The 64,758-nt window shown below is 43.5% G+C and overlaps 3 protein-coding genes across 9 annotated transcripts in view; 1 reads left to right on the top strand and 2 right to left on the bottom strand.

Moving 5' to 3' along the window:
* Window positions 1-5,181: 5,181 nt before the first annotated feature.
* On the top strand, window positions 5,182-19,729 carry LOC143274970 (uncharacterized). The gene is made up of 5 exons (XM_076578995.1): window positions 5,182-5,405; window positions 11,203-11,436; window positions 12,601-12,696; window positions 14,505-14,649; window positions 16,424-19,729. The coding sequence occupies exons 1-5, from the start codon at window positions 5,337-5,339 to the stop codon at window positions 16,591-16,593; spliced, it is 714 nt and encodes a 237-aa protein (XP_076435110.1). The 5' UTR covers window positions 5,182-5,336; the 3' UTR covers window positions 16,594-19,729.
* A 1,241-nt stretch (window positions 19,730-20,970) lies between these two features.
* On the bottom strand, window positions 20,971-43,062 carry LOC143274969 (uncharacterized). Of its 7 annotated transcripts, none has more exons than XM_076578988.1 (12): window positions 42,713-43,062; window positions 36,284-37,040; window positions 35,107-35,334; window positions 32,984-33,283; window positions 31,179-31,282; window positions 29,585-29,730; window positions 28,612-28,897; window positions 28,169-28,332; window positions 25,160-25,302; window positions 23,923-24,054; window positions 22,707-22,944; window positions 20,971-22,174 (listed from the first exon to the last, which is right to left on the bottom strand). In XM_076578988.1, the coding sequence occupies exons 2-12, from the start codon at window positions 36,408-36,410 to the stop codon at window positions 22,033-22,035; spliced, it is 2,010 nt and encodes a 669-aa protein (XP_076435103.1). In that variant the 5' UTR covers window positions 36,411-37,040; window positions 42,713-43,062; the 3' UTR covers window positions 20,971-22,032. The 7 variants fall into 7 exon arrangements, with proteins under 7 accessions (XP_076435103.1, XP_076435102.1, XP_076435109.1 ...); XM_076578987.1 differs by having other exon boundaries at window positions 42,787-43,062; XM_076578994.1 differs by having other exon boundaries at window positions 35,107-35,304; window positions 42,787-43,062.
* An 11,249-nt stretch (window positions 43,063-54,311) lies between these two features.
* The window catches only part of LOC143274967 (uncharacterized), an 11,129-nt gene continuing 682 nt past the window's right edge, over window positions 54,312-64,758 (bottom strand). The window contains exons 2-7 of the mRNA XM_076578986.1: window positions 63,876-63,934; window positions 62,494-62,516; window positions 59,931-60,033; window positions 58,820-59,002; window positions 56,809-56,856; window positions 54,312-55,024 (exon numbers count right to left, since the gene is read on the bottom strand). Of these exons, the coding sequence (XP_076435101.1) occupies window positions 54,924-55,024; window positions 56,809-56,856; window positions 58,820-59,002; window positions 59,931-60,033; window positions 62,494-62,516; window positions 63,876-63,934 (517 nt within the window). The 3' untranslated portion in view covers window positions 54,312-54,923. The remainder of the gene's footprint in view (window positions 55,025-56,808; window positions 56,857-58,819; window positions 59,003-59,930; window positions 60,034-62,493; window positions 62,517-63,875; window positions 63,935-64,758) is intronic.

Below are 64,758 nucleotides of genomic sequence, written 5' to 3'. Positions count from 1 at the left end.
CAGGTAAGTAGATTTATAAAAGTTTGTTCTTTTTTCGAGACCAGTTGCTACTGTTAGTCTGAAATCACTGGGGTCATTGAAATTTTTCGACGGGATTAGTCTATGTCTCAAGTCATTGAGGGCAGGGCAACACACAAAAGAAAAAAAAAAAAAGAGTCTTTTAGATTTCCCCTTCAGTGACTCCCAAGTCACAACGACTGAAGTGAAGAACAATCGTGGGTTTGCATGCACGACATCCAATCTTTGTTTTCATTGTTGCGACTTTATCAGGCTAACCCGCATTGAGTCATCAGAGAGAGAGAGAGAGAGTTGAGTTTTGGTGATATGAACATACACATCCGGATACATACGACCGCCTACACAGCATGAAATAATATAAGCATATTTTCACTTGGGAGTTGCTGCCCACGAACGATGACGAAGACGACAACGACGATGAAGAAGAAGAAGAATGCTGTTATATGACATGAAAATGATTGGCAAAATTTACTAGAGAAAAACAAACGGTTCGATTTGTGTGTGTGCGTGTGTCTGTGTCTGTGTGTCTCTGTGTGTGCGCGTGTGTTGTTGTTGTTGTTCTTGTTTGGGTTGTAGGCTAAATGGAAAACAGAATGGAAAACACCCGGAACTTTGGCTGGAGCACTTTGTATGCACGTGTGGTATGAGCGGATCAAGAGTTGGTTGACCACTTCTACTGACATTGCGTGGTGAAGTGACGGGTGTGTGTGTGTGTGTGTGTGTGTGTGTGTGTGTGTGATCATCTTGTGTGTGTGATCATCTGGCATTTATCTTCTTTCATTCACATTCCATGCCGCATGAAATGTATGCGATGGCTAGTTCAAAACGGCGGTATTTATTCAGAAAGCATTTACGGTAAGGATGATGTTTTGGGGTGGGTTTTTGTTGTTGTTGTTGTTGTTTTTTTGTTGTTGTTTTTATTGTTTTTGTTTGTTTTTTTTGGTTTTTTTTTGTTTTAAATTAAAGTCGCATACTAATACACACATAATATTCATGTTGTTACGAAAGCGGTCAGCCTTTTAAAGGCATAATACATATACAGAATAAACTGTTTAACAAGAGTTTCAATTGTAGATGAGATTAACAGGACATTTTAAAAAGAGGAAGGTGGCAGAATGGTGAAGAAGCTCGTTTGCCAATACGTAAGGTCTGGGTTCGACTGAATCCCGTTCTCGCCCTTTCTCGATCCTAAGTTTGACTGACTCTAAAATCGAACTGAGCATCTAGTCGTTCGGATGAGATTATAAACCGAGGTCCCATGTGCAGCATGCACTTGGCGCAATGAAAAAGAACCCATAGCAACAATTATGAGTGTTATCCTCTGGCAAAATTTTGTACAATAAATCCACTTGGATAGGTACACAAGCGGTCCGGTTTGTCGTGGTGGTGGTGACGGGCGCAATAGCCGAGTGGTTAAAGTGTTGGACTGTCAATCTGAGGGTCCCGGGTTCGAATCACGGTGACGGCGCCTGGTGGGTGAAGGGTGGAGATTTTTACGATCTCCCAGGTCAACATATGTGCAGACCTGCTAGTGCCTGAACCCCCTTCGTGTGTATATGCAAGCAGAAGATCAAATACTCACGTTAAAGATCCTGTAATCCATGTCAGCGTTCGGTGGGTTATGGAAACAAGAACATACCCAGCATGCACACCCCCGAAAACGGAGTATGTCTGCCTACATGGCGGGGTAAAAACGGTCATACACGTAAAAGCCCACTTGTGTATATACGAGTGAACGCAGAAGAAGAAGAAGAAGTCGTGGTGGTAGTTACACACGATCACTGAGATACAGAGAGAGAGAGTGACAGTGAAAAAGAGTGATGTGTACATAGACAATTGAAGGAATATTTAGAATATGATAACATTACGCAGTAGAAGACGTCATGTAAGGTTAGAAAGATGACGTAAAAAATAGCATTACGTCACCTGTTATAAGTGTAGTCTGTGACCAAGTTGCCGGGTGGCAGCGAAAATTCAGATTTTATTTTTTTGATTAACAAAATAGGTGTTAGTTTTCAACTTTGTTATATATATATATATATATAGAGAGAGAGAGAGAGAGAGAGAGATGTATGTATATATGCATACTTTCAACTGAGGCCTGACATAGCGCGTTGAGTTATGTTGCTGGTCAGACATCTGCCTAGCTGATTGGTGTAGCGTATATGGATTTGTCCGAACTGAACGCAGTGACACCTTGAGAAACAAACCGAAACTGCGAAATTAACAGGACAAATTTGAATAAACAATTTTGTTTGGAATATTTTATCAAGTGCTCTCTGATATCTCTCAGTTCTGCACTCTCAAACTGGCACTTCCTTTGATCTCCTATACAATGAACAAACCATATCAGAACTGTTCGACTGTCTAAAGCGATACTGATCAAATTTTACTACATGCAGTTATTCCGTTGTATGTCAGGCATTTTTACCATATCGGCACAAAAATATACTGACGCCCTTTCTAAACACTGTCATATTGCTTTTATTCATGTTAATATTTAGCTGAAGAGAAGCAGCGGACGTTGCATACTGTTTAGCTGATTTTGTAATCCTATTACTTTTTGTGACATTAATACAACAACATCTGCAAAGAGAAGAATATAATTTTCCAGAAATTCATGAGTAAATGGGGCACTATATATGTCATCCAGAATTTGTAAATTCTATGATTAACTCTTTTATAGATAAGGAAAATAAAACTGGGCTGCAAATATCAACTTGTTTAACACCAGACGTACAACTGATACAGTCAGTTAAAGCAGCACCACAACATACCTTTGCCTTTCAGTGTGCAGCGGCCATGCTTACTCATTTTATACAGTTTTCCACGTTTACCGTGCAGTTTGAATTAGGCAAACAGGCTTTTTTTTCGAAATCAATGAAAGTAAAATACAGTTTGCAATTTAAACAAAACTCTTTTTGCATGAAAGCTATTGCGCTTAAAACTAGTTTGAATTACTTCTGTGATATTATTTTCATCTGCCCATTTCTGGAGTCTCCTGTTAATAGTTACACTATATGCTTTACTACATACATTACATTAGGAGATCCCTCAATAATTGTTAGCATTTGTTTGCGTCACCTTTTTTTAAAATTTATTTATTTATTTATTTATTTAATACAATGGAAGAACAAATGTCTCTGTCCAACATTCTGGATAAATCCCACTGTCGAATAAATAATCAGTCGAAGACAATGGGTACACTGGCTCCGGCCTCATTCTCTCTCCCCGCCATCTCCCTTTCTCCTCAGTGTTTATGTCTGAACATTGTCCTTACACAGACGGGCGCAATAGCCGAGTGGTTAAAACGTTGGACTTTCTGAGGGTTCGAATCTCGGCGGTAACTGGATGGCACCTGGTGGGTAAAAGATCTTGTAATCCATGTCAGCGTTCTGTGGATTGTGGAAACAAGAACATACCGGGCCAGCATGCGCAACCCCGAAAACAGAGTATGGCTGCCTACATGGCGGGGTGAAGGTCATACACGTAAAAACCCATTCGATCGTGTGGCATACGAGTGAACTTGACTGACGAAGAGAAGAATAATCCTAACACAGCTCTGAAAAAATGAATTTTAAAAACAATTTTAACTTAATTCAACACAACGTTTTCTCTCTCAAACTCAATTTCAGTATAATGTTTTTAAAATCAACACAATATGTATGGTAACATTTCTCTTTGAACACTCACCTTTTTCCTTTGGATTCTGGATATCGGTTCTGACGTGACATTCCTGAAACTTGAGTACGGAATAAATAAATAGGCTACTGGTAAATAATGCTACACACGGAGTCTCGTCATTTGTTACATAAGCTGTGACGAATTGATGAAACTTTGGATTGCATTCTGACTTTCACACGCAGTTAGTGGAGAGACTGCAATGTGGTCAGTCTTGTATTGTGTTTAAGCTCAGTCGTACAGCAGCTGGGAAGCGAGATAATCTGAGCGCGCGGAATCTTATCCAACACATGCCAGAATTATCCCCCCCTCGCCCCCTTCAGCTAGAATTTGAGTGGTGAACTGGATGCTAGTCATTCGAATGAGACGATAAACAAGAGAGCTCTCTGGCAATATTTCGAAGTAAAATCAGTCCACTCAAATAAACACACGTGTCAGTGTGTGTGTGTGTGCGCGCGCGCGCACGCGCGTGCGTGTGTGTCTGTGTGCGGTGTGACGCCTGACTGAATGGCTCGGGAAACGAATGAACAGAGGAGAGTCTCGCTTACTCGAGGCGACAGGATATGTGGAATAGAACTGATATGTACAGGCTGACCTGCCGGTGCCTGACACTGAGTGCCAGGCGGGTCAGATGACAGGAAGTGGGTACACGCACACACACGCACACGTCACACACACACACACAAACACACACACACACGCACGCACACACACGCTGACAAGCACACTCATCAAACGTTCAGACACAGACACATGAAATACTTGCCAAAGACACAGAGTGCTTAGCTATCCAAACGCCTTGTCTGCAATAGCGGTTCGTTAGCAGTGTTTATGTGACACCTACACTGAAAACGGAAGAAAAAAAGCCTGATTATCCAGTCATGATGTAATCACCTAGTGTATACTTGCACACACGCACGCACGCGCGCGCGCGCACACACACACACACACAGCACACACACACACACACACACAAACACATACACAGCGCGCGCGGCGGCTCACAGCTGAGCGGGTGTTGTTTTGAATGTTCAGCAAATCTTGCAAACAGCGGGAACAGAAGGGTCGTCAGCTTGCAGAAACGAACGTATACTGCCACACAGACACTAGTATTCCTTCACTGGGTTGCTTTCGTGTCTAAAATGCTGCGGCAAGAGGGGGGTGGGGGGGGGCAGTCATTTATAATGCATAGCGCGTTTCAGTCTTGCTGTCGCGTTCTCGGCTCATTGGTCTCCCGTTTTTCATCCCACCATGTTTCCCTGTCAAACGATTGTCTCCCATGACAATGTCTGCCTTCACACCGCACCACCACCTCCCTTCCTTCGTCCCTTCCTTCATCCACTGCCGCCCTCTCCACGGAAGATACACAACGTGCTCTGTGTTGACAAAAATTATGCAAATCAGATTCCTCGGCCAATGAAAATCGTCCCACAGGCACGTGCTCAGCTGTTTCTGGGATCGAGTGGTTTTTTTTCCCCCGTTCAGCAGCAAACGCCAACCGGGTCTGGTTTTGACCAGTCTGAAGTGGTTTTTCAGCTGAGCGTCTGGTGTGAGGGAGACAGTCGTAGTTTGTCCGCGCAGGAAAAAGTGTGACGACGATATTTTGTGTAGGCGAGTGTGCAGGTTTTACTGTGAGGATGTGGAAATATCTGCTCGTCGTGTTTGTTCTGGTGGCATTGTGTCACGTCGAGGCCAGACGAGGAAGGGTAAGGCTGGTATTTTTTCAATCTGACTTCATTTTGAGTTTGACCAAGAGCTCATAGGTGCAGGCGTGAAAGAGGGGTGGGTGTGTACGGGGTTGATTTGGACCGTGAGACCGGTTGGTCGAGCGGACATGATGGTCTTTCTTTGTTGGTGTTGTTGACTGCCCTCGACCGTCGAGGGTGTGCGCACTTTTTCAGTTTCGACTCGAACACGAATTGTTTCCTGCAACATGGACAGCGTGTGGGTGACATGCCGTCTGTTTTCTCTCTCTTTTTTTTCTATGGATTTATTGCAGGCCTCCTCTTGTTTATAAGTATGCATTTATAAGGATTGAATGTATGCCATTTCTATGTTCTTATTTTATTTCAGCCATTTGCCTTATACGTATTTTCCATGTCAAATTAACGCATTGTTTGCTTTCTTCATTTTCTTATTTGTTTCATACAAACCTGGTGATAGGTCTCAAGGCCATACGAGGGTCATGCATCTGCTGAAAAACAAGAAGAAAAACAACAACAACAAAAACCAGACTATTTAGCAGAAGTGGTGCAGCCTTGACATTCGTACTCGCGGCTTTTGACAGCTTGAAACTGAAAAGTATAGCTGCTGTGTATAACTTTCAGATTGAAAATGCATCTTGACATGCAAGTTTTGTATTTTTTATGAGGCATGGGCATGGCCTTCGCAAAAGATTTTTTTTTAATACTTTTTTTTGTAACGAGGCAGTGAGCTAGGAGGGAGCTGCATGTGTATGTGGGAGTGGGGGTTAGGGGGGGCGGGGGGATTGGAGAGAGCGGTGGGGGGTAGAGGGGAGAGGCTCACGCGACCACTGTGCTTATCGCATGACGAGTGGTGTGCGGTACGGATTCGGTGCTGGCAATGGAAAATGAAACAGAGTGCGCGCATATTATATATTGCATTCCGGCTCTTGAGCTGAGCATGGCCCTCGTGAGAAGGGCTGAGAGCGCCTTGACATGTTAGGAATTTTATCGAACAACCGAAGGTTCGACGAGCCTCGCTTTGTCCCACTTTTCCCAAGGGGTCATGGCCATGTACCAGTTATTCTTCACAGGGCGTGTTCTCTCTGTCCCTCTCTCTCTCTCTCTGTTTCTCCTGGTTCTTCCCCCCTCTCTGCTCATCTCTCTCTCTCTCTCTCTCTCTCTCTCCCCCTCCCTCCCTCCCTACCTCTCTCTCCCTCCCTCCCCCCCTTCTAGTTCTACCCCCTCTCTGCTCTCTCTCGATCTCTCCCCCTCCCCCCCCCTTCTAGTTCTACCCCCTCTCTGCTCTCTCTCGATTTCTCCCCTTCCCCCCCCCCCCCTTTTTATAGTTATACCCCCTTCTCTGCTTTCTCTCTCTCTCTCTCTTTCTCATCTCTCTCTCAACCCCCCCCCCCCTTCTAGTTCTACCCCCTGCTCTCTCTCTCTCTCCCTCCCTTCCCCCCCCCCCTTCTGGTTCTACCTCTCTCTCTCTCTCTCTCTCCCCCTCCCTCCCCCCCTTCTAGTTCTACCCCTCTCTGCTCTCTCTCTCCCCCCCTCCTAGTTCTACCCCCCCCCTGCTCTCTCTCCCCCCATCTCTCTCTCTCCCTCCCCCCCATCTCTCTCTCTCCCTCCCCACTCATTCTAGTTCTACCCCCTTCTCTGCTCTCTCTCCCTCCCTCCCTACTCCTCGCCCTTCTAGTTCTACCCATCTGTGTGTGTGTGTGTTGTCAGGAAGGGGGCCAAAGGAAAGTAATGTGATGCAGTTCAAGGTGTCAAAGCATGCAGACTGCTGAATACACCCACACTGTCCACATCTGCTTAAAATGAAAAAAAAAATGTTAAGGAGCAGAGGCTAAAACCTGATCAGCTGGTCCGACTTCAAGAACCTACTCTGGGTTAGTGTAAAACAAACATAAAACGAAATTAAAGAAACAAATAGACATAATAATTTATAAGGCAAAAGAAAGACAGTATTGAAGACAATTGACTGAAATAATAAAAAATGTGCCACATTCAGCAAAATAACTATGAAATGTACCACGTTCAGCAAATGATAATAAAATGATCCATGTTCAGTAAACTCATGCACACCCACACAAGCATGCATATTCACATTAGGGTGCAAATGCGCACATGCATGCACACACATACAAAATGTACGTGCAGCAGTTTCCAGTCGCACAGACCCACCATGCTCATATCCTCAACTGACAAAATACAGACCCAGTCCTCCACACACACACGCACACGCACAGAGGCATACACACACACTGACATATTTTTATTTTCTCTTAAGCATCACTTGGTAGAATTATGCATGCATATACACACAAATTTATGCAGCTATTGACACTTGTACCTTGCTCCCACAATCCACATATAACACACGCATAGCATTGTGCTGTAAAAGTTCCAGAAGACACCTAACTGGGTGATATCCTTATGGATGTGTAAATCTGACACATTTTATAAACACGAGGTCACTGATCAAGTTATTAACTTTTGTTTGTCTTCAGAAGTTCAAGGACAACTCTTCTGTAGCTGTGGTTTGTTTTGATGTAATGAAATGCACAAAGTCCATGCTGCACATGGGACCTTGATGTATTGCCTTCAGTGAATGACATCTTCTGTGTGTGATAGGTTTACACCCACATGTATCAGGGCAGCAACACACTTCTGTCTCCTCCAGTCTGAAGCTGACCCAATTATTGATTTGCTGTGCTTTTCCTTTAGCTCAGCATTTCTTATAGTCTGCCTGTGACTGTCATGTGTGATGTTTTTCTTGTCACTATAGATGTCACACAAGTCACCAGCGTCAAAAGTTCGCATTCACTGTGGCTCCCCTCCACACGCACTGTGCTTTTTTTTTTCTTCATTCTTTCATGACTTTCCATGCCTGAGCTGTCAGCATGCATAGACTGATGTATAGAACTTTTCAGGGTGTCAGTTTCAGTTTCAGTAGCTCAAGGAGGCGTCACTGCGTTCAGACAAATCCATATACGCTACACCACATCTGCCAAGCAGATGCCTGACCAGCAGCGTAACCCAACGCACTTAGTCAGGCCTTGAGGAGAAAAAAAAAGGGGGGTAAATAAATAATAGATAAATACATAAAAAAAGAACTACTGCTAATAATAATAATATGTATAAGGCGCAGAAACTTGATGAAGTCAACTATAAGCGACATAAATAAATAAATAAATATATAAATAAATAATAATTAAAAAAAAAAAAAAAAGGTGTCAGAGTATGCAGACTGATCCATATATATATAGAAATATATGCTGCACGTCTGTTTATAAAGATTTTTTTATGGACTCTGAGCATATGCCTGGCCATTGGCATAAACTCAACATGCTGGTCAGATCTGAAGACGGTGGAATTTTTTTCTAATTGTAGACATGTTATTTAAAATAAGTAAATCAATCAGTAAAAAGTGCCTTGGGCGGTTCTCATTCTGGGTCCTGTGTCACTGTGTGCCAATATGCATGGTGCACACAGGTCAGGTTTATTGCCTCATGGGCAGGACTGCCCCTGGACCATTTCTCAAGATTCAGAATGAAATGGGAGGGGAAGAGAGATCCAGCCCATTCATCACTTAAGTTTTACATGATCAAGGATACAAGTCAGAACTGAAACTGTGCTCTTGTTTTCCTTTTTTTCTTTCTAATTCTTAACATTCAATCTGTTGGAAACTAATTTCTCAGTCAAAGATGTTCAATAATATGTGTATTTCTTATTCTTCGACCTGGAGAAAACTGTCTGTTGAAGACATGCATAAAATATATAACTCATGCATGAGAAATATGAATTAAACTTTGTTTATCAACTAATCAAGCCAGCTGCAAAGGCCACACTCAGTGAAACAAGTTGTGTGCTGTTTACCAAACAACCATTGGTATGAAAGCCTGGCCAGTCAGTTTGCATATTCTATTCTAGCCTGCCAGTTGATTTGAACTGGATGCAGCCATCGCAGTCTTCAGGGAAAATGATAGAAAAACTATGTAATGTTTTTCACTTCATGACATTTATGTGCATAGGTTTTTATAGAGTATCTTACTATCTAGCAACCTTTACTGTAATGCCTTGATCAGATCTTGTACCATATTTTTTCTCAGTGTGGTGTGGGCATGAACACAAGGTGATGAACATCAGGATGCATTATCCTTGCCAGTGAGACATATTACACAGAAAGGTTGTGTATTTTGTAAGCTTTTGAGTGTATTTCAGTGTAATAGAGATTATATCACAGCAATTATGAATTAAGATTATACCGTAGCAGTTATGGATTATGGCCATGTCCCCACTAACTCCCGAAGTGCTGGTAGTGTCACTGTTGTTGTAGCACTAGTGAAAGCACCATAGAGACTATTTAATGATGATAATAGTATAGTATACTATGATAGTCAGTCATGTTCGACTATGACCATCAGAAAAGTAGAGGAGGTAACTGTTGTCCAGACAATGGGGGCTAGAATATTGGTTGTAAGAACTATATATATAAATAATATAGTGGTGAGTGTCTTGCTCAAGTTACATCACCACTCTCTCAGCCAAGAGGGTTTTAGGACAGTTGGTGTTGGGATGGTTCCCAAAGGCCAACTAGCCCCCAAGACTACAGCACTAAGCGCCAGTGCAATTTTGCCTCCTAGTTTGAGTCATAGATTTTCACAAAAGACTAAGCCGTAAATGATTTCCCATTGCAATTGAATAACCAAACAGCTCTCACTTTGCTGTTGGCCCAACTATAAACTTATGTCAATCTGTGATATAAGTTGAGTGTTGGGCCTAGATCATAATAGTAATTATAGAATGTAGATCATTATTACATGTAGCACACAGTATCAGTAATGATAGGCTCAAAAGTCACAGCACTACAAGAAGATACATATTCACATAAAACAAAGATCTAAAACATTTATAAATGTCTAAAGATACTCAGTAATAACTAATACAGTAATATTAATAGCGACTGGTTACATCTGTAGGTAGATAAATATATACTAAAATCCATTCTCACAAAGACCTGTACACACACATGCACACTATTTAACCCGAGTGTCTCGTTTTTAGTCTAACAAGTGGCTACATAAAGTAAATAGATCCAGTATATACATGTTGTTTGACAATATGGTATCCAATACTTAGTGTGCCATATTCATGGCTGCATAAAAAAAAAAAGATATTACTCTTTTTTTAAGAATAACAAAGTTGACTCGATTGCTGCTTTTGATACAACAAACTCACAAAGGAATAACTGACTCAACAGATCCTTTGTCTTTCTAAGCCGAAGGGTAACACTGACAGTGATTATTTGCTTTCTCCCTCTCTCTCTCTCTCTCTCTCTCTCTCTCTCTCTCTCTCTCTCTCTCTCAAGAGATATATTATGATATTGTTGAATGTGGGTGATGTATCATGCATGCTATGTAGTATGGTCCCTAGAATGTGATTCATGTTCACACCCTGTTAGGTGGCGCTTTTTTTTTTCTTTAAAAAAAAAAAAATATATATATAATGTTCTGCTCTCTTTTTCTCTTTGTGATTCTCTCTCTCACCTCACTCTGTCTCTGAATCTCTCTCCCCAACACCTACCCCCCTCTCTCTCTTTCTCCCCTCCACTCCCTCTGATTCTCTCCCCCTCTGTCTCCCCCTCTCCCCCCCCACCACTGATTCTCTTTCTCCCCACTCAGTCTCTGTCTCCATCTCTCTCTCCACCCCTTCCCCAGTCTCTCTCTCCCTCTCACTCCCTCTCCCTGTGCCTTACTTATTCCCAGACCCCAACCCACACACTCACCCACCAGAACCTGACCCCATTTTTCAGAGACCAGGCGGAAGAAGGGGAGGAGGAGGAAGGGGGGGAGGAGGGGGGATCCCTCCAGAGGCGACCAATGTGAACCAGTGGGTTCGAGTCCTCCCTGGGAACATGGCGGTGCAGGAGTCGGCCTACAGCCTGGGCGACCAGGTGTTTGTGCTGTCCAAGGACAAGGCAGCGCTGCGCAACACAACCTTCAAGCCGTCCAAGACTGTGTATGACTTCACTGCAGGGTCTCCTCCGGTGAGTAGGGTTGAGGAGGCAAAGTAGACACTGTTTGGTTTGGATGCTTGGTGGTTGGTGAATTGTGCAGGTTATGATATAATTGAGTTGGCAAGGTTGACACTGTTTGTTATGTTTATCAGTATACATAGGTATTGATCCTGTCTACAGTGTAGTGAGTATACTCTTATGATTTATTATAATCCAGTATAAATTGAATGCTGAGCACATCATTTATTTATTCATTTTAGTAAGTATTCTTGTCAACTGTAATTTGTAAAGATCCCATCTACTTTGTGTTTTTTAGGCATGCACAATTGTGCTTTTACAACAATATTTAAAAAAAAAATTACAACCCATTGCTTTTCTATTTTGTAAAAACAACCAGCAGACAGAAGAATTGATAAGAGTTCAGTTTCTTGTGTAGCTTAAACGCCGCTTCTGACGCTTTGACAATGCAATGGACATATAGTATGTTCATTGAACAGGTCCCTGGGATGTTGTAAAAACTAAAAAGATTTTGGAAAGAAGACTGCAGAGAGTGAACTCTTGTACAAAAGCTTCATGTTTGATCAGATGCAGGAATCATCTGCTACAAAGAAGAGTTGTTTCCCTTGGCCAGTTTGTCGCACAGAAAGACTAGAAAGCATTCATGCATGGATGTGTAGCAATACAGGGATTTTTTTTGTGAATGTGCAGCATTAGAATGACCCTCTGAAGGTAGTTTGGGACCCCTATGAATTAGGATAGATTCCCTGTAATCCCCAATAACTTGTAACTGACCAGAAGCCCTGAATGAGGAATGTGGGTGTATCAATACAATGCAAAATACATCTTTATTCGTCCATTTGGAAATTAATTGTGCATCAACAGGCTCGTCACTCACCCAACTCTATCTCAGCCCATAGCCAAGTCCAGTACACATGTATACACAAACATGACTTAGGTTGGACCAAAAATATCAAAAAGCAGCATATATATAGATATAGATATATATAAAGCCAAATACATACATTACAAGCAAGTAATACATGACTGGCTTCATTTCCAACATACCCCTAATCACCCTCCCCTAAGCACACACGCACACACACACGCTCACTAATACATACAATGTTTATAAGATAATATGTATGTAAAGAAAAATATTTTCCCAGTCATGCATATTTTTAACGTTACCACCAGATGGCGATGCTGAAAGTGAAGAAGAAGTGTTTCCTGATGACGGTGGACGACAGCCTGACCAAGGACACGCTGCTGGCACAGATCGCCTCTTACAATGTGAGTTGTTTGTGTTCTCTGTGTGTGTGCTGTTTGTGAGTGTGGGGTGAGCTTACAATGTGAGTTGTTTGTTCTCTTTGTGAGTGTGTGTGTGTGTGTGTGCTGTTTGTGAGTGTGGGGTGAGCTTACAATGTGAGTTGTTTGTGTTCTGTGTGTGTGCTGTTTGTGAGTGTGGGGTGAGCTTACAATGTGAGTTGTTTGTGCTCTGTGTGTGTGTGTGTGTGTGCTGTTTGTGTGTGTGTGTGCTGTTTGTGAGTGTGGGACGAGCTTACAGTGTGAGTTGTTTGTGCTGTGTGTGTGTGTGTGTGTGCTGTTTGTGATTGTGTGTGTGTGTGTGTGCTGTTTGTGAGTGTGGGGTGAGCTTACAATGTGAGTTGTTTGTGCTCTGTTTGTGTGTGTGTGTGTGTGTGTGCTGTTTGTGTGTGTGTGTGCTGTTTGTGTGTGTGTGGGGTGATCTTACAATGTGAGTTGTTTGTGTTCTCTGTGTGTGTGTGTGTGTGCTGTTTGTGTGTGTGTGTGTGTGCTGTTTGTATGTGGGGTGAGCTTACAATGTGAGTTGTTTGTGCTGTTTGTACTGTGTGCATTTGTGTGTGTGTGTGTGCTGTTTGTGAGTGCAGGGTGAGGATCTGTGGATGTGTGCGCGTTACTCTATATGTGGTGAGTGTGTGAGAGAGTGTGCATCACTCTGTGTGAGAGAAAGTGTGTATATGTATGGCATCTCTCTATGTCACTGTGTGTGTGTAGCAACTCTATGTATTTCTTACTCTGTGGTTCTGTCTCTCTTTTTGTATCATTTGCGCTCACACACACATTCATAAATCACATTTGTCCTGCGATAAACAAGTGCCCCAGCGCACTTTCCCTCTCCTCACACCTACACACTTTCTCCCTTTCTCCCTCCCTCCTCCTCTGTTGTTCACTCACCCACACATCAAATGAGGTGATGATTAAATCCATGATGCATTCCATGAAATGGAGCAGGACATTTTATGCTGACAGAGGAACAAGAGTTGCTGCGTTTGTTCAGCCCAAGGGACCAGAAGTGACATGCTGAGGTCTCAGTTTTATATTTACTGCCTGGTTGAACAGACACCAAGAGAGTTGCGTTTAATTGCACAAACACGTTGACTTCTTTGTGCAGACCTGGTAGTGCCTGAGCCCCCTTTGTGTGTATACGTACGCAGAAGATCAAATGTGAAATATGCATGTTAAAGATCCTGTAATCCATGTCAGTGTTCGGTGGGTTATGGAAACGAGAACATGCCCAGCATGCTCACCCCCGAAAACAGTATAGCTGCCTGCATGATAGGGTAAATAAAACGGTCATGCACGTAAAATGTTGCATGTCTGTCTGTGTGTGTAAATGTGCATGATTGAATGGCACAGGAAACAAATGATAAGCGCCCAATGGCAGCCATATGTCAGTTCTATGAAGGTAGGCAGCCTGTTGTGCAGCTGACTCTTGTAAAGTGCTCAGAGCTTGGTCTGCGACTGAGGATAGGTACAATATAAGTATCGATATCATCGTTGACTTCTTTGCATGTGTGGTGTACTTAACATATGTATGTGTCTATATATCATTTTCCTCTGTCTGTCTGACTGACTGTCTCTCTTTAACCCCTCCAACCCCCAGCCACACCAGACCCTTCCCCCCAACACATCCCCCCCACCCCCCATCCCCCTTCCCATATGCTTGTATAATGGCCTTAGGCCGATATACAATAAACCATTTGTCTTGTCTTGTCTCTTTCTCTCCCTCAAACACATTCTTTATTATTATTATGATTATGATCAATTTCTGTGGGCAGGGTCAGAGGAGGGAGCAGAGCAGCACGGTGCAGCTGTACAGCACGGACCTGACCCAGACCCAGACCCAGAGTCTGCAGGGGCGATCCGCCCTCAGCGCCATCTGTAACTCGAGGAAACCCATCACCGCCCTGACTGACACGCAACGTGAGTCCTGAGGATGAGGAGGATTGATTGAGGATGGTGATGATGAATGATTCATTGACATGATTGATGGTGAAAATGGATTTAGGATCATGAGGACGATGATGATTGATGATGAAGGATTGAGGGTGATAATGGTTTGATGATGGTTGGTGATGAATGACTGAGGATGGTGATTGATGGTGATGAATGATTGAGGGTGATAAGTGGTGATGAAGAATTTAGGATAATGATCAAGAATGATTGAGGATCATGATTGAGGGTGATGAAGGATTGAGGATGATGGCGATGAAGGATTGATGAAGGATTGAGGATGATGGCGATGAAGGATTGAGGATGATGGCGATGAAGGATTGAGGGTGATAATGATTGAGGACAATGATGATTGGTAATTAATGATGATTGAGGATCATTATGGCGAAATATTGATGGTGATGAAGGATTTGGGATGATGATGAATGGTTGAGGATAATGATGTTTGATGATGAGTAACTGAGGATAATGGTGATTGGTGGTGATGAATGATTGAGAATGATGATGATTGGTGATCAGTCATTTAGGATAATGATGATTGATGTTGATGAATGTTTGAGGATGATAATGATGATTGGTGATGAATGAGGATAATGATTGATGATGAATGACTGAAAGTAATGTTTGAGGATGATGATTGGTAGTGAATGATTGAGGTTGATAATAATGATTGAGGATGGTGGTAGTGAAGGATTTAGGATAGTGGTGATTGGTGATGAATGACTGAGGATAATCATGATTGATGGTGATGAAGGATTGAAGGTAATAATGATTACTGAGGATGGAGATGATGGTTGATGAATGATTTAGGATGATGATGATTCATGATGAATGACAGGATATTTCTGATTGAGGAAGATGATTGGTGATGAAGGATTGATGAGGAGGAGGATTAGTGATGAAGTATTTAGGATGATAATGATTGAGAACGATTGGTGATGAATGACTGAGGATGATATTGATGATTGAGGACAGTAATGGTGATAAATGATGGAGGATGATAGTGATGGTGATGAATGTTTGAGGACAATGATGATTGAGGACAATAATGGTGATGAATGATGGAGGATGATAGTGATGGTGATGAATGTTTGAGGACAATGATGATTGAGGACAATAATGGTGATGAATGATGGAGGATGATGGTGATGAATGTTTGAGGACAATGATTGAGGATAATAATGGTGATGAATGATGGAGGATGATAGTGATGGTGATGAATGTTTGAGGACAATGATGATTGAGGACAATAATGGTGATGAATGATGGAGGATGATAGTGATGGTGATGAATGTTTGAGGACAATGATGATTGAGGACAGTCATGGTGAGGAAAAATCAAGGATGATAGTGATGATTGAGGACAACGATGGTGACTGAGGATGGTGAACAATTGAGGGTGATAATGATTGAGGTTGATGATTAGTGATGGATAATTGAGGAGGAGGAGGAGGAGGATGATTGAAGGTCAGTGATGATAATTGATGATGGTGAATGTTTGAGGATGATACTGATTAAGGATGATTAAGGATGATCCTACTAATAAATGATTAAGGGTGACAATGATGAATGAAAGATTCTTCTCACACCTGTGCTGATGAGCAACACACTAATGTGGAGCTGTTTATGTAACGCTCCTAGAGGTGTGTGTGTGTTGTTGTTGTTGATGTTGTTTATTTAACGCAGCAGTTGATTTTTTGCTTCAGGCAATAACTAAACAGCGGCTCCTTTGCTTTTGCTTTCAGCGGCCTCGGATGGGGGGCGAACGAAGGTATTGAAGGTCTCCACCCTGGACTCGTTCCTGGACATCACCATCACCAAGACCAAGGGGCGTGGTGGACGAGGTGGTAGAGGGGGGCGGAGGGGACGGCAGCGGGGCAACAGGGGGGCACGTCGTGGGTCGAGGCAGCAGTAGGTAGGCACCTGGTTATGGCCCTTGCCTCTGTTGGCATCTGCTAAGTCAAACGTGGGGGTTGGGGGGGGGTGATTTTTTTTTTACTTTTTGGTCAGTGTGTGTTTAGGTTCATGTTTTTGTGGCATTTACTTGTTCTGTGGTGTTCAGCATTCTGTATGGTTTTTCCTTTTTTTTTTTATTGTTTTTTTATTCAGTAGTGTCCATTTTTTCCTCTTTTTTTTTTTTTTTTTTTTTTTTTTGTTGTTGTTGTTTTTTTGGAGTTTTTTTCTTGCCGGGCCCTTTTTTTTTTTTTTCCATGTCATGCAAGTTTTTTCATTGTGGTGGGGTTTTTGGAGGGGTGGGGTATTGGTCAGATTTGCTTGTCAGTAGAACTGTGTTTGGGGTTAGTTGTCTGGAGAAATGTTTATTTCTTAACCATTCATTTTTTTTTTATGATCAGGGCATAGGTACTAAAAAATGTGGAGAGCGAGAAAAATCATTTGAGTATTATGATACACTGATGGTAAATTGGAGTTTTTGTACCAAAAATAAAATGTCTGATTGAAGTTAAGATGGAATCCTGCATATGCTTCAGCAATTATTTTTTTTTTGCTTGGCCTTTGGTTAGTACATTATGATTCATTTCAAACTGTTGCATAATGTCGTGTCTTGTGACTGTACATTTTAGTTTAAATTTTAATGAGATAGTTCTTTAGTTTTGATTCGTCTGTGTTAACGAAGCATCAGAACCATCAGCTAATCCTATCTGTCAGGACAATGTGATGACGTCAGGAGAGGGTATGGATCTGTCAGCTCACTAACTGCTAGAGGAACACCTGTTCAAGAAACAGTCACAAAACTGATACAAGCAGTGGTCGATTGTTTTGCCAAGTATTTTGACGTAATGATCACAAAACTGATACAAGCAGTGGTCGATTGTTTTGCCAAGTATTTTGACGTAACGATCACTAAACTGATACAAGCAGTGGTCGATTGTTTTGCAAGTATTTTGACATAACAATCACAAAACTGATACAAGCAGTGGTCGATTGTTTTGCAAGTATTTTGACATTCAGTGGAAGATAACCTTGTCTGTGGGTGAGAAGGAAACGCTGTGTAAAGTTGTTTAGACATGGGTAGGAACTGCACGTTCTTAACACATATCTACTACTTGCAGCTTTTTCTTTTGTATTTTTTCTTCCATATACATTGTAGCTCAGTTACAGTATCTATTATTATTTTTTTCTAAAATCTTTAATTTTTCTAACATTGTCAAGCGTTCCTGTGATTGTAACTAAATCTTAGTCTGAGAGTTTCGCTATTTGTAAACTCAATCAAAATGCCAAAATCACAAATTTTAAGGGTTTTTGTTGTTGTTTTGCTGTCAGCAACCTTACTACCTGAAATGTCTGTCTGGTGGATTGGCTTGGGGTATTAGTAAAGGGGAATCTGAAAGTATGTGAAAGAGCTTGGGACAATCACAGCATTGAAATCAACAGTTGTTTAGCACAGTCAAGTAATTTCCAAGACAGGTTTCATAGCTATATTATGCGCATAGCAAAGTGTATGCATCTTTAGTTCAAATTTTATTGGTGTTGGGTTCACAATGACTCCAAAAATTATTTAGTGTATTGCTTTAAAAATGTTACATTGTGTATTGGTAATAGTCTTTTCTTCATAGACTTTAAGAGACTACTTAAAAACCCAGATTTACTGTGTTTTTTTTATATACATATTGAACAAATTTGTCATTGTGTTGTCTGTCATTCTTTTTTTTTTTTTTTTTTTTTTTAAATCTTAAACATTGTAAATGGTTTATTGTTTAGAGTCTGTAGCCTGTCAGTAGTTGTAATTGCTGTTGATTGGGTCGACTTTGTCTTGACATCTTACTAAACTGTTGTTTTGTGGAGTGATGGGGACACTGATTGCAAAGCTTTACTCGTCTTTCGTGTTTGACTTTAATGTGTCAATAATTTTAAAAGCAACAAAAAAGAAAAAGAAAATACCCACTATTATTAGATTGCATTTTTCTTTTCTTTTTTTTCTTTTTTTTTTTTTTTTTTACAACACATGCTTATGTATTTTGTCATTGTGGTTTTGGTTTTGCAGTCTTGAAAAAAAGAATAAAACTGGCATTTATCATGGAAGATAGGGTTACGATGTTCTGAACTTAGTTGTGATTCAGCCTTTTCAGACTTGTTTGCTCGTTTCCAGTGACTGGCAGATCGGTGTGATCAGTGTCTGGGAGTAATGATGAAGGAGAAACAGGTCAGCTGTGTTGAAAATAGGGATGGAAGCACTCAGAATATGTCTGGCATCTGATGCGAAGAAAACACATAAAGACGCTTATTTACACACCCACAATCACTCACTTGCAGTCATTCACTACAACTTAATAAAAAGTACAGAATGGACAAACACACAGCTACACTGGATGTAGTAGACCAAAGTTGACCAGTCTTGACATGGTCAAAAAGTATTTTGCGCATTGAAACACTTGTGGGTGATTACAAAGTTTAAAAAATATCATTTAAATCATGAATAAACTGCTTCTTAATCAGTGTACACACATGAGAAGTGTTGATCTTTTGCCAAGTGCATTTATAAAATGCTTTTCACACGAAACTTTGAAGTGCAGCATTTGATGTGAGTACTCTTTTGATTTATATCGCTCAATTTCTGAACAAATATGAGAACTATTCCAAGTGATGTAATTGTTCGAGAAGTTCTTATAATTTCATAACGCCAAAAGATGACCAGCAGTAAATTGCAAAGTTGATTGGAATGAGAGTTTGCAGTATGCTTATTCGCTGTTTTCTGAAGTATTTAGAGAGAACGCAGCTTTGCTTTATTCGTGTATGTTTTTAAGCGAAAAAGGACTGATCACGTAACTGTTGTTTTGTTTTTTGCCCAGCTTATATTACAATGAAAATGAGAACTTTTGGAAGTTCAATATTGTTGTCATAATACTGACTTTTTTTTCTTTTTTGACTTGCACTTTAAAATTCTTTGTACTGTTTACATTTGGTCACATCACTGTTGAAATACCAATGAACTTTTATTTCATTTTCAATTTTTCTCTCTGGATTTTCTTTTTTATTTCATTTTTTACCAGTTTAGCGTTCAGTTGTTTTATAATTAAAAGATGTTTTCTCGATTGTTTTTTACTTCTGTTATTCAGAGAAACGCATGCGTGTGCTTGAGTGTGAAGTTGTCTGTTCATGCCAGCAGTGTTTGGTGCAGAGAATTATTGGTCTGGCATTATTACAGACTAAATATCTTTTTAATTACACATATTTACTGTGACCCATTAGTGCAGACTCCGGCAGGGGTCTGACATTCCTGTCCTGTGCAAACTACTATCTGCCTATGCGGAGAAAACGAAAGTAGCTACGGCCGATAACCTCATGCTCATATGCTTTGCCGCTGGTAATACACTTGTCCCTGAAGCTTTTGAAAATGGAAAGAACAGACAGCATGTACATCAAGTGGGTTCCTGGGAAACTGGAAAATTTCTTCAACACATGAAAACAGCAAAAGTTATCAGAGCTTCTGCTGAGTTGATTCCCTTGGTCACAATGACCGGAACATATTGCTACTTTTTGTTTTGTATGTGTGCAGTAGCAGTGCAGACTTGATTAGAATGTGCAGCATTATACTTTATTATACTTTATAGTGACCCCCAGAAGGTAGTCTGAAACCCTATCATTATGATGAAAGAATCTCTGGAAACCTGAAGATTTAATCTAGATACTGGTTTATATTCATCTCAAACTATGTATGTTTAATCTCACACCCAACAAACACATGCATCTAAGTAAGATATTTGATTAAGAGTGCCTGCATGCAAACATGTGCAAAAACACCGGTTCACGAATGCGGGGGAAAGTAATTATTTTAATGTTAAGACAAATCTTTTTATTTTCATGTTTTGCAAAAGAAACCAGGTACAATGATAAATCAAAAGCAGTTTCAGTCATATAAAAACATGAAATTTCATACAAATGCATCATCATTTACATATGCATACATACAATGGATCAATCCAGCCACAAGGTAGCGGAAGTGTACAGTATCACACACAATGCTTGACTACAAACTATACATCAATACAATACACCATTTACTGCAGCGATTGTTCATTTAATACATTATTCGGTGTGCATGCTAATTTTAGTTACTTTACCAGTAACTTTAAAAACTAAACTGTAGGCCTGATGTGGTTTCAATCAGGAGTCTTGTGATCAAATGTTTTGGGTAGTTTTCTCTCACTTTTATGAGGCTGGTTTATAGTACCCACTTCTCTTGTGTAAGTGTCATCATCATCCATTTTATGGCATTTGTGATATTCTGAGCAGTTTCCTTTTTTTGTCTGTGGCATTTTTATTTCTAAAACTGTCTGATTTATTCTCTGGAATGTCCTTTTCATTGCACAGTTGTTCACCACATCATGCAGGCTGTGTTTTAAATCATAATACATATATTAAGCCTTCTGTCTGAATATTTAGAATGATCAGTTTCATTGTGTGTGGGGGTTTTTTGTTGTTTTTTTAAAATAATTTTATTTTTGAAACATTGATATTCCACGTGTGCTTTTATTAATGTAATGGCTAGCTTCTAATTGAGAAATTTATCGAAAAATCTTTCCAGTCTATCTATAAAAAATTTCCAATAGGTATTTGTTCCTGCAGTGGCAATGTATTAGGTAGATTTTTTATTTTTTTATTTTAATTATTAACTTTTGAAATAAAGATTAAGATTTGAACTGATGAAAAGGTTTTGTCAGTTTCACACCCTTGGGTGTGTAGTGTCATGCTGTGTTAAAGTTATCAGAGTCAATTCCATCCGTTTCATTGGGTCTCTCATCAATAATCGCTCCAGCCGACTACAGAAGTCAACTGCTGGTAATGGGGAATGAGGGTGTGTGTGTGTCGGGGGGAGAGGGGGGGGGAAGGAGCGAGGCAGAGGCTCCATATACACCAATGCACTTGCTTCCAACATGTGGCCATCTTCCCTGATAATAACACATGTATATACTCCCTAATAGAACTATCAAAAAGCCTCCAACGTTTCGTTTCTATTCACTAACTCAGGAGAGAAACATTATAATCAGAATGAATTCCACCCATTTCATTGACGGAGTCTCACCTTAACTCCAGCCGACTGTAGAATGGAGAAGGGTGAGATGGGCTGGGGACGGAGGCCAAACACTCTCATCATCAGACAGGCCTGTATTTTTCCGTAACGATCCATCCAATATTTTGCCAACTCGAACAGGAGAAAAAAACCAGAAGAAAACTGTTGGCAAGAACAATGTACTGTGTTGAATAAAGCACATCCTTTTCTTGGTCACTAGCTGCCTGTTGCTGCTGTTGTCACTGTCACTGTAGGCGGAACAGTTATTACCGGGCTGCTGTTTGGTTCATGTGATAACCTTCCACCATGTGAAGCCACCACTTATCATAGTTTCTCCTCGGTAAGAGAGCGGATCTCTTCTGCCAGCACTTTAGTCACCCTCATTACATCTTCCACCTCTTGTCCACCGATCTGACGTAATGCCACGGCTGCCGCCTCTCGCACGTGAGAAATGACGTCATTCCTCCTGCGGAAAAACAAACCGGAAGTTATTTGTATCAGAACTGTAGTCCTTGAGTCTAATGATAATTATACACGCATGCTCATACACATGTTGTCCACACACACGCACCCTACACACCAAAACATCAAATGAACAAAAACCAATGTAGCAAGATCAACAAAGACCTCCCTAACTGAATATTGATTGGTAGGCCGTTTTGGAAGTGTGTGTGTGTGTGTATTTATATATATCTTTTGTAGGCCAATGTGGGGCTGCAGTTTTTTGTTTGTTTTTTGTCAGCCATGCATTCATTATGACTGAATACATGAACAAGGTCATGTATGTATGTAAGCATGTCCAAATCGTAAGTCTATATTATTTTCATTTTTTAATTCTTTTTAACCCAGGAAAAAAAATAATACAAAAATAAGAAGTATAAGTATACCTCTTCCATTTCTCCCATTTAAAAAAATCTACAGTTGAAACAAAAAAATAAACCTCGTTCGTTTTCTCTCAAGACAAAATACATCACCCCACCAACCCCAACCCGGCTCACCACAAGTGACTCAGTTTGCTGATGGCTTGCCGAGCCTTCAGGTGTCCCAGGGCCAGACAGCCCGCCTCTCGCACCAGACGATCTCTGTCGCTCAGCGTGCGCAGGATGTGACGTATGGTCACAGGGTCGTTGGCGTCAGTGCGCGAGAGCGACACGGTGGCCACGGCACGCACATTGGCGTCAGGGTCAGTCAGAAGGTCCCTCAGGGCGTCGATCACTGCCGCGCTGCGAAACTTGCCTGTTTGGTGCGAAGGAGTTATCATAGTGCAGTAATATCCAGTTTTAGTGTGCTGAATTCCTGGAGCTCTGTGCACGGTATATTTCATGTACACTGCAAAGCGGGCATGAAGTACAACATAGATAACAATCATTTGACTTCTCCCATCCACTCTGAGTAGGTAAATTGTGGCGTAAAGTGTCAGAAAAAACGCCGTCGTAACCCCTTACTAACCTGGTAATGACATCACACACTTTCCTGTGATTGCAATTTTGGTGGCTGTTATGTCGTTATCAGGTTAGTAAGAGGTTATGACAGTAGATTTTCAGGCGATTTACAACACAATTTACCTATTCATAGTAGATGACAAAGGTTTGTTATTTATATCATACTTCATGCCTGCATTGCAATATACATGAAATACACCGTGCATATAGCTCCATGAATTTAAGTTGCTAAAATTGGCAGCAGCAGTAGAAGTAGTAGTAATAGTAGAAGTGAAAAAAGTAACGACTGACAACTTTAAAAAATTTTTTTATAAAACAATACCAATGCTAAACTAAGAGCTGAAAGCTCTACCAAAGTTCGCAACAGAACTTTCTTATTCAAGGGACGCAACTTTTCGGAGAGCCTCTTTTCTTCCAAAGTTCTACAACCTGTCCCACGTTCTTAAAGCTTTAAGGCCGAAGTTCACACACACACACACACACACACAGAACCCAGAACTCACACAGAGAGAGTATACGTAAACGCTGAAAGATCTACCAAAATTCCCCAAAGATAATCCAAATGTGGACAGGTCTACCTCCATCAAAGTTCACAAAATTTTTACTAAAATGCTCACAGCTTTACCAAACTTCTCCAGAACTTCCCCACGTTTTGAAAGGTCAACAAAACTTCCACCCCAAAAAAGTATATCCACACACCCTAATGCTTAAAGGTTATACCATCATCCCCAAAAAGATGTTACCCCCCAACCCCCCAAAAAAGAAAACGTACCCAAGTTCTCGATGGCTTCCACTCTGACTGACGAGTCCATGTTGAAGACCTCTCTCATGGCGAAACTCTCCCTGGCCTGCTCCTGAACCCGGGGCCACAGCGGTGAGACGTCACCGTGAACACTGCAGAACGCTGCAACAAGGGCAAGGCAAGGCAAGGTTTTGAGTTTGTGGCCCAGATTTCTGGGACATTGTGTTTTCTGTATTTCGTCGATGATCGGGTGGTGATGCTGAGTGAGAAAGAGAGAGAGAGAGAGATTACACGAATGAACGAACGAAATTTTATTTCACCAGGGTAATGAGATAAGCAAAGGTATGGGTTGTTTTTTTTATCCAGTCCTGGGAGAGAGAGAGATCAAACGAATGAACGAACGAAACTTTATTTCACCTGGGTAATGAGACAAGCAATGGTACATGCTTTTTTTACTATCCAGCCCTGGCAGAGAGAGAGAAACAAAAGAGAGAGATTAAACAAATGAACGAACGAAATTTTATTTCACCAGGGTAATGAGATAAGCAATGGTACAGGCTTTTCTTCCAAGCAGCCCTGGGAGATAGAGAGATATCCTTTTAGGTTTGGGACAACATGACAAGGATGTATTCTCATAATTGGGTATACATCCCAGTGTCAACCAAGCGCAGAGAAACAGACACCCACATAATTATTGTTTGGGAAATTTGAGCATCACTCCCAAAGGCGCATCCCTGAAGTGGATGATCCCAGAATGTGTGGTCACGGTGTTCCCATTGGAGCCCACGGCACTCGGCTCTAGGAAAGAGCGGAAAAACCTCAAAACTGGGATCGAAACTGCGTCATCCAAATTGTCAGTACGGGGTGCTAACAACTTCGCCGAGGCGGATGATGAGGTAAGATGTTTATTTCTCCCCACTTGGTGCATTGAAACAACACACATGCATCTTGCACACACACCATCTCTCTCTCTCGCTCCATCAGTATGTCTGTTTTTAACCTGGTCCTTTTACAACCCCACCTCTCTCTCTTTTTCAATGAAGGGAGGGGAGCAAAGGATGAATGCTATACGCCTCCACCTCGCTTCTACCATCCACATCAGTTCTCCTCTATCTCGTTCCCCTCCTTCCCATGCCTCACTTCTTCCCACACTCCTCTCCTCCACTTCCTCCTTCTCCTCTTCCTTCTTCTCCTTCCTCTTTCTCCTCCTCCACTTCTTCCTCCTCATCATCCACCTCCTCCTCTTCCTCCTCCTCCATCATCTCACCTGTCAGCTGGTACTTGTAGATGCGGTCATCAGTGTCCACCTCCAGCTCTCTGCAGAGGATGTCGAGGAGCTGCTGCTGGTCCTCCGTGCTGAACGTGCTGTGCACAGGGTCCCGGAACACCTCCAGGAAGGCCGCTGTGAACCTGGTGAGGCAAGGCACGATAAGGGTCAGTGTTGAGGCCAGTTTGTACTCCCCCGTGTTTTTAAGTATGTGTGCACGTATGTGTGTGTTTCTTCTTTCTTTCGTTTAACGTCTTTTCACTGGTAAGTGATATTTTAGACTCAGATGGGGTGTGAGTGTGCGCGTGTGTGTGCGTGCGCGCGCGTGTGTGCGCGCATGTGTGTGTGTGTGTGTGTGTGTGTCTGCCTGCCTGCCTGTCTGTCTGTCTGTCTGTCTTGCCTGTCTGTCTGTCTGTATCGGTCTATCTATTCACTCATTTATCTATTCATTTATTAACAAATAGTAAAGAGTGGTAACTCCATTCATAAGGTACACAACTTCAAGTCAGTGCTGCTTACCCGACCGATTCAGCTAACACACAGGTAAATAAAAGGTACACTGGAACAAACCCAGACACTTCCTAGAGAGGAAGTGTCTGGGTTTGTTCCAATGTCCCTTTTATTTAGTTGTGTACCTTGTGAATGGAGAGAGTTACCACTCTTTACTATTTGTTAATCATTTCATCTCCTGGCCTCGTTGTTGTTGTTGTTGTCTTGTTCGTTTGTTTTTTTTATTCATTTATTAATTTATCCATCTATTTATCAGTTTTTTTTTCTAATTTTTTTTTTTTTTTTTTACTCCGGGTCAACTCTGGCTAGCCCAAAGTATCCCTTGAGTCTATGTGACGGACTTACAAATAAACAGACCAAGCTATTCAACAGCTGACTTCTCTTCTTCTTCTTCTTTACCACATAGAGAAAACTTTAACTTCTCAAAACGGACCCCCACGCCCCATCCCCTGTTGTCTGTTACCCCCCACCCCCCACTGCATCCCTTTCATAATGGATACGTTGGTCATTCTAGGCTAGCTTGGATAAACCTGGCTCGGTTGGAATCAATAAAGGTTATCGATTTTTCTGTACGCGTGTGAATCCTGGACCCTCACTACTGGCCTCCAGGGAAGCAGTGAAGCCCTTGAGATGAGATGCTACCGTAAGACCCTGAACATCTCATACAGAGACCACATCGCAAATGAGGAGGTCAGAAACAGAATAACTACAGCCTTTGGGGGTACATGACAGCCTGCTTAGCACTGGGAAGAAAACTGGGAAAGGAGGAGGGGTAGGGGATCAATACAGGCTATCCCAGAGCGACCCCGGTTCCTCTTCCAACAGCTTAAAAAATGATATGGTATGAGCATGTGACGAGATCATCAAGGCCTGGTTAAGAAGGAGAGGTAGGGGATCAATACAGGCTATCCCAGAACGGCCCCGGTTCTTCTTCCAACAGCTTGATTAAACCTGTAGAAAGGGGGTGTTTCAAACTAGGGGGAAGTGGGGCAGGTCAATACTGACCAGCCACAAAGGACCCCGCGGAAAAATCTGGCAAGGGGGGCCGGTAGTTTGATGCTGTTACACCAGCAGTCAATGTATGAACCATGGTAGTTTGATGCTGTAACACTGACAGTTACTGAATGAACCATGGTAGTTTGATGCTGTAACACCAACAGTTACTGAATGAACCAAGGTAGTTTGATGCTGTAACACCGACAGTTACTGAATGAACCATGGTAGTTTGATGCTGTAACACCGACAGTTACTGAACGAATCATGGTAGTTTGATGCTATAACACCGACAGTTACTGAATGAACCATCGTAGTCTGATGCTGTTACACCGACAGTTACTGACCGAACCATGGTAGTCTGATGCTGTAACACTGACAGTTACTGAATGAACCATGGTAGTTTGATGCTGTAACACCGACAGTTACTGAACGAACCATGGTAGTTTGATGCTATAACACCGACAGTTACTGAATGAACCATCGTAGTCTGATGCTGTTACACCGACAGTTACTGAACGAACCATGGTAGTTTGATGCTGTAACACTGACAGTTACTGAACGAACCATGGCAGTTTGATGCTGTAACACCGACAGTTACTGAATGAACCATGGTAGTTTGATGCTGTTACACCGACAGTTACTGAATGAACCATGGTAGTTTGATGCTGTAACACTGACAGTTACTGAACGAACCATGGTAGTTTGATGCTGTAACACCGACAGTTACTGAATGAACCATGGTAGTTTGATGCTGTAACACCGACAGTTACTGAATGAACCATGGCAGTTTGATGCTGTAACACCGACAGTTACTGAACGAACCATGGTAGTTTGATGCTGTAACACTGACAGTTACTGAACGAACCATGGTAGTTTGATGCTGTAACACCGACAGTTACTGAACGAACCATGGTAGTTTGATGCTGTAACACCGACAGTTACTGAACGAACCATGGTAGTTTGATGATGTTACACCGACAGTTACTGAATGAACCATGGTAGTTTGATGCTGTAACACTGGCAGTTACTGAATGAACCATGGTAGTTTGATGCTGTAACACCGGCAGTTACTGAATGAACCATGGTAGTTTGATGCTGTCACATTGGTAGTTACCGAATGAACGATGCGCGGTAAGAGAACAGTACAAACTATGTCTGTGTGAGGTGGTTGTTTGTGTGGATAAATGAATGAAACCTTTTGTCATGTTATCATGTATGAGCTGCATGGAAATTTTGTTATTTCAAAACACTGAATAAATAGATAAACACACACACACACACACACACACACACACACCCTCCTCACACTCATACACTATCCCCAACCCCCTTCACATACCCCCTTCTCCCACTTTCTCTGATCGTTCTTTAGTTTAGCGTCTTTTCACTATCAGTGATATTAGATGATACTTTTCTCTGTAATTGCCCAGTAATGATCACTTTACATTGTGGGATTTGAACTGGGGGGGAAGGGGGAGGGGAGACGACAAGGGGCCCACCCACCTCTCCCAGGGAACGTAATCCACAACCCCGAACTGCTCGCTCCAGAACTGCTCAGGCATGATGGAACTGACGTCATCGCCGTGCAACGTCATCATCGCACGGTTTCGCTCCCTCAGCTTCCTCAGAGGTTTGAACTCTGGCGCCCCGCCGTTTGATACAGGGCTCTGAAAGACAGACACAATGAAAACTAATGTAGCTGACGAGGAGTAGAAGAAGAAGAAGAAGTCATTGTACTGCAAATACACACAGTTTGTGACTTCAAAAACATACCAGTCCATCATTAAAATGCATAATTGAATCACTCTCTCTGAATAATAATAATAGTCATCATCATCATCATCATCATTATCATCATTATTATTATCATACAACAGAGAGAGAGGTTAACACCGACCATACACAGACAGCCACATTCCGTTTTCGGGGAGCGAGGAAGAACCAACCTGAACAGGACTGCCCGCCTCACGTTTCGGGGCCACCACATCGATTACCGTGACCGACACGCCTCTAGGTGACGTCACCGCCTCGTTCTCGCCACTGTCGGGTGACGTCACGGTCGTCGGTGACGTCTCTCCAGCGGGGTCTGGGGGACTGGGGGAGGGGCCATCTTGGGGGTCTTCCAGGTCATCCATTTCGGCTTTCATGGTGGACACCAAGGCTTGGATGTTGGCCTGTTGGGCGTCCGCTTCGGTCAGCGCTGTCCAGTTGTAATTGGCCAGCTGTAGTTTGCTGCCATGGAGGGAAAGATGGACATCCGTTACGGTCGGTTAAAATTATATTAAAGTGATCTTTGTTGAGGGTAAGATAACATAAAATAAGATCGGATCAGATGAGATGAGACGAGATGAGATTTTATTGTCTGTAAATTCACAGAAAATTGCCTTTTGGCTCGAGCACATAAAATTAAATTTAAAAAAATATTTTAAAAAAGAAAGAAAGAAGAAATATATAGTATGAAACATACAAACCACTGATGATCACTTTCAGAACATTAACACAAATCAAAATATTCACCACAAAAACACATGTAATAGAAGCGATGTCAACCAAGCGAAAAAACCCCACATGCTATTGATGCTGAAATACATGATAAGCTAACATTTCACTCCTGCTACACATCAGCTCATCCACTCACATACATACACACCCACTCACACCTCTCTCTCTCTCTCTCACACACACACACACACAAACACATCAGTGCATACTGGCAACACGAACAGCACGTCAGCCACCATGCTACCTCATCATGAAGAACAGTAACCGTACACAGCTTTTGTTGTTGTTGTTTTTTTTGTTTGTTTTGTTTTTTGTTGTTGTTTTTTTCATTCATTCTGCACCCAGACCCACCCCCACCCCCTGTACCCCCCAACCCCCTACCCCTCCCCCCCTGACCACCCGTTCCCAAACCCTCACAGTCCTGTGTCCATGAGAGGCAGGAGCTGGTCACGGGACTGAAGGTTGACGGGGAAGATGGCGGTGTTGGACACATAGGCCAGAGCCACCTCGTCCCGACAATACTTGGACCTCACCGCCCTCTCGCTCAGGATGCAGATGAAACACTGAAACCAGGAATGAATCACTAAGTAAATTAGTAAGTGAGTAAGTAGGTTTGTGGCAGTATCTGCACCTGTGGGACTGTGGGCGTTGGTAGGCGAGAGAGTGGGGAAGGGACCGCACAACTCCTCCTCACTAAAAAAAAGTCACCTGTGCTGATCAGGCAATCAGGCTAATGTTGGAACGCCGCTGTCGCTGGAGGATGCTGTGCTCTAGTGGCATAAAGACGTTTGAAAACAAGAGAACGCTGGCCATTAAGGAGAAGCGTGATCAAAGGAAGCAGGTCTCAACTTCTGGAGACGTTTTCCCTTGCAACACCTGTGGGAAGTGCTGCGCATCCAGAATCGGCCTCTTCTCCCATATGAGGACACACACCGACAGATAAGCCTGACTGCCTACTCATCCGTCGGACCGATGGGAGACTCCATCAAGTAGGTTCGTAAGTTAGATAGTTAGTTAGTAAACACATAGGTAGATAGATAGATAGATAGATAGATAGATAGACTGGAATATAGTGAGTAAGTAGGTTCGTAAGTTAGATAGTAAACACATAGATAGATAGATAGCTACACAGATAGATAGACAGATAGATAGACTGGAAGATAGACAGACATACAGACAGGTAGGTAGGTAGGAAAGTAAGTAGGTAGATAAATAATGCAATAAATGAATGAATGAATGAATAATAAATTAGTAAGTAGGTAATTAAGTAAATCAGTAAGCAAAGAGATAGATAGATAGATAGATAGATAGATAGAGAGGTAAGCAAATACATATATGCATGCACTCAAGGCCTGACAAAGTGCTTCAGGTTATGTTGTTGGTTATCAGGCATCTGTCTAGCAAATGCGTTGCAGCGTATGTGGATTTGTCCGAACGCAGTGACACCTCTTTGAGAAACTCAAACTGTAGATAGATAGATAGATAGATAGATAAGTATATAAATGAATAAATAAATCCATAATCATACATGATTATATGCCCTTTATCAAACACATCGTCGTTATTGTCAACAACAGTTGCTCCGTGTTGTTGTCGTTGTCGTCTTCCTTCTTAATTATCATCACCATCGATGGAACGTCGTGATCAGTCAAGTGACCTGTCAGTCATTTGTTTTCTCTCTCTCTCTCTCTCTCTCTCACACACACACATACACACAATATCACACCCATCACCACCACCCACCACCATTACCACCACCACAACCCATCACCACAACCACCCACTAACACCATCCGCCACCACTACCACCCACCACCATCACCACTCACCACCATCATCATCACCACCATCATCATCATCACCACCACACCCACCATCACCCCCCACAACACCACCACCATCACCCACCACCACTACCACCATCACCACCACCACCCACCACCATCAAACACCACCACCACCCCACCACCAAACACCACCCCACCACCACCCACACACATCCACCGCTGACCTTGGCATCAATGATGGCCTCGCCGATCTTGCTGAGGAAGTCCGCCCCGGCGTCAATGGAGCTCTGGTCCACCCACACCTTGAAGCCCTGGGCCTCTAGCTGCTCTGTGACCAGTCACCAGTCAATAGATCAATACATGATTAGATACACCGATCAATAGATCACTATGGTCCACCCACACCTTTGTATTTTGCATTCGTTTTATCACAACAGATTTCTCTGTGTGAAATTGGGGCTGCTCTCCTCAGGGAGAGCGCGTCGCTACACTACAGCGCCACCCATTTTCTTGTATTTTTTCCTGCGTGCAATTTTATTAATTCCTATCGAAGTGGATTTTTCTACAGAATTTTGCCAGGAACAACCCTTTTGTTGCTGTGGGTTCTTTTACGTGCGCTAAGTGCATGCTGCACACGGGACCTCGGTTTATCATCTCATCTGAATGACTAGCATCCAGACCACAACTCAAGGTCTAGTGGAGGAGGAGAAAATATCGGCGGCTGAGCCGTGATTCAAACCAGCGCGGTCAGATTCTCTCGCATCCTAGGCGGACACGTTACCTCTAGGCCATCACTTCACTAAGCAATGAAGTTCTGTGCACAGCCATCAATCACTTCTTCTGCGTTCACTCGTATGCACACGAGTGGGCTTTTACGTGTATGACCGTTTTTACCCTGCCATGTAGGCAGCCATACTCCGTTTTCGGGGGTGTGCATGCTGGGTATGTTCTTGTTTCCATAACCCACCGAACGCTGACATGGATTACAGGATCTTTAACGTGCGCATTTGGTCTTCTGCTTGCATATACACACGAAGGGGGTTCAGGCACTTGCAGGTTTGCATATATGTTGACCTGGGAGATCGTAAAAATCTCCACCCTTTACCCACCAGGCGCCGTCACCGTGATTCGAACCCGGGACCCTCAGATTGACAGTCCAACGCTTTAACCACTCGGCTATTGCGCCCGTCCATCAATCACTAAATCAATACATGATTGAATACACCAATCAATATATCAATACATTATTAATACACCAATAGACACATCAATGTGGTCTGCTCTGTGCACAGTCACCAATCCACACATCAATACATGATTAAATACAACCAACCAACAGATTACTATGCCAATCACTAGATCAATACATGATTAAATGCACTAATCTGTAGATCACTATGGTCCACCCAAACCTTGAAACCCTGGGCCTATAGCTGCTTTGTGTACAGTCAACAATCAATAGATCGACACATGAATAAACACACAGATCAATCAATCAATCATTAAGTACCAAAAAAAGGATAATGATATGAATAATCTGATAAACAAAAATATAACTAAACGAATAACTAAACTAACAAACTAAATAAACCATCAACCACAAGATGACTGTAGCCTACGCCATCAACCATGAGATAAATGGAAACCATCAACCACAAGATAACTGTGGGCTAAGCCATCAGCCACAAGATAAATGTAAACCATCAACATAAGATAACTGTAGGCCAAGCCATCAACCACGAGATAACTAAACCATCAACCATGAGATAAATGTAAACCATCAACCACAAGATAAATGTAAACCAGCAACCATGAGATAACTGTAGACCAAGCCACCAACCAGGAGATGAATGTAAGCCATCAACCACATCTGTAAACTCCTAGCCTTGGGGCAGCTGAAAATTCTCAACAAAGCTAGAGAACCGTTAACCTCATGCTTGTCCTCAGTCCTCAGTACTGTAAACGAGATAAACTGGGGGTGTTGGGGGGGGGGGGAGAGAAAGAAAAGTTCAAGGCAGGACGTTGCTACCTTTGATTTGTTGCATCACTTCCCCGTCACTCCGACTGTAGCTGATCATGACGTCAGGGGGCTCGTAGTTGGACTGCTGACGTAAGGGTGCTGGTGACGTCACACTGTCGACCGCAGACGCCGGTTCTGTCACAAGGGTGACTTCGGTGGAGGACGCTGTGCTTGTTTCAACAGCTGTGTCTTGCGCTGCATTTTGTACTGCTGCTACTGCTGCTGCTGCTGCTGCTGCTGACGCCGATGATGAAGGTAGTGGTGATGGAAGTGGTGCTGTGGAATCTCGTTTGTCCTGGTCATCAGTGTCTGGCAATACGAACACGATACAATGAATGTTGCATCATGTTCTGGTGAAACAACAACAATAGCAGAAAAATGATCATATCATTCTTCTTCTTTTTCTTTTCTAACTTTTTTACTATTTTGATAATCCACACCCCACACCCCACCCATCCCCTCTTTCGAACACATTTCCTGAAAGTCCGTCGCCAACGATGGTGACGGTCAGTGACTCAAAGAGATGGGAACGGTGCCTCGAAGGGAGGCCAACAATTTTTGCGGCCGCACTGTGGCCAAGGCAGGCAAATGATGGAGTCACTGAATCCTGATGGATGGAAGCCTTCTCTCTCTCTCTCTCTTATCCTTTCTATTGTGTGTGTGTGTGTGTGTGTGTATACGCATACACACACACACACACACACACACACATATATATATATATATATATATATATATATATATATATATATATATATATAACTAAATACGTCCCACGTAGACGCAAATCTATTATCATAGGATATAAGGGGAATTTTGTCTTTTCCTCCCTACACCCCCCCCCCCCCCCCCTCTCTCTCTCTCTCTTATACACTAACTCTCTCTCTCCCCTCCCTCCTCACCCCCCTCTCTCTCATACACAAACACACACTCTCTCTCTCATACACTCTCTCTAACCAACTCTCTCTCTCCCCCTCTCCCTCTCTCAGCCAACATTATCAGCATCAGCCAGGCTTGCAGTCTTTCACGCCATGGGCTGTGCCCACCCTTGTTTGAGGATCAATGTATCTAAAAACAATAAGATTCATTCATTCATTCTCCCCCAACCCCTTCTCTCTCCCTATTTCTACCCCCCCCCCCTCTCTCTCTCTCCTCTTCCCCCCCCCTCTCTCTCTCTCCTCCTTCTCTCTCCCCCCCTCTCTCTCTCCCCCTCCCTTCCACTCCTTCTCCCACCTCTCTCTCCCTCTCTCTTCCCCCCTCTTCCTCCCTATCACACCTCTCTCTCCCTCCCACCTCTCTCTCCCTCTCTGCGTTATCCTTGAAAAGTATACATGTATTGAGCATTTATAACAACATTTTATATATGTGTATATGCTTGTGTGTCTCTTAGAACAACGGCAGATATGTAAGTTGGCCAAAGTGCTAATATCTTCGCCGCTGGAAAATAAAAATTCATTCATTCATTCATTCATTCATTTATTTATTTAGTCATTCATTCATTCATTCTCTCTCCCTCCCACTTCTCTCTCATCCCCCCCTCTCCCTCTCCTCTCTCTCCCCCTTCTCTCTCTCCCCCCTCTCTCTCGCCTGTCTCTCTCTCCCCCTCTCTCTCTCTCCTCTTTCTCTCTCACCCCGTGTCTCTCTCTCCCCCCTCTCTCTCCTCTCTCTCTCCCCCTCTCTCTCTCCCTCCTCTCTCCTCCTTCTCTCCGCCCTCTCTCTCCCCCTCTCTCTCTCCCTCCTCTCTCCTCCTTCTCTCCGCCCTCTCTCTCCCCCTCTCTGTCTCTCCTCCCTCCCTCTCTCTCTCTCCCCTCTCTCTCTCCCTTCCCCCCTCTCTCTCCCCTCTCTGACTTCCTCCCCCCTCTCTCTCTCCCCCCTCTCTCTCCCCCTCTCTCTATGCCCCCTCTCTCCTCTCTCTCTCCCCCCCTCTCTCTCTGTCCATCCTCTCTCTCTCTCTCCTCTCTCTCTCCCCCTCTCTCTCTCCCCCCTCCCTCTCTCTCCCTCCTCTCTCTCTCCCCCCCTCTCTCCCCCCTCCTCTCTCTCTCTCTCCCCTCTCTCTTTATCTCACACAGTGTACAATCATAACCAGCATCAGTCAGGCCTTGTAGCCTGCATAACAGTCCTGTCGTAGTTACCCAGGAAGGCAGCAGTAAGAAGGGCGGTGGCTCCCTCTGTGGGCTGGTAGTACACCCCGCTGACGTCCCCCGGGTAGCGGATTGGGGGCTGCAGGCCGTACTCGGCTGACGCCACCCCGGGTACGGCAGAGGAGGAGGTAGGAGGTGGGAGGTTGTGGGGGGGAGAAGAGGTCAGACGAATGTTTGTCGGGTTATGGCCTGTGAGTGATGAAGTGTGAAGAGTTTCAACTGGAAATTAAAAATAATGATGAAATGATTAGCAAATAGTAAAGAGCGGTAACTTTCTCCATTCACAAGGTGTTTGCACATTTCTTCTGTCTTTGCTGCTGTGTGCACATGTCAAATGATCGGTATAAGGACAGGCCCGGCGCTTCCTTTTTTTTTTTTTGAGGAAGTGTCTGGGTTTGTTCCAATGTACCTTTTATTTACCTGTGTGCTAGCTGAATCGGTAGCGTAAGCAGCACTGACTTGAAGTTGTGTACCTTGTGTAATGGAGAGAGTTGCCACTCTTTACTATTTGTGAAGAGTTTCGTTATCTTGTCTTTTATACACACACAGTATACGCTCACTCACACACACACACACACACACACACACACACACCACACACACACACAAAGAGAGAGAGAGAGAGAGAGGGTGTGTGTGTGGGGGGGGGGGGGCGGGTTAGGATGGGGTGAAGAATTGGGATATTTTGTTTTTCGTTCTCACTTTTTCTTTCTTTCCGAAGTCAGTTACTTATCTGCGCATCTTTTTTTTTTCTCAGGAAAAATGGGACAGTATTATATAACCCACATATTCACACATTCATAAACATGCACTACTCTCTCTCTCTCCGTCTCTCTCTCTCTCTCTTGCACACACAAACACACACACACACACACACACACACACACACACACAGAGTCCCCTGTGAAGGTTTAATAATGTGATTTTGTATTGTATCATAACACACATGCCATCCCACCACCCCACCACCCCCATACTCCCTACATCCCCCCCCCCCTCCCCCCCCCCCCCCCCGTCCCCTCCGCAACAACATCAACTACCACCACCACCACCCCCCCCCAGTCACACACCCCCCCCACCCACCCCCCCTTCACCTTTCTTTCCTTCCCCCCCACCCCACCCCACCCCCCACCTCCCCTCCCCTCTCCCACCCCCCATCCCCACTGACCCTCTGTGGACACGACAGCAGCAGCGGGCTGTTTACTGGGGCGTGTCCCGTCGGAGTGGGAGTTGGCTGTGGTGTTGGTGTCTCCACTGATCGCCGCTGTCTCTGTCGACCCGCAGCAGTTGCCCATGGCGTCTCTGGTGGTGGTGGTGGTGGTGGGTCTTTGTCTTTTATCTGTCTGTCTGTCTGTCTGTCTGCCTGCCTGTCTGTCTGCCTGCTTGTCCGACTGTCTGTCTTTACGTCTGTCTATCTGCCTGCCTGTCTTTCTGTCTATACTCCTGTCTGTCTGTCCGTCTATCTACCTGTCTGCCTGCCTGCCTGTCTGTCTGTCTGTCTATCTACCTGTCTGTCTGCCTGTCCGACTGTCTGTCTTTACGTCTGTCTATCTGCCTGCCTGTCTTTCTGTCTGTACTCCTGTCTGCCTGTCTATCTGTCTACCTGTCTGTCTGTCTATCTACCTGTCTGTCTATCTACCTGTCTGTCTGCCTGTCTGTCTATCTACCTGCCTGCCTGCCTGCCTATCTGTCTATCTACCTGCCTGTCTGTCTGTCTGTCCGTCTGCCTGCTTATCTCTCTACCTAACTGACTGTCTGTCTGTCCGTCTGCCTGCCTGTCATCTGCCTGCCTGACTGTCTGTCTACCTGTCTGTCTGTCTACCTACCTGTCTGTCTGTCTGCCTGCCTGTTTGTCTGTCTGTCCCAGCGTCTCTCCTCCCAGCCCTTGGCTTCAGCAGTCACTGATCATCTGTGAGTCCCCGCTTCTGTTAACAACAACGTTCAGGACATGTCATCATGATAACATCATCATCCTATGATGATGATAATCATAATAATGATAATAATTAGGACGATGATAAGATCGTGATGGTGGTCATGATAATAATGGTCATGATAATGATATTAATCATCATCATCTTCGTCATTGTCATCGCCTGCATCATCAGCAGCAGTATAATACATGTGTATAGGGCTTTATATTGCGCTTTCCAACTTCTCAAAAAAGCGCGCTTTTCGACAGCTACACGTCAGCGAGACACAAAGCACACAAGAGCAAGCACAGAGCGCGCGCGCGCGCGCACACACACGCACACACACAAATGCACACACACACACACACACACGCACAAACGCACGCGCATACACAAACACGTGCGTGCGTGCACACATAAGCACCGACATACACACTCACCCATACTAAACACATACACGCACGCACACACACAACCACACACACACACACACACACACACACACACACACACACAGAAGAAGAAGAAGAAGAAGGAATATCTGTGGATCCAGAAAACACCGATCAATACGGAATGGACTGCCGTTGTCATGACCATGTGGAGACTGCTGGACAAAAGTCTTCATTACAGGACGTGAGTGGGGGGGGGAGCAGTGAGGGACATTAATTAACAAGTGGTAAGGGAATCATGGTAAGGTTAGTTCTGCTACCACATGTAGGCTGCCACTGCTAACTGCAGCTGCTGTTGCTGTTGCTGTTGCTGTTGTTGCTACTACAACTACTCTCGTGGTGCTTAGGGAATCAAAATAACATCGTAATTTCTTCTACCACATCTTGGCTGCTACTGCTACTGCAGCTGCTGTTGCTGTTGTTGTTGTTGATGCTACTACTACTACTTGTACTACTATTACTACTACTAATACTACCGCTGTTGTTGCTGTTGTTGTTGATGCTACTACTACTGCTAGTACTACTATTACTACTACTACTACTACTACTACTACCGCTGCTGTTGCTGTTGTTGTTGCTACTACTACTACTACTACTACTACTACTGCTGCTGCTGCTGCTGCTGCTACTACTACTACTACCGTGACGCTAAGAGAATCATAACAAGGATATTTCTTCTACCACATCTATGCTACTATTGCTGCTGCAGCTGCTGTTGCTGTTGTTGTTGTTGATATTACTACTGCTGCTGCTGCTGCTGCTACTACTACTACTACCGCTGCAGCTGTTGTTGTTGTTGCTGACACTACTACTACTACTACTGCTGCTACTGCTGCTGCTGCTGCTACTACTACTACCGTGACGCTAAGAGAATCATAACAAGGATATTTCTTCTACCACATCTAGGCTACTATTGCTGCTGCAGCTACTGCTGCTGTTGATGTTGTTGATGATGATGCTACTACTACTACTACTACTACTACTACTACTACTACCGCTGCAGCTGTTGTTGTTGTTGCTGACACTACTACTACTACTACTACTACTACTGCTGCTGCTGCTGCATCTGCTGTTGCTGATGCTGCTGCTACTACTACTACTACTACTACTACTACTACTACTACTACCGCTGCAGCTGCTGTTGTTGTTGTTGTTGACACTACTACTACTACTACTAGTACCGTGATGCTAAGAGAATCATAACAAGGATATTTCTTCTACCACATCTAGGCTACTATTACTGCTGCAGCTGCTGTTGATGTTGTTGCTACTACTACTACTACTACTACTACTACTACTACCATTGCTGTTTCTACTAACGACGGAAGGAGAGGACTGGGCCCCGCGTGCTCGGCACAGTGGAGATGAATTCAGTCACTGCCCTGATAGCCGTAACAAGCGATGGGGACCCTTAACATTCAACCTGCTGGGTAAAGGGTGGAGAGCTTTCTCCATCTCCCAGGTCAACATATACATGTGCAAACCTGCCAGGGCCTGATCCCCCTGCGTGTGTATACGCACACAGAACATCAAATACGCACCTTAAAGATCATGTAATCCATGTCAGCGTTCGGTGGGTTATGGAAACAAGAATACACCCAACATGCGCCCCCACCCCCCTCCTCCCCCCCCAGCCCCCCAGAAAACGGAGTATGGCTGCCTACATAGAGGGGTAAATAAAAATGGTCATACACGTGAAATGTTACAATGTCTGTCTGAGTGTGTTTGTGTGCGTGCCTGAAATCTGATTGAATGTGTGTGTGTGTGTGTGTGTGTGTGTGTGTGTGTGTGTGTGTGTGTGTGTGTGTGAGACAGTGTGTGTGTGTATGTGTGACAGTGTGTGTGTGCACCTCAGCATGAAGGTCATTGCGGAACGCCTGTTTGCTTTCCATTCACTGTAAAATAACGTGTTTGCTTTTTGCCGTCTGGCTTGCACCCACACACCTAAACACACACACACATACACACACACACACACACACACACACACACATTTAAAACTCTCTCTCCCCCTCTGTCTCTCTCCCTCACCCTCCCATCTATCTCTCTTTCCCCCTTTCTCCCTGGTCTCTCTACCCCCTCCTCTGTCTCTCTCTCTTTCTCTCTCTCCCCCTCTCCCCCCCTCTCTCTTTCCTCCTCTCTCCCTGTCTCTCTCCCTCCTCTCTCCCCTCTCGCTCTCTTTCCCCTCTCTCCCTGTCTCTCTCTCCCCCCCCCCCCCTTCTCTCTCTCTGTCTTTCCCCCTCTCTCCCTGTCTCTCTCTCTCTCCCTCCTCTCTCCCCTCTCGCTCTCTTTTCCCCCCTCTCTCTCTCCCCCCCCATCTCTCTCTCTCTTTCCCCCTCTCTCCCTGTCTCTCTCTCCCCCCTTCTTTCTCTCTCTGTCTTTCCCCCTCTCTCCCTGTCTCTCTCTTTCTCCCTCCGCTCTCCCCTCTCGCTCTCTTTTCCCCCCTCTCTCTCCCCCCCATCTCTCTCTCTCTTTCCCCCTCTCTCCCTGTCTCTCTCTTTCTCCTCACCCCCCCTCTCTCTCCCCCCTCTCTCTCTTTCCCCCTCTCTCCCTCTCCCTCCTCTCTCTCCCCTCTCTCTCCCCCCTCTCTCTCTTTCCCCCTCTCTCCCTCTCCCTCCTCTCTCTCCCCTCTCTCTCTCTCTTTCCCCCTCTCTCCCTGTCTCTCTCTCTTCCCCCCTCTCTCTCTCATTCCCCCTCTCTCTACCCCCCCCCCTCTCTCTCTCTCTCAGCGTATTGTAGGCGCTATTGAATAATTTCCCTGCCCCCCTCCCCCAAGTCCCCCTCCTCCCCCCCCCCGCCCCCACACCCGCCCCCACACCCCCTGTGTCTCCTTCAGCATACACCTGTTGTTAGTGATGTTTTATGGAGCCCCACCCCCACCCTCCTACCCCTTTTCCCCCCCCACTCCACCTCGCCACTTGACATCCTTTTTTTCTCCCCTGCCTTTGCTGTACTTGTGATTTTGTTTAAATACCCTGTCCTATACATCTCACTTAATAACAAGGGCACAAAGGCCTAGTCGTGAAAAAACTATATTTCAACATCGACTTCTCTATGTCTCTGTCACTCTGTGTGTGTGTGTGTGTGTCTGTGTGTCTGTGTGTGCGTCTGTTTGTGTCTGTGTCTGTGTGTTTGTGCGTGCGTGAGCCTGTATGTGCATGTGTGTGTGTGTGTGTGTGTCTGTTTGTGTCTGTGTCTGTGAGTTTGTGCGTGCGTGAGCCTGTATGTGCATGTGTGTGTGTGTGTGTGTGTTCGCGCTATCTATCACTCTGTCTGTCTATATATATCTTCGTGACAGTCCCTACGAAAAAGCACACCTGAAAATGGTCAGTTTTCTTGATTTTCTTCTCTTACAAAAGCCTCAGCCGGCAGAAAATGAGTTTCCCTGAAAAACCGGTTTGGATTTTAAGTCAACATTTACCCATACACACCACGAGACGCAAGCGTGCTCAGACTCACGACTGCATACAGCTCATCTGTCTGCCTGTCTGTCTGTCTCTCTTTCTAAATCAAACATCTCTCTCTCTCTCTCTCTGTCTGTCTGTCTTTCTCTCCGGCGCGCGCTCCCTCTGTGTCACACACACACACACACACACACGCACGCACGCACGCACGCACGCACACACACAACTATGGCTGAAAAGTCCGTTCCTTTCTTTTCCTGATTAACAGTAATCATGTTTCGGATTCAGTTTCTTTTTCTGTTTTCTTTTCTTTTCTTTCTTTTTCTAATGCGTGCAGTGACGGTGAAAGTTTTATTTAAGTGCATCAAATATCAACCAACAACCATGATTACTAATGTTGGTTCTTAAAAAAAAACACCAAAAAACCCCCACACACTTGAAGTTCTGTAAGTTGCTTTGTTTATAGTCAGATCACACACACACACACACACACACACACACACACACACACACACACACACACACACATATATATATATATATATCAGGAATGACACCAACCCACAGCCCCACCCCCTTCTCTCTATCACACACACACACACACATACACACACACGCGCGCGCGCAAACGCACACACACAAACATATACACAGACACACAACTGAACACAGACACACACTCAACACTACCAGTACCAACATCACTACAAGGCATCGCCGTTTTCACTATCACCGCCACTGATTTGATCAACTGAGTATGTGTGTGTGTGTGCACTCTACAACTACCACCACAATCCCTGCAACTACCCACCCCCACCCCCTCAACACCTCTTGTTGTTCTGCTGGTTGTTGTTTTTGTTGTTGTTTTATTGTTGTTGCTTTTTTTACATGCATGTATAACACAATTTCTGGGCAAAAAACATTTGTTTAAAACCACAAACTCTTCTTCAGTTTCCCCCAAAAGGCCGATAAAGGTTCACTGATTTTCAAAGGCCGACTCCTCCCTGTTGGAAAAGCCGATACAGACACTGAAATACTGAGATAGCTTGGAATGGAAAGTCGCAGTACTACCATAATATCATATTCCTTCTACACATTCTCGCCACTTCGAGGTTGAAACTGACGCGATGTTGTCAATCTGTGCTGCACATGTGTAACCACTCCCTCGCAGGAGTGACAGGGCAGTTGACACGTTTCACACACATACACGTATGCGAGAAAAATGAGACTGACAATGTGATGAGTCGGCTTCAAAGAACAAACACACCACATACACAACCGAGTCAGTTTCAGTATCAGTTTCAGTAGCTCAAGGAGGCGTCACTGCGTTCGGTCAAATCCATATACGCTACACCACATCTGCCAAGCAGATGCCTGACGAGCAGCGTAACCCAACGCGCTTAGTCAGGCCTTGAGCCCGAGTCAGATGTGCACGAACACACACACATTCCCGAGTCACGAAATCCTCCAACGAACACTGTCTCTTCTTCCTCTTCCTTCTCTTCGGCTTCCAGTCATGAAAAAACAAATCACACACACATACACAAGCACGCGCGCACCCACACACACACACACTACAAAACAAGCAAGCGCGCGCGCGCACACACACACACACACACACACATACTAAAACACACACAAGCGCGCGCGACACAGACACACACAGACACACTCGCGTGCACGACACAACACACCTGAGTCACGAAATCCCTCAACGTACACAATCTTTCTTTCTTCTTTCTTCTCCTCCGCAAGTCATGAGGAAAAGGTCACACACACACACACATACACACACACACACACAGACCACTGCGGAGGAAATAGTCCTCACCACTGACTCAAAACAGCCCCCTCCATTTTCAGGTAGGGTGCATCATAAACATGACAATATCCACAATGTTTCACCTCAAGACGGAACGTGTAGTATTCCCAACAAGGCGTGGACCGTTCCCTCCGCCAGTCACACAGAGGAGTGGAGGGGAAGACATGTGAATGTTGCCGAAAACATCTTGGGAACGGCTTGTACAAGTTTCTAACCTGAACGAAATCACAAGCGAAGACGACGAAGATTTGGAAGAACGAGGCTTGCTGTGAACTGCTAATGCGACAGGTGGACAGAAAAACACTGGCTTGCTCGCCAGTTCTGAGCCGACATGCTTGTGGGAGGGACACACGCTAGAGTTATCACCGGCTATTCAGGGAGGGAGAATGTGTGTGTGTGTGTGTGTGTGTGGGGGGGGGGGGGGGGGGGGGGGGTTGCGGTAGTTGGAAGGGTAGGAGGTGGACCCAAAAATGGCGGCCAGTTGGCGAGTGGTGACACTGCTGGCTCTTTGTGTGTGCGTGCGTGTGTGGTGTGCGCGCGCGTGTGCGTGTAAGTGATGTGTGTGTACGTGCTGTTCGTGTGCTGTATGTGGTGTGTGTGTGTGCGCGTGCTGTAAGTGTGCTGTATGTGGTGTGTGTGCGTGCTCTACGTGTGACAGGCCAATTAAAACATACACACACGAACACGCACGCACACACACACACACACATCTTCTTCCCCTCCCATCTTACTGCAACCTAATTCCTTTGTCACCGACGCCGTTGGTCATGGTGATGGTCACTTTTGGTCCAACCTGTATGTCTCAAGGCATGACTATCACATCAGATTTATGGAAAGGTCAGGGATCTGGTTTTTGTTTTGTTTGTTGCTGTTGTTTTTAATCAGGTGTGGCCCTGCGCATATGGATCAGCTGGCACGCTTTTACCACCTCCTTGAAACAGAAACTACGTCCAGCTAAGTTATCAGGAATGCAATAAGCTCGCACCTCAAGCATGTATTGTTGTTGTTAAATTCAAATCAGTCACTTTCTAGCTTCAGTTTCAGTGTCCAGGAGGTATCAATGCGTGAGGACTGGTCCATAAAGGCTACACCACGTTTGCTGTTAAAGAATGGGGGGAAAATCTTAGAAGTGATGCAGTAGGCAAAAAAAAAACAAAAACGGATCCATGAGTGGACGCTTGCATCACTTTCAGTTCAGTGTCAAGGACGGATATAGCAGTGCTTTGTACACTGATCCATACTCATGGCACCACGTCACTCTTAAGTTAAAAAATAAAAAAAAAGAAAAGAAAAGAAAAAAAGAATTATACTTTCATGAAATAAACAACATTTTTTCCACTACTGGAGAAAGAGCGTTAAATTTCTTGCTCTCGTTCAACAATGACCTCCACTCTGGTAATGGACGCTGAACGCTCTTTCACCAAAAACAATTGCTTGCAGTGGAAACAACGAAGGTTCTGACAGCACACACAGCAGAATATCTCTGCTTTGCAAGCGGCAGTCGGAACCTAACTAGTTGAAACAAAACCAGCCAGCAGTTAGCAGCATGCTGGCACCTAGTCACTAGCTACAGCAGCATGTAGGGGGTGTGGCTGACTCAGTTGTTGCAGCCCACAGTGCAGCCAGCTAGCCACTAGCTATCAGCGCTATTGGTGTGTCCACCCAACACACACCTCAAAGCTTACCCAACATTTCTTCGTTCGTGGGCTGTAACTCCAACGTTCATTCGTATGTACATGAGTAGGCTTTTACATGTATGACCATTTTTAATCTGCCATATATGCAGCCATGCTCCGTTTTTGGGGGTGTGCATGCTGGGAATGTTCTTGTTTCCATAACCCACCGAACGCTGACATGGATTACAAGATCTGTGCGAATTTGATCTTCTGCTTGCATATACACACGAAGGGGGTTCAGGCACAAGCAGGTCTGCACATATGTTGACCTGTGACATTGGAAAAATCTCCACCCTTTAACCACCAGGCGCCGTTACTGAGATTTGAACCCGGGATCCTCAGATTGAAAGTCCAACACATTAACCATTCGGCTATCGTGCCTGTCAAACTAGTTGAAACAAAACCATCCAGCAGCCACCAGCATGCTGACACCTAGTCACTAGCTACAGCAGCTTGTAGGGCGTGTGGCTGTCTCAGCTGTCACCCAGCATGCACTGTTGCAGCCCTCAGTGCAGCCAGCTAGCCACTAGCTATCATCGCTATTGGTGTGACCACCCAACACACAGTTCAAAGCTTACCCAGCACAAGTCCACAAAGCTGCTCACGGTGTTGGGGCCAAAAGAAAAAAAAAAGGTTAAAGGTCCCATAACCTTTTACACCCAACTAGGCAGCAAATTCATATTCACTCTTTCTAGAGCTCGGCATGAGAAGACAGCAAATTGATATTCACTCTGTCTACAGCTCGGCAGGGAAGGCAGCAAATTGATATTCACTCTTGTCTACAGCTCGGCATGGGAAGGCAGCAAACTGATATTCACTCTGTCAACAGCTCAGCATGGGAACACAGCAAATTGATATTCACTCTGTCTACAGCTCGGCAGGGAAGGCAGCAAACTGATATTCACTCTGTCTACAGCTCGGCAGGGAAGGCAGCAAATTGATATTCACTCTGTCTACAGCTCGGCAGGGAAGGCAGCAAATTGATATTCACTCTGTCTACAGCTCGGCACAGGAAGGCAGCAAATTGATATTCACTCTGTCTACAGTTCGGCAGGGAAGACAGCAAACTGATATTCACTCTGTCTACAGTTCGGCAGGGAAGGCAGCAAATTGATATTCACTCTGTCTACAGTTCGGCAGGGAAGGCAGCAAATTGATATTCACTCTGTCTACAGCTCGACATGGGAAGGCGGGGCCAGTCCTTTCTGTCCGCTGTTTGAATTAACCTTCCCCAGCCCATTCACACCTGGGTCGAGTGAAGGACACAGCCACATGCCGAAACAGAGCTTCGAACCCTGATCACTGGTGAACACCTGGATCAGAAGTCCAACGCCAGACCGGTTCTGCCACGGTGCCTGTGCTGTGTGGCTGCAGTCGGGAGGCAGTCTACCTGTGAATTCTCTCTCCACTGTCACTGAGACATGCCCACACTGGCCACATTGATTTTTTTGTTAACCCAGCTGAGTTTCCACTTTGGTCTGTTCAATATCCATGTGATCAATACAGAGAGGAGGAAAGCATAAAACAAGCGTGTACTGATGTGCACACAACCTCAAGTGTGAGCGCGCGCGTGCGTATGTGTGTGTATGTATGTATGTGTGCGTGTGTGTGTGTGTATATGTGCGCGTGTGCCTACACGCATGCATGTGCGCACATGCATAATTTACCATCACTCACATATGCACAAAATGTCCGTCGAATCTTTTGTTTATGTGTCAGTCTCCCTTGTTGAAGATATCAGCTTCCACTTGTTTCTATGTTCACATCTTCTCCTTCATGAGATGGCTACCCACGTCTCTGCCACAACGGCAGCTTTGCACTGCAACTCAGTCACTTTCACAAGGAGGTGTAACTGTGTTTGGACTGGAGTGTTGGCCGAGAGGTATGCATCCCGCCTTGGAAGCTAGAGAATCTTAGCGCACTAGTTTGAATCCCATAGTCACCAGTATTTTCTCCCCCTCCACTAGACCTTGCGTGATGGTCTGGACGCTAGTCATTTGGATGAGACGATAAACCAAGGTCCCTTGTGCAGCTTGCACTTAGTGCACATTAAAGAACCCATGGCAACAAAATGGTTGTCCCTGGCAAAATTCTGTAGAAAAATCCACTTTGACAGGAAAACAGATAAAAATCCGCATAACCAAACTCGCTTATTCAGACCATGAGTGCATGCATATATATTTGTGTACCTATGTGATTTCTTCTACATGATTTTGCTACAGGACAACACTGTCGTTGCCATGGGTTCTTTTTCAGTGTTCAATGTGCGTGCTTTACACGGGACCTCAGTTTATCATCTCATCCAAACAACTAGTTCAATTTTTCAATCATACCTGAGAGAAAGGGCAAACACTGACTTGAACCCAGACCTTCACAGACTCTGCAGATGAGCATTCTAACCATTCTGCCACCTTCCTCTTTGTCTCTAATATATATATGAAAAGCAAAGCAAAAAAAAAAAAAAAAAGCACAAAGAAAAACAAAAAAAACCACCCAAACATACCAATATATAATATCAATACAAATACCAATCATCACAAACACATGTACAGGATGACCATGATAATACTTTTAATAACAAAAATGTTTCAAAAAGTGACACACTCATACACAATGACCACAATATGACAACTGGTGGATAAGAACGATACTTGAAAAATCATCATAGGTTAAAAACAGCAGTATCATTTCCAATAAAACTCCCACGGCAACATGACTAGAAAGGAATGCACCATGATAACACCCTGGTATGTTACCGCTTCCATATCAGCTGGCTGGGAGGCCCGCCCGGTTAAAAGACGGTCCCCTTGTGTCGAAGAGGATGCATCCATTGCAGTAAAACACAATCTGGCTGGGAGACCCGCCTGGTTAAAAACAGTCCCCTTGTGTTCAACAGATCCAACTCAGAGCAGAAAAAAAACAATCATAGAAGCAGCCTGACAAAGGCGGTCAGAGACACGGCACACAGGACAGACACCTGGGTTTAGCACTGTACACACACACATAATCTCATAGAAATATAGAGTGCACAAAACGTTTAGCACAACTTTATAAAAGCCGACATGTGTTCATAAAATAACAATAAAAAAAACCAAAAAAACTGAGAGGGGGAGGGGGGGGGGGGGGAATTCACATCCAGCATGTCGAGTGATCGGCACAGGAAGGCGGGGTGCAGATCTGTCCTTCCACCGTTTTAACCTTCCCCACACCAAAGTCTGATTCCACCCACATGGATGGAGTGAGAAAAATCGGAGTAAAGAACCTTTCCCAAGGACACAACACCATGCTGAAACAGGGCCTCCAACCCTGATCACTGGTCAACACTGGATCAAGAGTCCAACCTGTGATTCTGCTACGACTCCTTCCAACAGGTGTATCAACATGAGACATGCAGACAGGCCAGGAAAAGCAGTGCCAGCAAGTCCCCGACAGCCGCCACCATCCCCTGTCCACACTGCGTCAGAACCTTCCGGGCGCGGACTGGCCTGATCAGTCATCTGCGCACCCACAGAGCCCAACCCACCCACCCCCAGGATGACTAGATGGTCCTCATCGATCCCGACGGACGAACCACACATCAACATGTATTTTGTGTGCTTCTGAAATACTGATTAACATAGACATTGTACAGTTCCAGCTGTTTTTGAAGCAGAAACCTTTTTATTTCTGTTCTTTTTAACCTGATCATATGCCATCATAAAAATAAATAAATAAATAAACAAAAAAACTGTATGTCCTTTCAACTTCAATATTACATGTTGCATTGTGGAACAATCAAACATGTATGCAACTGAATGATTTATGTCAATGGCATCTACACACACACACACACACACACACAAAGTCAGAAAACAGATCAGCACTGGATACATCTGACCCTGACTAGAATTTATATTGCATTGGATGACTTCCAACATCATGTGGAGACTTCAGCAGTCCAGGGTACATAACTCCTCATGCAGGTGTTCACTCAGTTTAAAATTAACTCCATAGCAATATTTTCCTTTTGAAAATCACGACTTGGTCATCAATCAAAATCTGAAATTAGATTTGATTTTAAACCAAAGGCAGCACACACACATACACACACACACTGGATTTACAAGCTGAATAACCATAAATATCATGACATAGATGCATGTTCAAAATACTGAAAGTCAAAATACTGAAATGCACAAAATGGAAGGTCAATTCAGCAATGGAATGTAACATACATATAAGTCAAACGTTGGTACATGAGAAAAACAAACAAACAAACAACAACAAAAAAAAAAACCCTTCTAAAATGAAATGAGGAAACAGAAGATACGGGCATCTGAATGGTGCATTTTTTGCGCTTCTGACAAAACCTTCGTCTCACCGGCTTAAAAATCACTGAGAATGAGTGAGCAAGTATTGCAGCGTTCCGACAGTGGCGACCAAACAAAATTCCAGACTTTTTCCAGACCGTATGCAGACCAGAATGAATTTTCTCCATACCAAACACAAGGCCAAACTAAAAAAAAAACAAAACAAAATAAATAAATAAAAACAATCGCCTCCTACACCACTGACAAAAGAGATGACATATCCCCAGTACAACTGTTCAAATTTCATGCCTTTTATTTTTTATTTTCTTACTTTATGCACTAGGCTCTTTGTTGAATAATAACTGGGCAATGTTCTTGTTTTTTAAATTGAATTTCCAAGACTTTTCCAGACAGTGGAGGGCAAAACATGTTTTTTTGTTTTTGTGTGTGTGTGTGTGTGTGTGTGTGTGTGTTCCCCCCCCCCCCCCCCCCCCCAGACTTTTCCAACCCTAGAAACGGCTCTCTGATAATTCCAAGACTTTTCCAGCCCTGGAACTGGTCATTCTTTCATGATTTTTACAAGACTTTCACCGACTTGGAAATGGTTCTCTCATTTTCCCAAGACTTTCCCAGGCTTCCATTAATAAGTATAACTGTGTGATATTGCACAGAGCGGTACCAGAGATATCTGTTCCCCCTCAGGTCTCACTGACCTACACACTGAAAACAACACAGTACCTGAGATACCTGTCTTACTGACCTACACATTAAAAACAGCACAGTACCTGAGATACCTGTCTTACTGACATACACATTAAAAACAGCACAGTACCTGAGATACCTGTCTTACTGACCTACACATTAAAAACAGCACAGTACCTGAGATACCTGTCTTACTGACCTACACATTAAAAACAGCACAGTACCTGAGATACCTGTCTTACTGACATACACATTGAAAACAGCACAGTACCTGAGATACCTGTCTTACTGACCTACACATTAAAAACAGCACAGTACCTGAGATACCTGTCTTACTGACATACACATTAAAAACAGCACAGTACCTGAGATACCTGTCTTACTGACATACACATTAAAAACAGCACAGTACCTGAGATACCTGTCTTACTGACCTACACATTGAAAACAGCACAGTACCTGAGATACCTGTCTTACTGACATACACATTAAAAACAGCACAGTACCTGAGATACCTGTCTTACTGACCTACACATTGAAAACAGCACAGTACCTGAGATACCTGTCTTACTGACCTTCACACTGAAAACAGCACAGTACCTGAGATACCTGTCTTACTGACCTACACATTGAAAACAGCACAGTACCTGAGATACCTGTCTTACTGACCTACACATTGAAAACAGCACAGTACCTGAGATACCTGTCTTACTGACCTTCACACTGAAAACAGCACAGTACCTGAGATACCTGTCTCACTGACCTACACACTGAAAACAGCACAATACCTGTCTTACTGACCTACACATTGAAAACAGCACAGTACCTGAGATACCTGTCTTACTGACCTACACACTGAAAACAGCACAGTACCTGAGATACCTGTCTTACTGACCTACACACTGAAAACAGCACAGTACCTGAGATACCTGTCTTACTGACCTACACATTGAAAACAGCACAGTACCTGAGATACCTGTCTTACTGACCTACACATTAAAAACAACACAGTACCTGATACACCTGTCTCACTGACCTTCACACTGAAAACAACACAGTACCTGAGGTAGTCTCCCCCTCCCACCCATCCCCACACCCCCTCAAAGGTCTCACTGACCCCCACCTAGAAAACAACAGTCTCCTAAACAACAGAGACTCCCATCGCAAGTCAACATATTCCTGACCAAGCTGAGCTGCTGCGTGTGGACCAGCAGTTTTGACTGCAGCGGTCAAGGCTTCAGCTTGAGCAGTGTAAACACATTTCAAACACATTTTCAAACATGAATGAAAAGACGGTGGACTGCGGGACCTTTAAAAATGAAGTTAAAAATGACCTTTCATCATATTTTCAAAGACAGCATTCACACCAAGTCCAGAGCAGACTCCCACTGATGCTACTGCGCAGTCTATAGCAAAAGCCCAAACTGAAAGTGCAAGTCATGACCAGTAATTGACTGGTTGCCGTCCACAGGCAAATGTTCTGGGCACCAACAATTTGTCTGTCACGGTCAGAAATGTGTTAAAAGGGGCAGCGACAAGACATACACTTTCCGCACAGCTACCCATTACAAAAGCACACACACACACACACACACACACACACACGTGTGTGTAAACACCGAACAACTCTCACAAATCAAGGTAAAAAAAAAAAAAAAAAAAAAATCAATCAACTAAGTCAACCCCCCCAAAAACCAACCCAACAAACAAGCAAGACTAAACAAAACCACCACCATACGTTAAAAAAAAAGTTGAATGATAACATATAAAAAGTTCCTGAGATTGTTCATAATTTGCTGCATTGATGCCTTCAATCGTTTCCTAACCCAACCAATGCTGGAATGCTCAAAAACTAAAACAAAAGTGTGGTGATTCATGATTACTACTGATTACCAACCCACAGATCATAATTATGCACAAAAATTATATAAATTATTTCATTAAAGAGACCATAATTATGCGCAAAAAATATCTTTTAAAAAATCATTTCATTTTCATGATAACCAACTCTTCCATACTCAATCAATGAAAATCCTGAACAAACCACAGGACTGGATTTGTTGCTCTCCGGTACTTGATATGTATGGAAAAAAAGAGCTCTTCAAGTGGAAACTGTTTCACTGAGATCATTCCTCCACACAAAACGTGTTGTTTTTTTTTATAGATCCGCTTGCCTCAGCTGCTCAGCAAGTTTGCTCTTTGCTCCTCAAATCAAATCAAATAATGGTGCTTAGAGCCTTGCCAACCACAAAGGCCATTGCTCCTCAAGGGCAGGACTCATTTTCATACACATTCTACAGCACACACACACACACACATTATCAACCAAACATTCCTAACCAAGCATCCACATCTACTGAAATTGAAGAATCCATTTCCAGCAACACACTCCACATGTACACATCATGTGTTTCCAAATCAAGTACTCCACACATCCAGAGAACACGTGTTTTTCCAGCCACATACACACTCAGCCTGGTCCAAGGCATGCAGTGTTTGTTCAAAAATGCTGTCCACACGATTCACTTGTTATTTCTGCAGCACCCTTTCTTTGTAAGGTCACACCTTGCCTTCATACACTCTCAGCACTGTCATTCCTCATTTAACTGTCACACCTTTCCATCATACACTCTCAGCACTCATTCCTCATAACATTTAACTGTCACACCTTTCCATCATACACTCATTTAACTGTCATACTTTTCCATCATACACTCTCAGCACTGTCATTCCTCATTTAACATACACTCTCAGCACTGTCATTCCTCATTTAACTGTCATACCTTTCTATAATACACTCTCAGCACTCATTCCTCATAACATTTAACTGTCACACCTTTCCATCATACACTCATTTAACTGTCATACTTTTCCATCATACACTCTCAGCACTGTCATTCCTCATTTAACATACACTCTCAGCACTGTTATTCCTCATTTAACTGTCACACCTTTTCATCATACACTCTTAGCACTGTCATTCCTCATTTAACTGTCACACCTTTCCATCATACACTCTCAGCACTGTCATTCCTCATTTAACTGTCACACCTTTCTATCATACACTCTCAGCACTGTCATTCCTCATTTAACTGTCACACCTTTCTATCATACACTCTCAGCACTGTCATTCCTCATTTAACTGTCACACCTTTCCATCATTCACTCTCAGCACTGTCATTCCTCATTTAACTGTCACACCTTTCCATCATACACTCTCAGCACTGTCATTCCTCATTTAACTGTCACACCTTTCTATCATACACTCTCAGCACTGTCATTCCTCATTTAACTGTCACACCTTTCCATCAAACACTCTCAGCACTGTCATTCCTCATTTAACTGTCACACCTTTCCATCAAACACTCTCAGCACTGTCATTCCTCATTTAACTGTCACACCTTTCTATCAAACACTCTAAGCACTGTTATTTCTCATGTAACCATCAGACCTTTCCATCATACACTCTAAGCACTGTCATTCCTCATTTAAACATCAGACTTTCTCTTCTTCATACACTCTCAGCGCTGTCGTTCCATCCAAGGTCTCTTCCTTCTTCCTCAGTGTTTGTGGGCTGCACCCCCCCACACCCCTATGTACCCTGTGGGGATTTCACACTGTATGAATGTTTCTACCCTGAGGTGAAGGCAGCTAATCTCTTTATAATAATAATAATAATATTAATAATAATGTACATTTATACAGTGCCCTTTCTCTCTATGAGCTCAGGGCGCTTTACATGAAAGAAAAGTATTACAAGTTATATAAAACATTCATGACCACTCTTTCTCAAAAAACCCTCCCCCACTCCCACTCTGCATACATGTACAACTGTTTCTACCCCAGCGTGTAGGCAGCCATACTATGTTTTCAGGGGTCTTTACATGTACAACTGTTCCTACGCTAAGTTGTAGGTAGCCATACTCCATTTTCAGGGACCTTTACATGTACATCTGTTTTCACCCCACTATGTAGGCAGCCATACTCCATTTTAAAGGGTCTTTACATGTACAACTGTTTCTACCCCCACTATATATGCAGCCACACTCCATTTTCAGGGGGACTCAACATGGTCTCAATACCAGAGAACCAACAGCTGGCCTACACTACACATCCGTCCCACAACCTGTGGACAAGTCAAACCAATGTTGCAGCACATACATCCATCCCACAACCTGTGGACATGTCAAACCAATGCTGCAGCACATACATCCATCCCACAACGTGTGGACAAGTCAAACCAATGCTGCAGCACATACATCCGTCCCACAACCTGTGGACATGTCAAACCAATCCTGCAACACATACATCCGTCCCACAACCTGTGGACAAGTCAAACCAATGCTGCAACACATACATCCGTCCCACAACCTGTGGACAAGTCAAACCAATGCTGCAGCACATACATCCGTCCCACAACGTGTGGACATGTCAAACCAATCCTGCAACACATACATCCGTCCCACAACCTGTGGACATGTCAAACCAATGCTGCAGCACACTCATCCGTCCCACAACCTGTGGACATGTCAAACCAATGCTGCAGCACATACATCCATCCCACAACCTGTGGACAAGTCAAACCAATGCTGCAGCACATACATCCGTCCCACAACCTGTGGACATGTCAAACCAATGCTGCAGCACATACATCCATCCCACAACGTGTGGACAAGTCAAACCAATGCTGCAGCACATACATCCGTCCCACAACCTGTGGACATGTCAAACCAATGCTGCAGCACATACATCCGTCCCACAACCTGTGGACATGTCAAACCAATGCTGCAGCACATACATCCGTCCCACAACCTGTGGACATGTCAAACCAATCCTGCAACACATACATCCGTCCCACAAGCCTGAGCAATGATGGACATGTCAAACAAATGCTGCAGCACACACACACATCCGTCCCACAAGCCTGAGCAATGATGGACATGTCAAACAAATGCTGCAACACACACATCCGTCCCACAAGCCTTAGCAATGATGGACATGTCAAACAAATGCTGCAATACACACATCCGTCCCACAAGCCTGAGCAATGATGGACATGTCAAATCAACACTGCAACAAACACATCCACCACACAACAAGTCAAACCCCAACCTCTCCAACCAGAGGCCAGCAAAAAGCAGCAGCAGGCCGACGAAGAACCACAGGGGGTGAAGAGCAAGCCGTCTGGGTGAAAGGGAGACAGGAACAGCGACTGAATGCAACCAGCCGGAGGAAGAAAATGTCAACGGCGCTGGGGACCATGGCAGCTTTCAGAGCGGCTGTCAGCAAATTCCCAGCCAAGAAGCTGTGTCCCAGCTTTTTAAAATTATCAATTATATCAGTTCACTTTTCGTTGCCACCACCACCACAAGCCTGTTATTTCATGTTATAAATGCTCTCTGTCGCAATGACTGCCATGACTGACCACTGAGACGTTTTAATCCAAACCAACTTGACCCAATGTGAGTGGACCGACTGGTCGTTCCTCAATAGACCAGCCAGACCCTTTTCAGCAGGAGATACTCAGATAGTCACCACCAAAACACTGGAACTTTAGTTCTGCTGTTCACGTGACCCCACCGTCACACCATGTCCAAAGGTCCAGCCATTTTCTGCTGCCAGGGGCTGGGGTCTGTTTGGAGCCAGGGCGCTGGCTGAAAAAGAGAAAAAAAGACAAGTTTCAGTATGGCAGGTTAATAATAATAATGATAGCATTTATATAGCACTGAATCTTGTGCAGAGACAAATCTAAGTGCCTTCACACCAGTCATTCCCACGCATGTATAACTCTAAAACTGAAGAAAATGAAGACAAGGAAGAGGCAGGGGAGGGAGGCTATCTAGTGAAGAGGTGGGTTTTAAGGCCATACTTAAAAGAGCTGAGTGTGGCGACTTGACGAAGCAAAAGAGGAAGTTCATTCCAAATGCAAGATCCAGAGACAGAGAAAGAATGGCGTCCAACAGTGGAGTGTTTGAATCTGGGTATGCGTAAACAGAATGGATCCAATCGTAGAGAGCGAGATGGAGTGTAGAGGTGAAGGCAGCCACAAAGATAGGAAGGGGCAGATTTGTGAATACATTTATAACATAGAGTGCTGATCTTATACTTTATTTTGTGTGAGACAGGGAGCCAATGGAGACGTTGCAAAATAGGAGTGATGTGCTCAGATCTTTTCTTTCTGTTTGACAATATCTCTTCTCCAAGCCAGAGGGTGAGATGTGGAGACGGAGGGAGAGCAATTTGTATCTTTTATACCTTTCCATTTTTTTTCTCCCCCTCAAAGCCTAAGCATGTTGGGTTGCGGTGCTGGTCAGGCATCTGCTTAGCAGATGTGGTGTAGCGTATATGGATTTGTCCAAACGCTGTGACACCTCCTTGAGAAACTAAAGTGACATGAATATTTCATGCTAACACCCCAGCCAACAATACAGGGCCATAGCAGGAATGGAAAAATGGAAAATATCTATCCCATTGAAACGGGAAATAAATGCACAAATTAAAAAAACCAATTTTTTTAAGGATAATGAAAATTAGGCACAAGTACAGTCATATTCCTAAGACATGCCTCTGACCATTCCCTCATCCTTTTCACCAGAGAAAGCAAAACAAACAAACAACCCATGAACACAAACAAAATAAAGGCAAACAAAACCAAAAACTGCCAACCAGCACCCCACACTTCACCAGTCACAAATAACACAACACTGTAATAATGCCCCCAATTATCAAGTCCCGAAAACAACAACAAACATTCAAGGCTTTCTACGGAAAATGAAGGTGAATGGACTGGCAAGACATGAAATAGGACGAGGCGATAGAAAGACAAGAGGCAAAGCCTTCAAGATTCACTTGTGCTTCGCGCTTTATCCAGTAAAGGAATCATGAGCAGAAACAAAAAGAGATTTAAAAAACCGTTGAAAAGTGCTCTGTATTAAATATGATATATGAGAAATAAACTTGGGAGAAAAAAAAATGCGAGCAGAATCAAACCACGCTTGTTCAGTTCTGATGCAAGCAGACTAATCCCCGAGGCTGCAGCACATCTGATATCAAATGACTAAATTTAAAACTTAAGCCAATGTTGACATTTTCTTCTTTGTGTGATAAATAAATGTGATTGTAGTAAACATAATAACGCCATTTAAATCATGTTTTTTGTGTGTTTTATTATATCTCAATTATTCTTTTATTTCGGCGGTAAAGGAGATGTTGCCATCTCCTTCAAGCACATCCCAACACATTGCAGATCTCTAGATCTGCACAAACCAGTCTACACCAGGCTGAAAGAAACAATTGATTCAATTTTTCTTTCATATTCATTCCAGTTAATTCAGTGTCCACTTGAGAATATTCATATGCAGTAAACACATGACAACATATCCCTTAAAGTGAAAAGACATTAAAGAAAGAACACAAGACTATTTCACACAACACTCACCATCGTTCCCTCCATTCAGCCCTTGTTTCTGTGTGAGCATGTCCATAGCTGAAAACATCAGCACCAGGCGTTACACATTGCATGATGTATAGTGTTAACTCCTACCACACTACTATACCCTTGTCTGCATATTAACCCATTCCGTGCCTATAACTAACCTCTCAACTGACATCACTGAGAAAGTGCTTTCCATAGCTATGACCCATCTAAATCTGCTGAGGTGGTAGAAAGAGTGCTTTCCAACAGCCATAAAGCCATCTTAATCTGTTGAGGTGATAAAAGACCGGGTTTTTTTGAAAACACATAAATGGTTATGTCCACTTTGAAATGCCTGACTAGTTCTCTGCATTCAAAATGGTTGGAAAATCAGCTCAGATTCTGAATCCTCATTAAAAAAAAAAAAAAAAAAAAAAAAAATCATATACTTTCTATTCTGCATCTCTTGTATAGTTCTTTTTAGCTAGATTTTATTTATCTGTCTATTTTGATTTATTACTCCTGAGTGCTCAAAGTTCCCAATCAGGTGGATAGTACTTATTTGGTTATTTGCAATATTCTTTGGCACTGAATGGGTTAAAAAAAAAAATCCTAAACCTGCAATGACATGAAGGCAGAATACATAAACCCACTCACAGAAATGATTCAACAAGGAGGGAGGGAGACCTTGGGGAGGTTGAGCTCCAAAACACAGAAGAAGAAAGCATCGGTTACAGAAACTCTTCGCTACTTATCAATACCACTGAACACATTAATCAGTCAGCTGGAAAATTTCTCTTCAGTTTGCGAGCACAGTAACAGAATCTGAATTCACTGGTTGCATTCAACAGTGGAAATGTCCAGAGAAGATATAATTACCTTGTACAGTCATTATGGAAATGAGGTGCCAGTCCAAAACTCAACACTCAGGACATACAACCACACAATGAAACCCTCACTGTTTTGTACTGTGTAACATTATGTCATAACAGATTCCTCTGTGTGAAATTCAGGCTGCTCTCCCCATGGAGAAAGCTTTCGTCATGGTGCAGCGCCACCCTTTTCCAATCAAAATGGATTTTTCTGCAGAACTCTGCCTTGGAAAAGCCTTTGTTTGATGCCGGTTCTTTGACAGCACATCAGGCGCACGCTACACACAGGAAATCAGTTTATCGTCTCATCTCAAGTGTTCAGACCACCACTCACAGTCCAGTGGAGGGAGAGGAAATACTGGCGAGTGTGGGTTTCCATCCCATGCACTCAAGATTCTCTCACTTCCTAGGCGGGCACATTACCACAGTAGGGTCTGTTACATGTCTGTAAGAGTGTGTATGTGTGCGAGACCAAAACCTGACTGAATGACAAAGGAAACGAATGATGAGCGCCCAAATGGCAGCCGTCAGTTGGCTCTATCCAGGTAGGCAGCATGTTGTGTGAAAGACTCTGTGTTTGTAAAGCGCATGGAACTTGGTCACTGACCGAGGGACAGGCACTATATAAGTACCTAGATCATCATTATCATCATCTTGTGACCCCTTGTTTGTAAAGCGCATGGAGCTTGGTCTCTGACCGAGGACAGGCACTATATAAGTATCCATATCATTCATCTTAAGGAGGAAGGTGGCAGAATGGTCAAGACACTCAGCTGCCAATGTAGACAGTCTGTAAATCCCGCTCTCACCCTTTCTCTCAAGTCTGATTGGAAAATCAAACTGAGTGTTAGTCTTTCGGATGAGTTGAGAAACCGAGGTCCTGTGTGCAGCATGCACTTGGTGCACTGAAATAGAACCCATGGCAACAAAAGTGTTGTCCTCTGGCAAAATTATGTAAAAAGAAATCCACGAACATACAAGCATGCACTCAAGGCCTGACAAGCACGTTGGGTCATGCTGCTGTCAGGCATCTGCCTAACAGATGTGGTGTAGCGTAAATGGATTTGTCCGAACACACAGTGACAACTCCTCGAGAAATTGAAACTGAAACTCATTCATTCATCCTCCAGAGACATGGAATAAAAACAGCGGTGTCCACTCACTCAGACTCATCTGCATGAGGAAGCTCTCCGAGTCCTGTTGTGAGGTGGAGGGCTGGCCCATCTGCGACTGCGACTCCGAGGTGTCTGGGAAAGACATGTTGGAGTTGTCGTTGTTCGTCTCACTGCTGCTGTCCCAAGTCTCCGATGAGGCACGGGAGGTGTGGGGGGCTGGGTCCGGGAGCCCTGGCGAGGGAGACAAGTCAAAAGTTTTGATACCATTGTTAGTTATTCCCCCTGTTGTTGTTTTGTGTGTGTGTGTGTGTGTGTGTGTGTGTGTGTGTGTGTGTGTGTGTGTCTGTGTAGATGGCTGGAGGAGGCAAGGGAAGGGGGCTGAGACAGGGGAGTAGTATGGACTGTGTAATATTTTTAAATTGTGAGCATCATGTCATGTTTAACATTGTATAACACACACACACACACACACACACACACAGAGCATAAACTCAAACATGTATCTGCACATATGCAGACACACATAGACAGATCTACACACACATACGATCTACAAACATACATTCACACAAATGTAATCTTTTAAACAATAACATTCAAAGAGAAATATGATACTTTTTAAAATCATAATGCCAACAATCACCAGTGTATGACATTAAACTAAATTCCTTCTCCACACACATGAAATCAAGACAATCATCAAGGCACAGCAAGGAATAAAGTGGCACCTCCAGCACCCCAAATATAATCCAGAAGACAGATACCATTTGCTGGAATGACGGGAACAGGTCAAGATCTTCCGCCTGAGGACTGGACACAACCGCCTGCTCCACCACATGCACACAAAATTTGGCACTGGAACAGAGTGGGGAGTGCCCTTGTGGTGAGGGACCAATGACAACTGACCACATCCTTCGAAAACTGTAGGACGCACACAGCATCCAAGAGGAAGTATTGGCCAACACCGACAGCAGTGGAAGCCAAACTGTACGGCACCCTGGAGGAGCTTCGACGGACGGCAGCCTTCATCGAGGACACTGGCTGCTCATCTAATGGGAGGTGAATGAGGAAGAAGAAGAAACTAAATTCCTTCTCCACACACACACTGCTCACACCCACATACCCACACAGAGCTGTGCACACCCACACACGGCCTCACCATTGCTGAAAGAAGCAGAGTAGTCCTTGTTGATGCTCCGGGAGTCAACCCGTCCCTTCTTCCCTCCCTTGGAGTGCGTCACCAGCGTCATCTTGAGGGAGGCCTGACAACAACAAACACCACAACTCACACACTGACAACAACATACACTACACTGCTGCACAACTCACACAATGACAACAACATACACCACACTGCACAACTCACACTGACAACAACATATACCACAACTCACACACTGACAACAACATACACCACACTGCACAACTCACACACTGACAACAACAAACATCACACTGCACAAATCACACACTGACAACAACACACACCACACTGACAACAACAAACACCACAACTCACACAATGACAACAACATACACCACACTGCACAACTCACACACTGACAACAACATACACCACACTGCACAACTCACACTGACAACAACAAACATCACAACTCACACACTGACAACAACATACACCACACTGCACAAATCACACACTGACAACATACACCACACTACACAACTCACACACTGACAACAACAAACATCACAACTCACACACTGACAACAACAAACACCACACTACACAACTCACACACTGACAACAACATACACCACACTGCACAAATCACACACTGACAACAAACATCACACTGCACAAATCACACACTGACAACAACAAACACCACACTGCACAAATCACACACTGACAACAACAAACACCACACTGCACAAATCACACACTGCTCACTTCACATCCACAACAAACACAAGTTGGTTCACATTCAGCACTGTAGATTAAAAAAAAAAGTACGATAATTACTTCTTTTTTCCCCCGATTGCAACATATTTATTTGTGTCAAATTTGGGCTGCTCTCCCCAAGGACAGCATATCACCACACTGTACTGCCACCCATTTCTTCTTCTTCTTTTTTTTCTATCTGCAAAGTATTTGTTTCATCATCAAAGTGCATACTGCTTCAGAACTTTACAACCCACTTTTTCTTTCTTTTTTCTCCTTTCAAGTGCATTTGTTTTACTATTAAAGTGGATTTTTCTGCCAAACTGTGCCCAGAGACAACCCTTTTGTAAACAGCAGGTTGGTCTACGTGCACTAAGTGCATGTTGCACATGGGACCTCGATTTATCGTCTCATCCAAAAGACTAGCTCCCAGACCACCACTCAAGGTATTGTGCTGCCAGGGGGTGAGTCAAAGTCCTGCTCCATAAATCGAACTCATGTCTATGGACACTCTCTTCCTAATCAGGTGCATTACATCTAGGCCATTGCTCCATTGAAACATGGACGACGTATCGCCGTCACATTCAACAACTTGAGCAGTTTCAGAGATGCCTACGAAAGATCCTCGGCATAAAGTGGCAAGACAGGGTCTCCAACCTCCAGGTCCTAGACAGAAGCGGCCTGCCCAGCATCGAAAGCCTGCTGATCCAGTGCCAGCTACGCTGGACAGGACACATTGTCCGCATGACAGACAGCAGGATCCCAAAGATGCTTTTGTATAGCCAGCTGAAGGAAGGCCACTGTGAACCTGGAAGACCCTGCAAGCGCTTCAAGGACACCTTGAAGACAAACCTCAAAGCCTGTGACATAGACATCGCTTCCTGGGAAACTGATGCCCTTGACCGCTGTCACTGGAGGATGCTGTGCTCTAGTGGCATAAAACGTTTGAAAACAAGAGAATGCTAGCCATTAAGGAGAAGCGTGAGCGAAGGAAGCAGGGCTCAACTTCTGGAGACGTTTTCCCTTGCAACACCTGTGGGAAGTGCTGCACATCCAGAATCGGCCTCTTCTCCTATATCAGGATACACAGACAGATAAGCCAGCCTGCCTACTCATCCGTCGGACCGACGGGAGACTTCATTGCTCTACTGCAAATAACAACAGTATTCAGAGCTTCTGACAAGTTAAATTTCTTTCAGGCCCCCAGGTTCTCTTGCCATAATTCCAGATCACCTTCAGAGGGTCACTCTGATGCTGCACATTTGCAGTGAATCTCTGTATAGCTATACACATACAAAGGCAGAATCTCTGTATTGTTACACACATGTAAAATAATAAAGGCAGAATCTGTGTATCACTACACTCTTACAAAGGCGGAATCTCTGTATTGCTACACACATACAAAGGCAGAATCTCTGTATCACTACACACATACAAAGGCAGAATCTCTGTATCACTACACACATACAAAGGCAGAATTCCTGTATCACTACACACATACAAAGGCAGAATCTCTGTATTGCTACACACATACAAAGGCAGAATCTCTGATCACTACACTCTTACAAAGGCAGAATCTCTGTATAGCTACACACATACAAACTAACAAAGGCAGAATCTCTGTATTGCTAATGCTACACACATACAAAGGCAGAATCTCTGTAATGCTACACACATACAAAGGCAGAATCTCTGCATCACTACACACATACAAGGCAGAATCTCTGAATCACTACACACACAAAGGCAGAATCTCTGTATCACTACAAACATACAAACTAACAAAGACTGTAGATTTCACAGAAATTATACTTACAAGAGCTGGTTCCGAAGAGGATACTGAAACAAAAAACAAAACAAAACAAAAATCCAGAAACATGTTCTTTAGTTTCAGTATATCATATGCATATGCAAAGAAAGAAATTCCAACACACAAGAACTGAAGAAGCAAGCTTCCCAAATAAACAGGGAACAATGGAGAAAATTAATATCACCAAAAAAATTATGCTGCATCAGTCAGTAGTGACCAGTGTATTTCATCTGGTAACCACACTTTCAATCAACCATCATCATCTTTTTTGACTGGGTGTACAACTTTACAGTGAAAGCCGAAATGTAATGACTTAAGCATACCAGATAAATCAGGACAAATTTGTATATTGTCAAGATGTGGATGTTTTGGAAATAATTTTCTTGTTAAAAACTTTCTTTTGAAAATAGCAAGTTATTTCAAAAGTCATTTATCTCACACACATGGCATCAGATCTGCCCTTTGGACTCTGTCCTTGACCCCCACACCATTTTCCCCTCATATTTTTTTAATCTTTTCTTATGATAATAATTATAATTAATATACAATTCATCTGTTGTAAACACGTTAAACCAATAAGAATTATAGCCTAACAATTTGTCATAAATCACCCACCGATGTGGACAAATCATAAAATCATGAAACTAGATAACAACTGAGCCGTGACTTAACTTGGAACATATTTTTTTTCAAAATGATAATCAACCAATAAAACAAACAAACAACCACCACTGATATTGCAGTAGGTTTCATGCAAAGTCCTCTGAGACTCTGTGTGTGTGTGTGTGTTTCAATGTTCTGTTGCTGTTGTTTGTGTTTGTTTTTATTTCCATTCTCAATAGACCATTGGAGAGTTCCGCGGCCACACTGGATCTTGCGCACACACATCTAACTTTTACTCCAAAATCGCAAGAAATGTCAAAGGCAATCGACATATGCAAAAGCAGCAAACATGTGCTGTCCCCAATTTCTTCAGTTGACAGCCTCTATTGCTACGACAAAACTATGTTCAACGAAGTGCCATCATATGCACAATAAAAAAAGAGAACAAAATATGAAATAAGAAGTAAAAAAATAAGCCTTCTGTTTTGCAAGTTCTCAGTGCCTCTGTTCCTCGAAATTTCCGAGACCAAATCAACTTCGAGAGCACTGATCATGTAAGTTGTAACACGCCTCTATAGCCTATAGGTCATGCAAATACGGAACTCTCCAGCGGTCTATTCAGCAAACATTTCTGCACCCTCACAGACACACATGAATAATTTACTCCTTAACCACTTTTCCTCCACAACAACCTCTCCCACTTAATTTTTTTTTTTCATCTTAATTCTATTATCACAAAGTAGAATGACATGAAATTGAAGACAACTACCAGTACCACTACTCACCTGGCATCCATTTGAAAACCTTCATGGTAGAGCCCTCAACAGACACCCATCGCTTCTCCCTGCATTAAGGCAGTGACAGAAAAAAAGTGGATGAAAAGTGAACTGGACCAATAATCTGTTCAAACAATGTGCTTTTAATTTTAAAAAGAAAAAAAAAGAAAGAAAAAAATCAACTGTCATTTTTTCTGCAAGTTTATGTTTCTGTTTTTTTTTCAGGGCATATGTGTGTGCATGTCAGTGTGAGAGAGAGTATGTGTGTATAGATCTCTGTGTCAGTGTGTGCATTCATATATGTTGGTATACTTGCATTTGTGAATCAAATTACTAAAGAGGTGACACTAACAGCATCAGAGCATGTTGATAAGTTTTAATACTTAATTACTTTTATGTTTATTACTATTAGCAAACTAACCTTATTAAACTCTTTTCCCGCTGAATAATCTACTTGAGGCAAACAGTCAAATAAAATGATTTTCATTAACCGTTGATGGTTATGGTCAGCATGGTGGTGAGGTTGCAAACAGGGTGCAGTTATGAGCTGTGGTTTTTTTTGTTTTTTTTCTTCAAATTTCGTCGACATGTGTTAAAGTGTTAAGTGAGCAAACAGTATTTGGACTATTACTGTATTAGGAAGAGGTCTTTTTGTTTTTGTTTTGTTTTTGCTTTTCTTTCTTTTTCTTTAAAAAAACCACAAACTAAATTAAAGGAAGCAATGTTAAATATGTTGTTTTCATAATGCAATATCTGAATATGCCCCACCACTGAATTCTAAAATGAAATTGAAAACCACCAAAAAGCAACCTAAAACATATAGCTAAAAGTAATATATGAAATAATGACACAACACTAAATCAAAATAAACAGTGGTTGGTAAACACTCAAC

This window comes from Babylonia areolata, chromosome 29 (assembly GCF_041734735.1).
Source record: "Babylonia areolata isolate BAREFJ2019XMU chromosome 29, ASM4173473v1, whole genome shotgun sequence".
In the NCBI taxonomy this organism is placed as follows: Eukaryota; Metazoa; Mollusca; class Gastropoda; order Neogastropoda; family Buccinidae; genus Babylonia; species Babylonia areolata.
Note: the sequence above shows the minus strand (reverse complement) of the source record. Positions and strands in the feature narration are given on the sequence as shown.

Excerpts from the sequence above, each read along its gene's own strand:
- LOC143274970 (XM_076578995.1), top strand. The coding sequence starts at position 5,337 with ATGTGGAAATATCTGCTCGTCGTGTTTGTTCTGGTGGCATTGTGTCAC. Across the intron at positions 5,406-11,202 it reads TCGAGGCCAGACGAGGAAGG|AGACCAGGCGGAAGAAGGGG; the intron begins GTAAGGCTGGTA and ends CCCATTTTTCAG. Across the intron at positions 12,697-14,504 it reads CACAGATCGCCTCTTACAAT|GGTCAGAGGAGGGAGCAGAG; the intron begins GTGAGTTGTTTG and ends TTCTGTGGGCAG.
- LOC143274969 (XM_076578988.1), bottom strand. The coding sequence starts at position 36,410 with ATGGGCAACTGCTGCGGGTCGACAGAGACAGCGGCGATCAGTGGAGAC. Across the intron at positions 33,284-35,106 it reads TCTTACTGCTGCCTTCCTGG|ACACTGATGACCAGGACAAA; the intron begins GTAACTACGACA and ends TCGTATTGCCAG. Across the intron at positions 22,175-22,706 it reads AGCAAACTGAGTCACTTGTG|GAGGAATGACGTCATTTCTC; the intron begins GTGAGCCGGGTT and ends GTTTTTCCGCAG.